The sequence below is a fragment of the Vicugna pacos genome, chromosome 7 (assembly GCF_048564905.1).
Source record: "Vicugna pacos chromosome 7, VicPac4, whole genome shotgun sequence".
Taxonomy (NCBI): Eukaryota; Metazoa; Chordata; class Mammalia; order Artiodactyla; family Camelidae; genus Vicugna; species Vicugna pacos.
In genome coordinates, this window is record NC_132993.1 from 24,184,259 (window position 1) to 24,256,347 (window position 72,089).

At 36.9% G+C, this 72,089-nt stretch overlaps 1 long non-coding RNA gene and 1 pseudogene across 1 annotated transcript; both read right to left on the minus strand.

The window, feature by feature from the left end:
• Window positions 1-17,660: 17,660 nt before the first annotated feature.
• Window positions 17,661-29,989, minus strand: LOC140697545 (uncharacterized). The gene is made up of 3 exons (XR_012074689.1): window positions 29,928-29,989; window positions 29,778-29,842; window positions 17,661-17,928 (listed from the first exon to the last, which is right to left on the minus strand). It is a non-coding gene; the product is annotated as an uncharacterized lncRNA (long non-coding RNA).
• Window positions 29,990-32,627: 2,638 nt separating this feature from the next.
• Window positions 32,628-49,200, minus strand: LOC116278741 (phosphatidylinositol N-acetylglucosaminyltransferase subunit P-like; annotated as a pseudogene).
• Window positions 49,201-72,089: the final 22,889 nt, after the last annotated feature.

Below are 72,089 nucleotides of genomic sequence, written 5' to 3' on the forward strand. Positions count from 1 at the left end.
CAGAATCCTACTTTAGTTCAAACTTCTTTCCTTTTCTTTACTCGGCAAAACTGAAGTTTCTTTTCCTTCTCTATCACCAACAACTGGTTGATTTTACTGGGTCATATGGATACACACAGCAGGAGCAAGCATTTAGATGTTATACCTAAAGACTTAACAGAGAGAAAAATAGAAGCCTCAAATAGATAAGAGTTATTTTTGAAAAAAAAATCCATGAACATGAATTCAGTTAGATACATCTATCCATTACATAAATTGTACTTTAAAAACTATTGGTGTTTTTCTCTTGATGTTTGCCATTGATTGGTATGAACATCTCAGTCTGAAATGAGAAGTATCTTTCCTACATGTAAAGAAATTACATGAAGATTATTAGCATGACATTAGGAAAGTGTATATAGAAATGGTCTGCGATCTAGAACATATAGTTCTATTCTCACTCCAATTTATGACTCTGTGAAAACCTGCATTCTGTGTGGTTTGTAACTATAACAACCAATTTAAGGCCAATCTAAACAGTAATTTTCCAAGAGACAAATGTCTTACATTGTCATCAAATGTCAGCTCAAACCTGGGGCAATAGTAGAGGCTGTGACTAGAGGTTAATTAAGCCATTTGTGGTCAGTGTTTCATTTTTCTTGTTTAAGAAACAATGACACAGTGAAAAATAGCAGATTTTTCTCCTCTCTTCCCCCTATTCTCTCTCTGTTCCTTTGATCTATAGTATTAGCACATTTTCTTTCCTTCCTCTAGACTTACATTATTACAAGCCGAGAATTAATTTGTGATTCTTTCAGTGTTTTTCTTCTATTTTTCAATCTACTTATCAGTGTACATTTAAAGCATAGTTTCTAGGATAAAATGGGAATCATGCCAAAAACATTTGGCATTTAACTAATTTATCAAATAGATATCAAATACTCTATTTAACTGCAGAATATGTATGAATTAGCCCAAAATGTCTGATACTGGGAAAAGGAAATAGAAAAATCCCCACATTAAAAAAAAAGAAGCAATAAGGAATCCATGTTTTAGAATATTCCAAGCAGTATTTTTCCATGAAAAAAAAAACACTTAGAAAAATTTTTTAAATTATGTTGAAGTTGTCAATAAATACTTTTAGAAGGGGTAATTTAAAGGACAATTAAAACTCCTCACAAAAAAAAAATACATTGCTTTGAAGGATCTTTTTCTTAAGATCATGATTTAATGAAAATATATAGTCACCCTTTCATATTCAGGAATGCAGATACAGGACCCACTGTGCTGCAAGATTTTATATAAGGGACTTGAGCATCCCTGAAGTTTGGTATCCATGGGGATCCTGGAATCAATCCCCCTGAGATACCAAGGGAGGACCATATAAGTCTTTCCCCTGACTCCTGTCGGCAAAGTGTGCTCCTAACAACTGCCTGTTTGGCACTGCCTTTTTGGAATAGATTTCTGCTTAAATAAATTCTTAAAATTTTTTAATACTCCTCAGTTTATCTTTTAACAGATCTATAAACTGGTATTAACACACCCATTTATAGGTTATTAAAACCTCCATGTTTAGGCTTTCCTACTTCAGCGAATCTGAAATATTCGCTCGGTGGTAAAGAGCTGGTTCTTATTCAGTAATGAAAAGATATGGAGGAAAAACAGCCAAACATTTCTTTCTTTTTTCAGTTTGTCATTGGGTTGAATTTAGATTAGATAACATTTTGAGAAACCTTGCACTCAATTTTTTTGAATCGCATGATATAAAGACTATCTTCTGTTTGAATGGAAACGTTTGTGAATGTGCTTCATCATTTGCCAAGTGCTAGTGAACGTAAACTGTTATTACTACAGTCAGTCCTCTGCGTCTGTGGATTCTGCATTTTGATCCTTGGTTGGTTGAATCTGTGGATACAGAACCTGAAGTCACAGAGGATGGACTGTATCACCCCGCCTTATATGAGGGACGTGAGCATCTGCAGATTTTGGTATCCTCGGGGCTCCTGGAACCACTCCCCAGTGGATACTGAGGGGTGGCTCTTAAAGGTTGAAAGTCACACAAACAGGCGATTTTGAAAGTATATATAAACTCTAGAAACAGGAAAAGAACTTTGCATTTTTAATTTTCCAAGTTTTATCTTGCCATGGGGTAGCCTTGGGTCTGGAGTTTTCATTTATGTTTTATGTTTGTTCATTTATATCTGAAAGAAGTTATGTGCTGAGCTTTTACTTAGAAGATAATTCTAGTGAAAGAGTTTATTTAATCTTTCTCATGAAGAGTAAGTGTGAGCAGGACTTTCACTTTAAGATGCTGGTGTTGTTTTCATCTCCTCTCTCCTTTCAGTATACATAGGCACATACAGAATAAAATGGACTAACCAAAATTCCCTATTAATGGACCATTTTTTATATTTTCTCATTAAATATAGCATACTCTTTTAAAATTCTGATTACTAAATATCTACCTTATAAATCCATTAACTTTTCCTTATAGGTAACTAATAGTAAACAAAAGTAAAATTTCTTAGAGAAGTTTCTCCCTTTTCAGGTGGAACTACTTATGCACAGAAACAACCATAGGCATAATATTCACTGATCACAAGATGTAGCATGATTTTTTAAAAAAACTAATAGCTCATAGTTTTGCAAATTTCCCCTTTCATGAAAAAATTTAGTTCAGAAAAAATACTGTATTTTATGTATATACCTATTTTATAAACTGACATCACAAACACACATGGTCATATATGGTTTAATGTCCTGGTTTGAGTCAGTTTTTAAAACAACAGGTTAATTGATTTTTAAATGAATTGGGAAGAAATTTTTGACAGTTACGGAATTCAATAATGCTAACATTTTTAAAAACTGGATTTAAAGCTCTTTTTAAATGGAATGACAAACTCCAATAGCTTACTGAAAATAAACTTGGATGCAAGTTTTAGCATTCTTGTGGAAATCTGCCAAAAAAGCTTTCACTAGATAACAATCACTATAATTATAACAGCAACTGACAATGGTTTAAACATGACCCCCACATACATCCTTTTAGAAATCACAATGCTCTTAAACAATAACATGGCCAATGACAGGGCTATGGGTATGAGTATGAGAAGCCAGGGTGACAAGAATGGGGAAGGTAGGTGGCCCATACAAAGAGAAGACCACCAAACCTGCTGAGATGATTTACATAATTAATTTTGTGCTTGTATTGACAAGGTTATTTTCAATTTGACATTTTGCCATCCTTTTTTATTTTACTGATAATTTTAGAAAGCTTTTCCATGAGTTGATATACATTGACTTGAAGTTGGGGCATTGAGAGCATTTTGATAAAGTAGCCCCTTTCTTTGTATTCCTTTGATTTACATTGTTCCACACTAGTAATCAATTAAATATTTTAAAAGAAAGTTTACAATTTCAGAAGCAGATGCTTTATTTACCCAATATATAAAGTTAGCTATTTTTCATACTAAATTTAACTCATACTCAGTATATATGCATACACATACATATATAGCATGTGTACATATGTATGTATTTGTATCATACACATATACACACATATAGATATGTACATATATACATATATATACACACACAGACACATATATACATATATGTTAGTATAGCAGAATATTTCTTTTACTTAGGAATTGAATAAACATAGAGTCCAAAATAATCGGACATAAAAAATGTAAATTAGCAGAAACACTAATTTTGCCTATGCGAAGCCCATAATCAGAATTTCGGTAGTTGGCTGTTTGAGTGTTTGTTATTTGTCCAAGACTCCAAAATTGAACCACTGATGTTTCTGGGAACAAACACAGCTTTGCTGTGGTCTAGAATAGTGTCCTGAATTGTGCTTCAGTAATCATATCATCTCTATTTCTCAAAGACTCCCTAGAGGAATAGATGTATCTCAAATGTTGCTGTGAAACAGGAAACTAGAGTGTAAAAGTCAAAAAATGGGATCTATGCTCTCAGCTACGATGTCTAGTTAATATGATCAAGACTCTCTTTTTTTAATGCTCTGCTAAAATAAATGAAAAACATCAGAGTAAAGGAAAAATCAACATTTTCAAAAGAAGATATAATTGATTTCCACCTACTGTTTAGTAATTAAAGCATTGTTTCATTCTATAACTTGTGTACCTCATTAACTGTTTTCTACTTTTACATCTTTTCATGTTCCATGAGCTCTCTTGAACTACAATCCTATCTTTTCTGACGTTCTGTTCTTATCAGTTTAGTTGTAGAATCTCCTGCACAAAAATGCCTCTCCAATTAATTTTACCCCATTCTGATTACTCACTTTATTTAGCATTTACATTACATATTTTGCATACACTAATATTTTTTTACTTGCTCTTAACAAAATTAGGGAATCTTTTGGATTATCAAAGAATTGTTCTATTATATTATATAATTTAAAACTCGTATTCTTATTTATAATGATTTAGTATTATAAACTAAAGACATTGCATTTACAAGAAAAATAATTTTTCTTGCCCTTAAAAATGTTAGAACAAATTCTATTACAAAATTTTGATGATAATCAGCTTTTAGAAAATTTAAGGATAATCATGTTTAATGTAGAAATCCTTTTCCAACTTCAAAACAAAGAATCTGAAAATTGAGTTTAAACATACTAAAAGTTGGAGCACAAATGGTTTAGATGGTTAATTTTTTTTTTTTTTCTGGGAAGGTCTCAAACTGCTTTCTATTAGTATTGTCATGTTTACATACACTGGCAGGTAAAGCCAAAGTCAGCGGTCTTTCCTGGGTGTAATAAACTTCTCAGGCTAATTTTAGTTTAACAAAGTTTCTCAACAAAGGCAGTACCGCCCCCTAGGGGGTATTTTGGAAATTTGTGGGGGTTTCTTAGGTGCCACAATGATTGGGGTGGCACCACTTAAAATTACTGGAAGGGTGCTAAAGTTGCTCGATATCCTGCAATGAGTGGTACAGTCCCCCCCAAAAAGTTCTTTATCACACACCAGCACACAAACTTGAAACATCCTACTGAACTTTAATGTAGAAAGTCTGCTCTTAATTGTGTCCACCTAGAACCTATTCCCATTTTACATATAAACAAAGATTTTCTACAAAAATTTTAATTAACACTGAATTTTCTAAGAATGGGAACTACCATTTAACTTGAAGGAAGATTGTATCCTATTTTGTTTGAAAGTTTACCAGCCACTATTCAACATTTTGCCAACCACACTACTTCTCTATTTATGAGTTGCAAGAAGTCACCCCTGTGTCAGTCTGCCCTTCCAGCAATCACATTCTGACGATTCCATACATCACTGTAAGTTTCTAACCCTTCATCGCATCTTCCAGTGTTGTTGTTCCTGAACATTAACATCACATATATGTTATTTTGTTACAAATAACTGCCCTTATATTTGATTGTTTTTAATTATGCATGCACATAGGTTATACTGCCTATAAATTTCATTTCAGGACAGTAAAGCAAACACTACAAAGTATTTGTTATAGAAGCAGGACACTGGAGCTGATAAGGTAGAGAGCCACTGGATATGATGGGAATGGCAGGGCAGGGACTCCCTGGGAGCTTATAAGGTCAACGTTTTGTCTGCTCAGGTACTCCTTCTAACAATGGACTACTCTGGGAAGTTTGGGTTTCATATGGCGGCTAAAGTGAATAGGAAAGTAAGGCAGGATATAGTTAATCCTGATGGTTTCTGTGAGGGACGTGGAGATAAGCATAAATTACAGACTTATAGGGTTGGTCCTTCAGTGAGTTTGTAATGGTAGGCCTGGTAGGATGCAGAGAAGACAGAGTGTATTGACAGGAACATAACGCATTCTCTGGGTTGCCTATGCAGACCGTTGGAGGGCAGTAAGGAATAGAGTGAAAGGGCTGTAAAAATGATAACTGATGTCTCTTCTGTCATTTCGTTGATCCTTTACATTTTCTATGATTTCTTATTACTGTCTGTTTATTGCTCTCTGTATATTATCCATCTAGCTGGCTAAATAGTTATGCTATTATCTTTTGCAGCGATAGTCTCCATGCAAAGTCTTTTTCTGTGTACATTATCCCCATTTTAAGATCTGCATTTTGGAGCTGTATGACTGGAACCAGGCTTCAAAATTCCTTTAAAAAGAGCATGTGAGTAGTGTACTTTCACAGCCTCTTCATAGCAAAGATTACCTGTTTCTTTTACTCATGCAAGACAACTCGGGTACAAATTAAGACAGAGACCTTGAAGATGCATATAGATGCATCTCCAATAACTTAAGGCACGTAGTTTGGGAAAGGAGTATGTGTGTTTTCATATTTAGTGGACGAGTCTAATTTTTTTTTTAAACCTTAGAATTAAACATTTCTCATCAGATGTGCCAGGATGCTTTTTGGTGAAATTGTCTTGAATATGCTTGACCTTTCTGATATTCATTTTTTTAACTTCAGAAAAATGTGTTTGGGTTATATTTTTTATTGTTCCATTACTGTTGCTCAAATAGTCTTCTTTATCCCTATCAATGATGCTTAAATTACCCTTTCATTTTGTTTTCTCTTCCATTATATTTTATCTCATTAATATTGTCTTTTACCTCTGCATTCTAGACGAGCTCTTAAAATCTTATTCTTTTACTTTACAGCATCAATTCTAACCTGTATGCCTCTGATACAGGCTTTAAAATTCTGCTGTTGTGGTTTTATTTACCTTGTAATTCCTCTTTATGTGTCTTATATACCTTTATAACTCATTCTCTTACCCATTTAATCTCAGCCTCCCCCTTGGGAATTTTGGCTTCTGTTTAATAAAAACTTCCCTTGAGTATTTATTGATGAGAATCAACACATTTGCTAAATTTTATTTTGAATTTTGGGCTAATAATTTCTCTAATATTTGACTTTGCTTTCAGTTTCTGACTTGGGAGCAATTTCCTTTGCCCTTTTTATTTTTCTGTTGTGTTTTTAATCTTCCTTGCCTCCCCTGGATTCAGTGTGGTGCTCTTTGGATCCCCGTCTTAACGTATACAAATGCATAGATGTAAGCAGCTCCCATTTCAGTTCCCAGCATCTACAAGACTTTCATTTACTACTTGAGACCATTTCTTATACATGCATCCTGGTGCCGTGATGCCAGGAAGCACAACACATGAAAATCTCACCCTCAGTATGGACCACAGAGCAACCTCCTGGGCGGCAGTGTGCCACTTCAACTAGCACATGCTTCCTGCCCAGCTGTCTTCTGGAAAGAGAAAGAGTGATGTACGAATGATGAGCAGCCCTCTGACTGCCCACAGAAACCTCCATCGTGCAATAGAAGGATGGCTGCCAAGCTTCCTGTTTAGAACGGTCCCTCTTCTTATTTAAGAGCCAGACAGTGGCAAAGTGAAGCCAAAGAGTGTATTTACATGGCCAAGTTATCTCTGTTCTGGATATAAAGTATGGATGGAAGAGGGAGTGGATATTTCACTCCTATTCAATCAAGTTGTAATTAGTTAAAAAAAAAAAAAAGAATCCTACCACATTCTCACAAGAACTTCAATGTCACTCTTAATTTTCAGTGTAGTGAATTTGCATTTTCTATGTTTTCATGGGAAAGATGCAATTTTGAAGGAGAAAAGAGGATACTGTAGCACAGCTTGCTAGAGAACCTGAGGGCCTGGGTGTGGGCCATCGCTGCACACATTTTATCATTGAAGATGGGACATGATTCATATTTTCACATGCAAAACTTGACGCCTATGAGACACCAGGAAGAAGTGTTTATCAAGCAGTTTGATCTGCAGGACTGCACCAGAGGAGGAAAACTGACTTGGGAGTTCTAGAGCTAGCAGCCTTGGCATATGTGATAGTTGAAGCTATCGGGCTAGGGACAAAAGCCTGTGATATGCACGTCTTTAACTCATTAAGAAGCAATTGGCAAGAGGAGCAAGAGTTAAGTGGTGTGATAAAATCTAAGTGAAAAGGGAACTTCAGAAAGAACATATTTTCAGCAAAGTCGGAAGCTGAAGAAAGGTTAAACAGGATGAGCCCAAGAGGTCTGACCTTTTAGAAATCTCAGTAATGTTTTAGAGATGAGTGTGAGAGGAGCCATGGACTCGGAATCCATAATGCAGCGAATCGATGTGAGAATGAAAAGTGAGGTCGTGACTGTTCAATGTACTTGCGAGAGGTTTGTCTTTGAAAGAGGGGGCTAATAGGATAGAAGTGTCCAGAGGAGGGGTGGTCAAGAAGCCTTTTTTAGAAACCGAGAAAAACCTCACATGACAGAAAGTCCTGGTCTACAGCTGAGCCTATAAAGTTGAGGGGGAAGGGAATAACTCCCCAGAACCTCCTTCAAAAATAGATAAATAAATAACCCTAGTTAACCTTCCCTCCCTGCAAAACAAGCAAACAAAAAAAGCTGAACAGCAGAAAGACTAAATGTATTGTTTTTAAAGTCTATTGTTCCTATTAGAGAAAAAACAAAAACAAAGCCTTAGGGAGAATTGATATGCTGCTGGCAACCTTTGTGTTCTTTAGCAATTTAAGTTAAGGAATGCATGACAATGGGAGGGATGATGGACTTGGCAACACAGAACTAGTTAAGAGTATGGATTCACGAGCTAGACTGCCTGCATTTCAATTCTAACTCCACCCCAGACCAGCTGGGTGACCTTGAGGAGGCTACTGACCCTATCTTAAACTCTCCATGCTGCAATTCCTCATCTGTGAAATTGTGAAGGAAAAACGGGGCTGGTCTAACAAGATAACTCACAAGTCTAAGTATCGGAATACTGATCTGAGTTCTGCTGGACTAACTTGTAAATCTAGGTTAATTAGTGTTGGTTTGCTGTTCATGTTTTTTGCTAGCCAGCTGGATTTTCAAAGATATATATCTGGCTTTGGAATGTTGGTTTGCTGCCTCCCCACCTCCACTTTTGTGATGCTGCTGCTGCTAAAGCTGTTCCATGCCTATTGGCCGAATACCCCAAGCTTGTACTTTACCCTATAAAACCTCATGCGCACGTCTTGGAGGTGCTCAGAGCTTCGGAGCAGAAGCCCCTCTGAGCCCGCCGGCATAATACATCTGAGTACTCCAACCCTCCGAGTGGTGCTTGTTTCTTGGCTGGCCTGTCGTTTCCGTAACAAAATGAGGAAAGTAATTATCTCTAACTCAGAGGTTTGTTTAGGTAGATTAGACAAGTTAATACTAGAACCACGGAATAAAGTCAAAGTTACACACATGGGCATTTTAAACAAATAAAAATCAAACATTGATCACAGCTATTACTTATCCTATTAGGTTGGCTAAGTTAATTGGCTTTACTTCGTCAAGTTCAAGTTTTTCTCAAAGATGATTATTTACTTGGATGATCTATAACCCATTGGGTTATAGCCACTGGGGGCGCCTGGCCCAGAAAGAGAACTCTCACCAGTGAGAACTTCTTTATCTGAAAGATTTACCTTCAAGACAGGACAGACATCTGCCTTTCTTCTCTTCCTGTAAATTGCCCTCCTCCCGTTGGAAGCCCCAGGCCCCTATCCATTCCTTCATTCAGGATGGCATTTAAGTCTCAATTGCCTGCTTGCTGTTGAATCTCGTATCTTTGGGGATCTTGTATGTAGAAAATTAATTTTCTTTTCTCTTGCTAATCTGTTATATGCCATTTAATTAGCAGACCAGCCAAAGAACCAAGAAGGGAAAAAGGGAACATTTTTTGGCCTCTACAGGGTGTCACTGATGGGAGGCCCTAACAGTGGATCAAATTAGGAAAACACACACACACACATCTATTTTTTTCTGTATTTATTTGTACATATTGAAAATTATATATTCCCCCAATAACTTCAATTCCAGTGCACCACAACAGAAATATTCTACTTTTCTTCCACCTTTCCATATTTCGACTTCCTTCTCTGGCAGTGAGAAAACTGGCTCCTGCTGTTCCGAATATATTTACCTAATTAATCAATATCCCCTGTGTAACCAATCTCTTAGCCCCACAAGGCCACCACCCCAGATGGCTACTCTTCTTACTTGGGCCTCCACTTCTGGCCACCTTCCTTGCTCAGGCTCTAAACTCTTGACCGGAGGACCGCCTGCTGCTCTGCCTGGAAATCTTGCCCTCATCCTCTGGCTTTTAAACTAAATTATTCAGAAAGGAAAATGGAAGAAAGGGGAAGAGTGAAAGAACAAGAACAGAGGAGCAGGCAGAAAGTATAGTCAATATACTTTAAATGTAGGCTCCAAGTTCAAAAGTTAAAATGTCAAGACTATCTACCTTTAAGAAATTATGTTACTAAGGCTAAAAGATCACTCTTACTAGATTGAACAGTCAAAATGCTAGAGCATACAAAATTTCAAAAGGGCACCACTGAATAATATGCATTTGATCCTAGGTAAAGAATCTATTACTATGTAATTCATAATGATAAATACCTCTAGTGACAGTTTACACTTGTTATGTTTGGCATTTTTACTGAAGTGACTGAATCAAATACCTGGATAATCAACTATTATGAAGTTAATTAAAAGATATATTTATATTAAGTGAACAAGAATATTTGCATGAGATAACAATTTCTAGCTTTCTCATAGTGTCCTATTTTGAAATCATCTTGGACCATGCGAGAAATTTCTTTGATTCACTTTACCTACCTCTGAACTCACTGTAAATAAATTATTGAGATTTTCCGTCTCTGTAAAGTACCACAGAGCTCTTGGGTGAGATACATTTTTAAAATTTCAAAAAAAAAAGATCAATTTCTTTTCATGACAGATTACTAATAGCTTCCACCCCCCACCCCACCCCCCCTTTTAGGGTGCATACATCTCTAGCATCACAGGAAGTGAGAGGAAAATTGACAGAATGGTGCCAGGTCAGTGGATATTTTTATGCTCAACTTGAATTAGCAATTTCAAACACTGCATTTCCTCTGTCCCATGCATGCTACAAATATATAGCAGCAACACACAGCTTCCCAAGAGACAACGCCAGAGATGTTTAGAAAGCCAGCCTAGAGAACGTGCTTCCTAAAGTTAATTAGACTGATCTTGACCGATCTTCTTTTTTTATTAATTTCCCTCAGCTTTTTATACCTTTAGTGTTTTAGAGCCAAGAATTCTTTGCTTATGACATTATTATCTGCCAACCTTAATAGCAATTTTCTGGGAGCTTGGGAATTTAATACTGTCAAAACAAATGCAGTATTCACGTATAGGTATCAATCAAGTGCTTCATCCATTTTAAACACAATGTTAGCCTATTTTCTCTTAAAGCATGCTTTGAAACAGTGTTTGAGAAAGATTGTCTATATGTTTTTCCTTAAGTGGGCACAGCACAAAGCTTACTTTATAATACGTGAAAGCTTAAATGCATATATTCTCAACTCTACCGGCTTCTGCTATTTTACCACTTCACACAGGAGGCTGATTTTTGACTAACAGACCTCAAATCTCTTGATCGTTCCCCCTCATATACCTCTGGCTTCACATCCTTTCCCACCCAATCTAGATTCCATGATTGACCATGTCAAGCAAGACTCCCTGACTCCCTCCCTCACTCAACCTACGTACCTCCAACATGAGAAAAAAACCCGCACATTTCCTTGCCCTCATTGGCTTAAGTGCCACAAGAAAAAGACTCATACAACCTTCAGACTGGTACAAATACCAGTGCGTGTTTTACAGCTCCATTTGGTCTTTTGATATCTGTCTTTCATTCTCGTATATAATCTCTATTGTACCATCTCCCATTTTCCATAAGTATTCCAGATTGTTGAGTCCGCCCTTATCCACATTAGAAAATTATGTCACGAAGTCAACAGGAAGCAGTAGAAAATGCCCTCAGCTTCAAATGGACCTTGATCACACATGTCCTATTGTTCTTTTTTTCCTTCATTCTCAAGAGATCAGTGGAAGTCCTTCCATCAACAACTCCTGCGCTTTCGGGCCCTGATTGCGTGGCTCGTCCCCTCCAGCACTGTGCTCTGGTTCCCGCCTGCAACACTACTCCTTGTTGGCTTTTTCCCTCAGACTATAGAGATATTTGAATCTTTTCTCACAAAAACAGACAAGCAAACAAACAAACCTAACATAAACCTTTTTGGTTAAATCATCCTGCCTAAACATTGCCTTCTTGTTTCTTTTTTCCCTCCACCTGCCCCTTTACAGAGGACCTTGTGCATGCCAAGTGTGTGCTCTACCACTGAGCTACACTTCCACTCCCCTTTTTTTCCCTTTGCTAAGCTTTTTAAACGAAAACTCTATGCCTTCTGTTCAGTGCATTTCCATCTGATGACCACCCTTCATTTACTTCACCAAAACTACCCAGCAAAAATGTCATCAGTGTTGGGTTAATTTCCAAATCCAGTGGAAAAGTCACATCCTTCATCCTTCTAGACTTCCTTGTCTACTTGAAGGCTTTGGGCTGCTGTCACCCATGTTTTTTAACTCTTTTTTGTCATCTAGCATAACACTATTCTCTCCTGCAACTTCTTTGCTTACCCTTCTGACTGTTAATTTTCAGGTTCTTTAATTAGAATCTCTTTCTCTAAACAGCCCTTCTATGCTGCTGTATCCAGTTATCTCAAATAAATGGCTTTAATCTGTGTTCAGCAGAGCACTGGAAGTTAAACAGAGACGCATCAGGGTGACATTTACACATGGTGTTTGCATGTAAGATTACTTTTAAAAAACACATTAAGCTTTTAATTATATATCATGCATTTTCTGTGTTACCATGCAAATGCTTTTTTGTTTTAAAGCAGCAAGAGTATGAAATACAAAATACAAAATCCAGCTTCGTAAATACCTCAGACAGCAAGACAGAGTAATATTATTGAAGAAAAACACTGGTAGATGCAAATTTGGCAAAAAAACATTTTAGAAAAATATGTAATTACTTAGGAAGAAGTGAAAATTATATTTTAGGTAAAAAAAGAAAATTAAAAATCAGTATGCACAGATGGATTCCACTTCCATAACTGTATATATAATTATTCATCAAAATGTTAAGTTATTTTCTATAATGTAAAGGAATATTGGCATCATATTTTCTAATTTTGCTCAGATATATAAAAAATTTTTACAAGAATTATTACTTGATAATAAGGACAAAATTAATTTTTTTCTTAAATCCCACAAAGTATATTATGATCAAAAAGATCACTAATGTTGATGTAAGAGTAGATATGTTGAAAAGCAAAGGAGTTTCATTTTTAGGATTACCTCCCCAAGTTCTCTTAAATATGAGCCATGAAGATGTTATACAAAACAGTACATCCTACTGAGAAATTCTCAATGTTAAAAGCAAAATCAACAAACTATCATTCATCAATGTGGCAAAGAAAAAGTGTTCTGATATTTACTTCAAAAATAAAATTGGAAAAAGAAAGCAGTTACAAAGTTATCAAAAGAGAATATTTCCAGCTTGCCATTCATGCTACTTCTAAAGCAAAAATAAGTCAGGTATTTCTTTCTCTGCTCTAAAATTTATTTCAAACAAAGGGAGAGCTATTGGGTAGTAAGACTGGGAAAGTGTAATCAAATCTCTGTATATTCTCTAAGAAAATTGCTCCATTACTTTATTTATTTTCTGCCTTTCTATGTCGAACATAATCAGACACATCAAGGGCAGTTTCTCATTTTTTATCTGTAACCATGTGGTATAAGAGAAGCGATATAGTTGAAGGTTTTCTGCAACAGTGAAGTCTTGGGCAGATAAGATATTTTACTGAGCCTGTTTCCTCATCTATAATATGACTATAATGAGTGCAGCCTCATAAGGTTGCTTCAAGGCTAAAATAAAATATTGTAGGAGGAAAAAAAGCCATTTTTAAATGATTAAAGATGCTGAAATTTGTTAGCTATAATTATTCAAGCACTGACAGTCTGGGATTTGATAAAATAATTACTTCTGACTCAAAAAATGAATTATATGTGTACTGAGAACTCCAAATATAATCATTTATTGCCCACACACCACCAACTTTTTCTCCAGCTTTTAGGAGAAATGGGAAAGTTGATGGCTGCCAGAGAAACTTAGCAAACAGAAAAGTGAACTTACATAGAACATTAGAGGCAGAGTTTGGACTCTTTCACATCTGCTCTGATATGGTGGAATCAGGAAGATATTTGTATAAAAACTGTAACTGGTTCGATCCTCACTGTTTACAACTAAAGAAACTATGACCTAAAGAGATAAAGTGACCAGGCCAAAGTTACATTCCTGGCAAGTGGTTGATTTTCTGTCCCCTAATCTCAGAATCTGAGACATCAAAGACTAACTTTTCTTAGCAGAATAGAAAAAGAGAAGTGGAAATGTCAGATGGCACAGCTACTTAAATATTGAGTCAGAATTTCTCATCTAAATGGCAGAAATAGTTATAGTATGTCAAGGAGTTATGGATAATTAAATACAATATTTAAATAAAAGGACTTGGGGCCAGGTTTACAGAAGTTGCTCAAGGAATACTCCCTACATTAATTACACAGCCAACTGGTGCCAATAACAGTAACAAATTCATCCTGGCAAAAATAAGCTTTATCTAAAGGACTCAATAAGGAATAATAATTTCCTGATTTTTGCTAACAGAGCACTAAAATCTACAAATAATAATCAGGAAAATCTATTCAAATGTGGCATCCTTAAAACCCTTCTGGGTTCTTTATTTCATAACTTGATGAAAAGTAATACATGGTTTGTTGAAAATAGGTGAAACTACCATCTGGAATTTTTAAAAAAGATCTCTTAACAAACCCGAACAAAACTAAGATATGCTGTTCTGAGCATTCTGGTATTAGCTTTCAGCTGTTTTTTCACCAAGGGGCAGGTGATATTTTTAGTCAGTGTATTTCCCTAATCCATTTCACAAATGTTTGTTGAAAACTATTTTGTGCCATATATTCTTCAAAGCATTTAGGATCCATCAGTAGATAAACAGGTAAGGGTCTCTGCTCTTGTGAGCTTGAGTACTCGGCATTAGAGCAGCGTATTAGAAGGTATCAGTGCTGTGGGGAAAAGAACATATAGAGCAAGTTAGGAGGATGGAGAGTGCTAGAAATGGGGTCCAGATGCCAGTTTCTGCTAGAGTGGCCACAAGGTGAACAAAGACTGGAAGGAGATGAGGGAGCTAGCTCTGCAGATCAGCTAAGAGGAAGCATTCCAGGCAGAGTAAAAGCCCTACGATAGGAGCATGGCTGCGACACATAAAACATGCGGCCAATGCACAAAAAAGAGAGAGAGGATGACAGAGATCAGGGCAGAGGAGCAAGGCAGTGTCCACATATTACTCTTAAATGTATCTAAGTTTAGATGATAAATTACAGTTTTCAGTTATGGCAAATGCTACTGATAAGTCAAATAACAACATGAACATTAGGTTTAGAAGCATGCAGGTTATTCTTGATAATGCTATTTGCAGGAGAGTATGGACCTATGATCTGAATGTTTGTGTTCCCCCAAAACTCATATGTTGGAATCCGAATCCCAAGGTGATGGTATTAGGAGGTGTGCCTTTGGGAGGTAATTAGATTGCCAAGAGCAGAACTCTCATGAAAGGGATTAGTGACTTCATAAAAAAGAACTCCCTAACCTTCTACCAAGTGAGAACACAGCAAGAAGTCGGCAATCTACAGACTGCAAGAGGGTCCCAAACCCAAACATGTGGGCAACCTGATCTCGAACTGAAGTTTTCAGAACTATGAAAAATAAATATCTGCTTTTTATAAGCCACCCAGTCTATGGTATTATGTTATAGCAGCATGAACAGATGAGGACATATGGGGGCCAAAATCCAAGTAGCTGAAAAGCTGAGCAGTGCTTATTAGAACCTTATGTGTTAGGGAAACAATAATTGGAACCAAGACCCCACCAAGGGATCTCCAACTTTGAGTTAAAAACTCAAAGAATTACCCTTTATGGGTGAAAAGCTAAAGTTACATGACACTAATAGGAAGGGTGAATTTCCAGCAATAAAGTAGTTGAGTGTTTTCATCCTAATCAAGAAAAAAGACAAATGAATTTATTTACAAAAGAGAAACAGACTCACAGACACAGAAAACAAACTGATGGTTACCGGAGGGGAAGGCGGTCAGAAAAGATATATTAGGAGTTCCTGATTTGCAGATTCTAACTACTGTATATGAAATAGATAAACAACAAGTTTCTACTGTATAGCACAGGGAACTATATTCAATATCTTATAGTAACCTATAATGAGAAAGAATATGAAAATGAATATATGTATGAATATGTATGACTAAAACATTATGCTGTACATCAGAAATTGACACAACATTGTAAACTGACTACACTTCAATAAAAAATAAAAATAAAAATAAATTGGGAAGCATTGCACTACAAAAAGCTTATGAAAGATGGAGTAAAAGAATATAAAAGAAAGAGAGTCATGTGTAATATGCTGCTAGAGGATGTGAGAAGAGACCTCCAGGAAACCAGGGAGGATTCAGGAGGTGACGACACACATGAGTTCTAAAGAACAAATCAGAACAGTAGAAAGGATGAAGAAATAATGTGTTTAAAAGCCCAAGGGTAAGAGCAGATCTAAGGTCTATAACACAAGTACTTATAGGTTAAGTTTACTTTAAACATGCATCTTACAATAGCTTTTTTTCTCTCTAATATGCTCATTAAATGCTGTATTTTGATTTATTGTTGATCTATAAATGGGAAGAACTCTGGTCCTAAAAGCTAGCTAATCTACTCCTTCCAGCCTGTGTTCTCTTTGACATCTGTGATTTTTTTTTTCCTTAGGGCATATGGTGAAGAAGGAGGCAGATTTACATTTTCCTCTTTTTTGAGTCTACACTGAAAATATTACATAATGGCATGCCCTATGTAAGTAAAAAATGCCCTTTCTTCATCCTGGATCCCCACGCTTTCAAGCTATTCAAGTTTAACTACTTAATGGTGTCAGTTGATGTGCACAAGAAGAATTCAGGTCTCTTATCTTCCTCTGGGGAAATGTCTTTATTAACTCACAGCTTTATATATTCACTAATTCAGAGAGCTATTGACTCTTTCACGTGGCGAACAGAAGACCACAACTATGAATAAGACAGTCCTTTACCTCGATGAACTGCATGGCCTTGTGATTCCTGTCTTCTGTACCTCCAGGAATAAGCTGTATTTAGAAAGAGTGCCCAGGCAATTTAGCCAATGCATACAATCAATGTGGTGTTAAGAGTATTCGTAATGTACAGAGAGACTGCCAAGTTTTATAAAAACTAATAAAGAAGCCAACCCCATCATTTCAATGATTTGTACAGCCCCTATTAAAAGGTCTATAGACTGAAAATGGAATTCTGTCATTGCTCTTATTAGAATACGAATGTCTTTTCCCATCTTGACAGGAGGGCAAAACACATTTATGTGATGCAAGCCTTTTCTGTAATTTAATTGGCCTTTCAAATTCAGCTGCATTAGCTTTGGGTTGCTAGTCGGAAAAATTACCCAGAAACGTAACATTGCCCTGCCAAACATAAGACCTTCCAGGTGACCTAATGATATAATGGAGATTGACAGTACTCTAGCCCACATGTGAAACAGTATGAATGAAAGGGAAGTCAGCCTGGTTTCCTCTCACCGTCTTACTGAGAATCCAGGGTCTGCCAGACTTTTCACTACAGGGAACCTATTTGTCATTGCTCGTCATCCTGTGACAGAGTAATTCAGTCTGTAATCAAAGAAGCCTGGAAGTCATTTTTATTTATGTATAACATGGTAAAATATGGCTGTCCTAGGGGACAGGAGAATGAAAATCACAAACTTAAGCTGTGGTCTTTAAGAAAGCCATTCTTGCACATGCTCAATCTCTTATCTTTTCTTATCTTCACGTAACTTTTAGTGTCTGGACTACCAGCAGTTAATTCTTCTGCCTTCTTTCTGAATCAACTGCCTCTCTCTTCAGATCAGCTCTGTTTGGTGAGTCCTGCTTATTTCCCTCCGTAAATGCCTCTAGGAGAAAAAAATGCACAGCCAAAAGTGAACCCAAGACACAGAAAAGAAAAAAACACACAACTTCTCAGAACTGTCTTTTGCTTTTCCATCAGTTTTATCACTGACCTTTACCTAAACTCTCAAAGAGAAATGAAATCTTCAACTTGATAGTTAAAAATGCTGATATGTTGATTATTAAACTTCCTTTTGGAGAGCACTGGTAGCCTAAGGCTCCTTGAAAGGAGAAAAAGGCGTTTTGGCCATGAATCACGCCATCAAAACAAACAAAGCAAGTTAGAAGTCACTAAAATAAGCCCAATAATATTTTCTTGTAGAAAAAATAGTCTGTTTCATTTCCTGGAGTCTGTAAATGCAAAAAAAAAAAGCAAACATTTAACAGTATTTACTAAGAAATAAAATAGGAAAATATTCCAGGAAATCCCAATAGATTCTATACCATTTTCAAAAGTTGACATTTTTCCCCAACGTAAGTCATAAGCTTTTGAACGCTAATTTAATAAGGTGTCTCTTTTTCTGTCACTAAGAATGCATATGATCAGAAAATAGTGCAATGGTTCATTTGGCTCTCCATAGCATTGCTTCTGCTCTTAGAAGAAAGAAATGCTTTCTCTTGGATTACAGGAACAAGTATGAAAAAAAATTAAAAGGTTAAAAAAGAAAAGGTCATTAACAAAGAGTCCTGCTTAGGCAACATGCTAGTAAACAACTCTGGCATCTCCTTTTGGAGTCCAATCACTTTCCATTACACAGAGCATATGTTCAAGCCAAACACCAGGCAGAAATTTTGGAAGCTTAGAGATGTTTACAAAAAAGAAATTATGCACAGAAAACCTGAGGTCTACAGAGGTGTGATCAGCCTGATTTCAGAAAGGCTGGCAAACCCTTCACAGGGTTCCTTTTATCATGGCTGCATGCTAAAAATGTGGATGATTAATATGCTAAATAGGAAAACCTGGGCTGTCAGTTGCCTGCCTTTGTCTGCCAGAAACTTGAAATTAGGTCATGGCTGCCAGGGAAAATTCCTTCCCGGATGGCAGGCTGTGTGAACATGTTAACAGACGCAGACAGGAGGAAACACCTCCTGAAATACTCTAAATGATGGGAATCATACACATCAAGAAAATTACATCAACTTGTGATTTCAAAATGGAACCAAGAAACATAGCTCTGAACTTCACACCTCACTTTCCACTCTGCTCTTGAAAGAAAACAAAATGGAACAAACCTCCTTCCTTGTCTTTCTAGCTGTTTCATCAACCCACTTAAATATGCAACATTCCACGTATAAAATTTCTTTTAATGAGCACCACTCTGAATAGTTTTAAAGTATACCAAATTTTAGAACTCTATCTTTATTCAAGGATGACATTCCTGAAAGATAAACATATGCATACCTACATATGTACTTTTTTTTAAGGAATTACTGGTATTGTCATGAACATAAGGGATCGTTTATAATGTCTGCACTTTACTATCTTCAAAGTAATAGGTTATATTTTTTAAGTAGTAAAACTGAAATACTGTTAAAATGCTTGGCTAAAATTTCATAGACTTTAATGCTTAAATTAAGTCTTTGTTCCTAAATTAATAATTATGGGGAACTTGAGGCTGATAAATATCTCCATTAAAAAAACACAACGGTAATCAGTGTGCTGTAGTGGAAAGATAATCAGTAAAAAGTTCCAGAATAAGAATTTACATTCTACTTTTATTATTAATTTGCTTTTTAACATTTCCTTATAACAAGAATAATAATTACTTAGTAATAGTAATTTTAATAATTTTTAAAATTTAGGCCTGTTTACTAGTCTATAAAATGATTAGTTAAAAATGGAAGATTTCTAAGCCTACTTCTATCTGTAAGACAGCATTCTTATCTTATTTGAGTTAAAACATTAATAGAAAAAACCTGAAATCTTGTTAATATTTGGATGCACTATTAATTTATTAACAGTTAAATAATAATCATTTATATGATGTACAAGGAGGGGTGACAACAACAGCAATGACAGTTAAATACGCCTTGCAAACTATGGAAGATGGTCAGGTCAGTCCCTTTTCTTTGACCACAATAGTTTACTGCACCTGTTTTCCTATGCACAGGAGCAGAGCCATCTATCATGGGGGAAAAGGTCCCTGTGGCTCAGTTAAGGGTCTTTGCACCCATCAGAGATGAGAAACTGTTAACTACATTGGTGTTTACAGTAATTAGGACTTCAGATTGTAAATTAAAAAATTGTCATAATGAATATGTCTAAGCACAGAATTCTGATTGAGGCTCTTGGGTGACCATAGTTTCACAATTTGATGTGTTTTAGTTTGAGAAGCCAAAGATTTGCAGGATGGTAACAACCTAAACCTAATTATTCCAAATGCCGCCCACTGTGCAACTTCATTGGAGTAACAGCACAAGCGCTCTCAATCGTCCAAAGAATCCTTATATAGTCTGAAAAAAAAAACCCCACATTTTAAAGCTCAGTTTTGCCTATTGGACACCAGTGACTTGGAAAAGAGTAAGTGACTTGATCGCATGGAAAATAATTATCTACAGACTGAGGTCTGAAATCTGAGACTACTTCTCAGCCTGAAGAGAATTCCCAAACTTCCTTACATGGATTTTTAATTTTATTCTTTGGATTTTTTCCTCCAAGAAAATTGCTACATGTCAACCATGGTTGACACGGTTCTTTCCTATTCTTCCAAGCCCTCTTCATAAAATTGGAAGAAAAATGGAAGCCCCTCATATTTCCACCAGAATATCTAAATTTAAAGCTTTTATCTAGATCTCTAATATTTCCATATTGTGCTTAGTAGAAAAAACTACCATGACTCTCTCAACCTTCTTCAGAGTACACAGTTTCTGATGAGGCGGTTTTCCAGCATCTCTTCATCCTGTTTTTCTCCCCTCAGCAAATCTGCCCAAATTCTCATTCTAGATAAGCAGAGACCCCCAGTACCTAGAGCAGGTGCTGTTTGCAGGGGTGGTGTTGGCGTGTGTGCTGACACCGACCCACCAGTGTGATGAAGAGGGGGAGCTGAAGGCAACATCCAAGAGAAAAACCCTAATTGGAAACCACATAGAAATAAACTATCATTCCTAAAGTGTTGGGCGGAGGTGAAACCGTGAAAATTCTCTTTGAGATCAACCAGCGTGCATGGGTTCTGACTGCTGAGTGAAAGGTAGACCCTTAAAAAAAAAAATTCAAAATGTGGAGGACAAAGAGAGTGGCTTTTTTTTTTTTTTAAATAGTAAAACGAAATGCCACCTTCTTCACTCATGGATAGAGAAGCACCATTAGGGAAAAAGCCACATGGGATAATTTTCCAATTTGTCATTCTTTTGATGCTCTGAGACCAATTTCAGTTCGGGGTGGGGGAGGGTTAAACATACAATTCTCCCTCCATTTGCCGCACCCTCAATGAAAGTGTTGTGTGGGGCCTGCCCTTGACCTCCTTTTGTTTCTCTGCAGTGTCTCTGTCGGTAAACTGAGTCACTATAATGGCTTTCACATGCTCTTTAAGAGTGCCCTTTTCCCACATGAGGAGCTACCACCTGGGTATCTTCACTAGCATTCTTGCTTTGTCCTCAAATGGATCAGATCTGCATATCTTCTTGCGTTTTCTAGTCACATTCTGGAAGGAGTGGTACTAAGCTATAACAGGAAGAGAAAGGGACAATTAAGCAACAATGCATCATTTCGCTGTTCAGCAGACAAACAACGGATTCCTGAAAAGGGGAACTCTTTCCCCTTGTTTCTTCCTGGGGAGCAGCACGTTTATTCTCTTGCTGAAAGTAACAGTCATTTTGGATATTGAGCGCCATCTCACGGATACAAATGACAAATCTAACCCATTCGATCCAGTCTATTCTTAGCCATTAGGTCGAACTGGAGTCATATGTGACATCTATAAGCATCAGAGTAAATGGAAATTGATGTCAAAAGGACATCAAATCAGTAACAAGTCATACGACCATGAAATCTAGTATTAAGTTATTATTAGCCAGATGGCTAAGATATGTTCAAGGCTCTATGAAGTCAGAATGAAGGAAATCTCCAGCCATATAATACCTCCTCCTTACAGACAGGTATATTTGGTGGGATGAAGGGAATGTTGAATCATTAGCAAAACATCCAATCCAGTTTTGATTGCTTACAGTTACTTCTTTGGAAATAAAATGAGAACACAGCTTATTAAGCTTTTACTTTCTCACGTTACCAAATAAACTATTATACAGAACTTTGAGATGCAAAATTCAACACTACAGCGTTTATTTTTGAGACTTTGAAAATTAAGTTCTTCAAGTCGGAATTACCAACAAGGTGCTAGAGTCAACCTCCTTCTGGAAGTGTGAGAGAGAGTACATTTGTATAAACTAAAAGAGTGAGTAAAGACCTCTTTGGTCTCGGGTTCTCTTCACAGTTTTAAAAAGTACTGAGAGCTGCAAAGAACTTGGTATGTGTACTATATACCTATATTTACTCATTAGAAATGAAAACTGAGAAAATTTAAAAGCATTTGCTTATTCATTTATTTAAAATCATGACAAACTTATTATATGTTAATGAAATAATATATTTGTCAAAATAACTACATTTTCTAAGATAAAAATTAGTGAAATAGTGGCACTGTTTTATATTTTTATGTCTCTTTAATTTCTGGTTTTACAGAAGATAGCTGGATCCTTGTCTGCTTTTGCATTCCATTTGCTGTGAAATCATATGCCACGTAATTTCTGGAAACTCATGAGAGAAAAGAATGAAAAGCAAGTAAAGTTTTGTATTACTATGAAATACAAAGGCTTGTACCACTATGAAAAGAGTTTTGATCACGTAGCCCCTGTTACCCTGGACTGCACTTTGAGAACTTTTGGGGTAGAAAGATAAGGGTGCTCATGTTTTCAAGCATAAGAACGTTTAAAAAAATTATTAAACCATTTTAAAACATGTTTAATCATTCTGCACTCCATACAACAAACGTTGTAACAGATATCAACGGTTTGTCATATTTCCTTAATATTAAAATATATTTCCCCACTCCAAACCCACTTCATTTCGTCCCTCCTTCAAGGCAAAATGGAAAGGACTTCTTTTAAAATTTCAAAAAATTTTAGACTCTTCTAGGATCATACTTGGAAATTCAATATTTATTAAGAAATACATGATAAATTGGTGCCATGAATTATATAACACTTTCAAAAATGAATTTTTGCAACCATAAGAGCATCTCTATACTACTAAAAGACTATATGTGAAAAAGATGTTAATTTGGTGCTTAGGCAGTGTGCCAGAGATGTATTTTTGGAAATCCTGCATTAATTCCACAGTTCACTAGGGTTCACTGGTCTCTGGGTCAGAAACCACTGAAGTAAATGACCCGTAAGATACATTGCAGAACACCACACACACACACACACACACACACACATATATAATATTTAATATAAATTTTAATCCTCAAAAATTAAAGCTGCCTCAGACATTATAAGGTGATTTATGAATCCATAAACTCAGTGATCTTTCCAACACTGGCGGTGATCCCACTTCATGTTTCAACAGAGAGTTTATTAAAGAGCTAAAGAAAGCAGCATATTACTGAGATACACTGTTAACACAGGAAACTACCCAAACGGGATAGACAGATAATTACAGCACCACTGACGTTTGCACCCCAACACAGAAAAACAAATTAATGGAGACTTTCTTGCTTGGAAACAGTTGCAGTTCTTTTTGTCAATCTGTGAAGTCAAGTGAGTCAGAAGACTCTCCTTGTCATTCCCATCATAGGGTTACAGATACATATCTCTCCTCTGTGATCAGCAAATACTGCTCCTCGACACATTTTTTTCCTGGCTTTACATTTAACTAGCACCAAAGAAAGAATATAGAAAAAGTCATATAATAGTTATAAAATTACAACCAAATATGGACCACGGTTGAGAAACAAATGAACAAGCCAGTAAATAAACCTCAAAGTGTAGCAGGTGCCTCAGGAAAGAACAGGCCACTAGGAGAGACAATAATAAGATGACAGGCACCTACCCAATTTTTTATTAAACTGTAAAAAAAAAAAAATTCAGCTTCAGCCATTCAGGAGAGTTGCAAAACCATTACAATGAGCACCCATATTCCCTTCCCCCTACACTCTCTCATTGTTAATATTTTGCCACGTTATTCTCCCTTTTTCTCTCCTCTCCCTCCCCTCCTCTCCTTTGTTCTTCCTCTTTTCCTGTCCCCCTTCCCCTCCTCCCCTTCCTCCTCCTTCTGCTCCCTTTCTATCTCCCACTCCCTACACACACACACACATATATTCTACAGGTATTTCCAGATATATTTAAACATATATAAACTTAAACATTCTTATAGTTATTTCCTATAGACTGAATTGTGTCTCCCAAAAATTTATATGTTAAATGCCTAACTCCCAACATGATGGTATTTGGAGATGGGGGCCTTTGGGAGATACTTAGGTTTAGATGAGGTCTTGAGGGTGAGGCCGTCATGATGGGATTATAAGAAGAGGAAGGAAGAGACACCAGATCACTCTCTGTCCCATGTAAGGGCACAGTGAGAAGGCAGCTCTGTAAGCTGGGTCCTCACCTGACTCCAATCACAGTGTCACCTGATCTCAGACTTCCACTCTCCAGAACTGTGAGAAAATAAATTTCTATTGTTTAAACCCTTCAGTCTAAAGTTTTTTGTAATGGTAGCTTGAGCAGATTAATACATTATTCTTACTAGTGTGATTCCAATTTCTTATGAACCATTGAGAGTAAGTTCCAGAGGTCATAACCCTTCATCACTAAGTACTTTAGCATTTATCTCCTAGGAAAAAAGGATATTCTCTTAGTCACACTGTAATTTTAAAATTCAGGAGATTTACCATTGATACATTATATCTAACATACAGTCCATATGAAAATTTTATCGGCTGTCTCAATAATACCTTTCATAGAAATTTCTTTTTTTTTAACCCAGGATCATGCATTGCATTTAATTGCATTATGGATTTAGTCTCCTTTACTGTGGAATTCCTTAGCTTTTCTTTCTCTTTCATGACATTGACATTTTTAAAGAGCTCTCCCTAAGTTTGTGTTTCTCAACTGTTCCATCATGATTAGATTTGGACTATGCTTTTTTAAAAGAGATATTACATAAGTGATACTGTGTCTTCCTCAATGTGTTACATCAGAGGGCACCTAGTACTAGTTTTTTCAATTTGGATATTAACTTTGACCACATAGTTAAAGAAATTTTGCCCAGATTATTTCAACTTTTGATTTGTTTCCCTTTGTATTACTAAATATCTTGTGGGGAGAATCTTTGAGACTATGTAAATATCTTGTACCCTAACCAATTCTCATCAAATTGCTTTGGCATCCGCTAATGATTATTGCCTGAATCAATCATTATATGGCTTCTAAGTAGCATTTTCTCTATGTGTCATTCCCTCTGCATGTATGTGTTTACATTCTACTGAAGAGCGTTCCTTTGTATTTACTTTTGGAGCTCAAATTGTGGAGCTCCTTTAGACTGAGTGAGCAGAAGAGATTTATGTAAGAAAATGATCATTTCACTGTGAACCAAAGGATGAAAATAATGCAGAAAGAGCATTCTGGGAATAAGGAGCTGAAAGTGTGAATACTCTTTTCTGACCAAAGTTTTGCAACAGAGCTCTAATTAAATTATCTGTAAGTTAAACACCTCAGAGAGAAGCTATAGACATCAAAAAGCTTTATTTAAATAGCTAATTAATTGAAAGAACCATTTTTTTCGGGATCACAGTGTGAGTCCAATGTGCCCAGGACAATCCCAATTTACATTTATTTTGCTAGCATCACAATTAATAAATGCCCCTTTTCATTCCCCAAAGCCTCAGTTTGGGTGATTAGTATCATGATTACCCTTTCCCATTAACTCTAAAATATAAAAAAATATATTAGCTTCCCAGGTAGAAGACTTGTGCCATTGACACACAAGTCCACACCAAAACACATTTAAATGAATGCTTTTCTTTTTCAAGTTTTAAAAATTGCATATTTCTCCTCCCCATTTAGTTGCTCATTGCACTATTTGCTAACTCCTACCACAAAGTGTGTCTCAACCCAATTGGAGTATCTTTTGTTACATTGTATAGTGATCCTATTATATTAGTGGATAAATACAGCCATGACACTAAATGCAAAATTTATTAATGTGTATGAATGCTCTAACAGTCATAAATTTGGTGATGGTTACTTTGTAGCTAGAAAAAAAAATTTATGTTGAAAAACAGAATGAGGGAAAATAGTCTGAAATAATCTATTATAAAAGAAAAAACTAAGAATAGATTAAGAAAGTGTTAAAATCTTTTCTTCTAGAATGGAGTTCTCCGAGTCTTATCCCAACATAAGGTCAAAATACTAGACCAGCTATGTGCCCGGGATGGTTGCATTACTGAACATGCATCTGCCTTGGTTCAACTGTAATTTAACTTTTCTTTCCTTTACTTTTGTTAAGGGTCAGTATTAGGAATGGCTATGTGAAAATTGCCATACGAATGGCCTTTATATCTTCAGTCAAATTATGATTAAAGGTAATTTATATGAAGATGGTGGCACCAGGATAGCCTTCTCAGTAATTGTCACACTTTCATTTATCATTTAATGAGATTACTATACCTCAATATTGCTTATCTTTTAATTCAACTAATACAAAATTCAGAGGAAAGTTTTGATTTTAATTTTAAAGGCTTTTCCAGGTTAGCATTTGAATATTCTCTGCCTATTTCACACCCTCTTCATTATTTGTCTGGATAATGCTGCATCTGTCATTTAAATACTACTATAAATAATCAGGTACGTGAATTTCAAATAAAAAAGTAAGTCATAACTCCTTCTTGATGAGCTAATCATGACAAGTGGGAATATGTTTAGGATAGTGTTATTAAACATACCATGTGAACTGTTTTATTAGATTAAAAATTATTAAGACAATTATTCATATATAGATAACTGCAGATGTATTTTTGTATAATATTGAATTATCACATTGTGAGTTACATATTGTCCTTACATTGGATAGAACTGAGACAAGAAACCAACACCACAGAAACTGCTTTTTAATAAAATACTTCATAGATTTAGATGTGAAGAAACACGTAATGCTTTACAATCTGGTGAAAAGTCTAATGCAGTGACTAACCACTCGTGAGTAAGAACTGTTTCAACAAGAAACATCCTTGACGCCGTCCCTGTTTCTTTGCGCAGCCCCGCCGTGAGGAAATAAACACGTAACAGTTGTGTCGTCTGCGGAGGACACTTAACTTGTGCACCGAGACTTAGCTGTGCCAGAGGTTAGCACACAAAATATTTCCATGTAAATGAAGGACGAATAAGGTAGCAACTGTGAGTAAATTGCAGGGGCTAGAAGGGGCTACTGGTAACCTTTTCCTAATTGATGAGACCAAGTTGGGGAAGTCATTCAGCAAGAACCATCCTGGACTTCAGACACTTTGGCAGGGATTACAAGAAACAGAGCCAAACCAGACAACTGGAGCATAAACAAACAAGCCAGCAAACAAAACACTCATGGAAAAAAAGCCTTCTCCTTCGGGGAAACTAGTTCCAGGGAGTCATGAAAGGCTGAATGGGGAAAGAAGCAAAGCTGCTCCCAGAGCCTGGGTGTCTCTACTCTAAGACCTTGCAGCAACCTCATGACAGTGAGCCTGGTCCTGGATCTCGGCCCCGTTCTCCAAAGTATTTGCTAGCTTCCTTTTCTCCACGTCTCCTCTCTTCTTTAATATTTCATTAATTCTCTAAAGATCTGACGATCACACCTTGACAAGCAATTTCCAAACCTGAATCGCTAACACCCTCCTACCATTCTACTTGTCTTTCCAAGTACTTTGTGTACTTCCTCACTTTAGTGTCCTGTTGGCATTGGAAATGTGACATCTTTCCTTCTCCCTTCAAACTAGCCCCTCTTTCCGAATTCAGTGTTTCGGATCAGGGCAAAATGTCCTACCTGAATCAGGTTTGAAAAATTAAATTCTCTCTTCTTATATGTCACTATTCTATAGCCTGTTGGTTACAGAGTCTTAACAATTCCACCTCCGTTATGTATTTTCATATATATCTTCATTTCTTTTCTCATTACCACCACTTAAGTTTAGGCCCTTGTTAACGCTCACCACAAACAGTGTAATTATCTAATGAGTTTCTCTTACCTCCATTCTACCCTATACATTTCTATCAGATTAATTTTTTCCATAGGTCATTTAGTCCTGTTACTGTCCTGTTCAAAAACCTCCCTAGCTCCCAATTTCCTAGTGAACAATGGGTAAAGAACCTCTACAAGGTGGCTCTCACGTACTACTCTGCCAACCTAATCACATAAAATTTGCACTTAAGCTGAATTAATTGCTTCCAGAATATGTTGTATAGTTTCCTCTAATGTGGCTCAAAGTACTACTCATGCTGCCCAAAGTGCCTCCTCTTTCTTTCTCTGAAAGTCATGACACAGCTTAAGTTGAACCACCGTATCAAAGAAGTACCTTCTTATTCACACATTCAGCTATTCCTGGACTCCTGTAATATGCACTAGTTATGCAATATAACATACACGCGATTCCTTCCTTCAGGAGCTAACAGCCTGTCCAGTGAAATGATTACTCTAGCCTCTGAATTTCTGTAATATATTATGTCTTTCCCATGGTACTAATTCCATAAGGAATTTTATTATAGTTATTTTTATATGAATCATAGAGTTATCAAATTGCTTTCACAACTTCGAAAGAAGTTGTGTAAAAACACAGTATTCAAATTCTTTGTAAATAATTTAGTAGATAAATTCTAAATAAATGACGTTCAAATTCCATTTTTTTTTTACCAATATGACAAAGCAATTTTTTTTTTTAGTTTAACTTTCAAATGTGTAGCTATGTTTTTCTTAAACAACTAAAGACTAAAATTATTTTTGGCTTTCTAATTTTTTAATTTTTTAATCTTGCTGAAATGTGTTAGTAATGCAGATATGCTAACTAAAAAATTTTCTGAAAACAAGCAAATATTACTTGACCTACATATTTCATTTGCCAGTCTGCCATGTCCTTCAGGGTCTCACTGGAAATGTTATTTCCCCAGTTTTTGCTTGTCATGAAACCATTTACTGACTGAGTTTTTAATAGGTCTAAGGACTGAAAAGAGAGAAGCAGGCACTTACTAATCAGTCTAACTTTTTAAAGGTTAGAATTTAGAGTACATATTATCCCCTTAAATTATCCTATAGGGATGTATTATTTTCTTATACACACAAAAAACAAACCTTAAATGATCTCTTAAGGTAGTTTGAAAAATAGAATAAAGTAAGTATAAAGGAAAGCTATTCACTTTGGCCTCATCAGGGACTAATCACATCTAGTGAGCAGAAAAAAATGTAAGTTGATTTCCCAACAAATATGTACTGGCCCTCACTTCCAAAACCTATCCTTCTACATTGAGATGAAGCTGCAATGGTTAATCAATACTTTCAGCTCTTCTAGCTTCTCTAATCTCATTCACAGATTTGAGTAGGATCTAGATAAAACGAGTACACATTGATGAAGCGGGATCTACTAACTTTTCACCATGACAATAACGGCCAGATAATAACCCCTCCCCCCTCCATAGGGCTCCAGTGCCCGGGAGCACGCACTATTCCTGACTAGAGGAGGGTCATCCTTCCCCTCATAGAGATACTGTCTCATCAATGATACACGGACCAATGCTCTTTATGAGAAATCCGGAAGCAAGTTTAGAGGATTCTGTACCCCAGGTGAGCATACCAGCCTCATCAAAGCTAACAGGAAGGTTCATTGCGTTCACTCACCTGAGTCCATTTCCCCACCTCAGCTTCATACCACCAGGAGAAAATGTCCAGCTCCCAACTTCTTCCTAGGGAGAGAAAGAGAGGATTTGACCATACAGCCAATGTTCAGACTTTTCAGGGGGCAGTCTAAGGGACTGGCTTCTGTCTCACCCAACTCAGACCACTGAAGGAACCCGGCATACTCTAGAAGCCTGGGGGCGCTGAAGCTGTAAGAGAGCTGGATGGCTTGCAGCAGCTCCAGAGAACCTGCAGTACTGCAGATAGACACCAGAGGGAACAAGAGAGCAAAGACAGTAAAAGCTCTGGAAAAAAGAAACCAGCAAATACTTCTAATTTTGAGTTTGGATGCAATTAGTTCAGAGAAAATATACCCACAGAAAAGGTTTGAGAAGACCCTAGAATCTCAGGGAAATAAAAATTAAAACAGCAATGTGATAGCACAACACACCTATCATAATGGCCAAAATTTGGAATTGACAGCACCAAACGCTGATGAGGATGTGAAGCAATAGGAACTCTCATTAATTGCTGGTGAGAGTGCATAATGGTACAGCCACTCTGAAGAGAGTCTGGTGGTTTCTTATAAAACTAAACATACTCTTACCATATGACCCAGCAATCATGCTCCTTGGCATTTATCCAAAGGAACTGAAAACTTGTGTCTACACAAAAACCTGGACAAGGATGTTTATAGCAGCTTTAATCATAATGGCCAATTCTTGGAAGCACTCAAGATGCCCTTCAGTAGGTGAATGGATAAATATACTGTGCCACATTTAGACAATGGAATATTATTCAGCACTAAAAAGAAATAAGCTAGTAAGCCTTGAAAAGACATGGAGGAAGCTTAAAGGCATGATACTAAGTGAATAAAGCCAATCTGAAAAGACTGAATACTGTATAATTCCAACTCTATGACATTCTTGAAAAGGCAAAACTATGGAGATGAAGAAAAGATCAGGGGCTTCCAAGGACTGGAGGGTGCAGGGAGTAGATGAAGGCATAGAATAGGTGGAGCACAGAAAATTTTTAAGGCACTGAAAATATCCATATGACACCATGATGATGGATACACGTCATTATACATTTGTCCATACCCACAAAGTGTACGACATCTGGAGTGGCCCCTAATGGAAACAATGGACTTTGTGTAATTATGATGTGTCAATGTGGGTTCATCAGTTGGGGTAACAAATGTACCACTCCTGTAGGGGATGTTGATAGTGAGGGAGGCAATGAGTGTGTGGGACAAGGGAATACACGGGAACGCTCTGTACCTTCTCATGCTGTGAACCTAAAACTGCTCTAAGAAAATTAAGTCTTTTTAAAAAAGCCAATAACAAATATATTAATGAATGCACAATACAAAAAGATATAATATGTGACATCAGTAACTTAAAGAGTGGGAGGGAGGAGTAAAAGAATTGATTTTTTGTGTGCAATTGAATTTGTTATCAACTTAAAATAGATTATTATAACTATGTTTTATATAGCCTCATTGTAAATGCAAAGAAAACACCTACAAAAAATACAAATAAGAAAATGAGAACAGAATCAAAGCATGTCAATACAAAAAAAAAAAAAAAGATTCACAAAGAGAGGAACAAAAAAGCCAAAAGCTAGACAGAAAACAATGGTCAAAATAGCAATTATAAGTCCTTCTCTATCAGTAATTACTTTAAATGACCTAAAAAACCTAGATCTATTACCAGATTATGAAGATATTTTCCTGGATTTTCTTTTGGAAGCCTTATTTTTTCAGCTTTTAAGTTGAGGTCTACGACCATCACAAATTAATGTTCGCATATGGTGCCAAGGTAGTGGTTAAGGTTCATTTTTTTTCCATCTAGATATCCACTTGTTGAAAAGAACCTTTATTCCTCCACTTTCGTTAAGTTTTTTTGTTAAAAATCAATGATCTGCATGAGTGTAAGTCTATTTTTGGACCCTGTAGTATCCCACTGATATTTGTCTACCCTTGAGGAATATCAGACCGAGTGTTAAGAGCCATTCTACTATAGACTGAATTTACTCTTGGATCAATCTAGATATGGAAAATGGTGTTTGGGTGCCAATTTTCTTTGGCCTCTCATGGAATTGCCTTAACTGAACTACGGTTTGGCATTGTGACATTGGCTGTCATTGAGAAACAGTTATCTGAAAGTCACTATTCATCATGGAAATGTTAAATGAATTATACTGTCTCTCCTTTATAAGAGGCCACAGAGGAAATGCCTTATAACTTTTAGTACGAGAAAGAGTAACATGTCTGTCTCCACAGTAACCCACATGTGTTCATTTTATAGAGCTATAGGTCCTGACCACCAGGAAGACGAAAAACTAATTTATTGATCCATTTTAACAGTTCCATAGAAAACCTTATTGTGGGGCCCTCTTCTTTGCTTGTCGACTATCCTTACTCGAGGTTACACCTTATTTTTCAAACTTTATTGCCAATCTTCTCCTGGTTCACCATTCATTATATTTTTGTATAACCAGTTCTATTTTATGTACATACGCAATCAAAATCAAATCCCTTTTTGGAATGACTCAGAATCTAAATAAAGCACTACATTCAATGCATCTTTGGAAATAGGTTTAAAATTAAGAATAATAACATTTGCATTCATTTTATTTCTTAAACTTTTTTCTTTTATGGTAATACAGTATTTTATTTATTCTATCTAGTAATGACTACTATTTGAGAACATTTATAATATTAATGGAACAATGTAAGAGAAGTTCAACTTACTTTTTTTTTTTACATTTCAGTGCTGGGTATTAATCAGAAAGATACTCAAAATAAGTCAAAAGCTTATCACAAAAGTTTGGTGTTAGTCCACATACAATTCAGTTTTTGGTGTAAAACTCTTTGGCTGCAAGAAAGAACATTTGGTTTACTTCACTAATAGGAATATCTCTTAACGCTGGGATAGCCTCTTCTTGGTGTTTCTTCTGCTGTTGATTTTTAGCAGAGCTATCTTTTTTTTGTATGAATGGAGTTGAGTGGAGAGGTCCTCATCATGTTTATTCCAGATAAGAGTAAGTAAGTGAGTAATGAGGAGGTACACAGGCAATGCAACTGCCCAATATTTTTGAGACCAGTAGGTTAAGCCTAAGAAGTTTAGCCAAGATTCAGGAATAAAAGCCTATATGAGATACAGTATGAAGCCAAATTGGGAACTTAAGAAAAGAACAAAGCCATATATCGCTCTTTCTGGCAATGGCGATGGTGAATATTCCACCGTTTACCCTGTGGCTTTAGACAACGCAGCTCCAGCTCTGCAGGCTCTGGCTTCATGCACGAAGGGAAGGGCAACCAGGGACAGGAGGCCCGCGTGGCCTCCCCAGGCCTGGGCCTCGGCGCCCGGGCTGCATTTGTTTTAATTTATCACATATCTAAATGGGACCCCATCATTTTCCCCTGCTATCCTGTGAACAAACAGGGAAGCAGAGCAAAGGACCTCGTAGTTCTATTACATGTGTGGATTCATGTCCAGTCCCCCTTTTCTTTTTGTCACCACAAATGGGCCATGGTATCTCCTTGCCTCCAGTTTATAGTATAAATGCAGACAAGCAGTATTTTCAAGGAAAAGGAGTATGGGGCTCTGTTCTTAACACCAGTAACTCTAGGAACCTCTGAAATTAAAGGAGGCTTGAAGGGACTTCAAGGGAATGGAGCTAACGCTTGCTGTAGGGTTGGAGGAAGGGCAGGAGGACTAGGGCACTATTTACACACGTCGGGAAGGACCGAGGAGTTCATAGCCTGCTGTTTCCAACTCTTGCCTGGCAGGTGGGTAATGCAGCATGCTGTGAATGACATCTTGCTCCATCTCCTGTCTCCCAGCTCATAGAAAGTGCCAGCATTCAAGAATAAGATATCGGACCCATATTCCCAGAAATATTAGCAGTCGGCTTCTTTCTAATGTAATAATGCCTTCTCTTCTACCAGGCACTGTTGCCCTTTCTTTCATTTGAAAAGTTATCGATTATCTTCTATGTTCTTGGCATTGCTCTATGTGTTGGGGATAAAAAAGGAAATAAGATATGGATCTGGAGATGAAAGTATTTGACTCTGAAATAGCAACAATCATCAGCTGTCATGACTCCTTCATCCCAGCCCTTTTACACACTGCAGACCAGTCTTTAGCTTTGGAGAACTGAATACTGCTCCTCTGAGGTACGGGACAGGAGCAAGGTGTCCTGCACAGTGAAATGAAATAAATCTAAAAGTGGAGTTCCCCTCAGTCTAAGAGCAAAGAACTGTCTAGTGAATTATAATCTCTCTTTTCTCAAAGAAAGACACTTCTAAAGAAATGTAATCACAAATACATCGGAGAATACAAAAGTGACAAAGATAATTATTTCAAAGTCTAGAATCCAATAGCAATATTTCTCATATGTTACTTTTCACTTAATTTTAATCAACAAAATCATACAGTATGAATGAATACTATTAAGAATCTCAGTGTATTATTCAATCCTTTAGTAAGCTGAGCTGTTTGTTCAAGGTTCATGGCCAAGGCATTCAGTGAGAATTGTCCCTTAAGAAATAAGGACCCAGAATTGGAAGAAGTGTGAGTTATAATGATGTAGGTACCTTCAAGCACAACCTACACTTCCCGCTGCGGTTCCCCTTACCCTCGCCAAGGTGCAACGGTCTCCTCGCTGCCATCTCGGGGCAGCTGGGGTGACAGAGATAAGTGGTCTTGGAATCTAACTGTCAGAGATGGAGAACATAGTAAGGTTGAACTGTAGGAGCAAATCTAAACGAAGGGAAACGCTTGGAATTGTAGCTGTTTATCTTAAATCTTAGAGCCCACCAACTATAAAATTATTCAATGAGAAAGGGAAGTGATTCATCTATTTTTATGCATTTGTTTTTAATTGATGTATCAAAATTTCACCAGTGATGATTTGAGTACTCTAACTTGCTTTAGATCCACCTTTGTTTGCTCAAAAATACAAGAAAAAAATTCAGATTAAAGCCTAATGACAACATTTTAAAATTTTTTCCAGCTTGGTTGAGGTATACTTGACAAATATTGTATATGTTTGAGGTATACAGTGTGATGCTTTGATATATGTATGCACTGAAATGATTACCACAATCAAGCTAATTACCATATCCGTCATCTCACACAGTTATGATTGTGTGTCTGTTTGTGGTAACAACACTCAAGACCAACTTACTTAGCAAATTCCAAGTATAAAATAAGACTATTAACAAGGGCTACTGTGCCCTACTCTAGGTCTCCAGCAGTTCCACCTCGAGGCATTCGCCCAAAGGAAATAAAACCAGTTTCTCAAAGAGCCGTCTGCACTCCCACGTTCACCGCAGCGGTACTCCAGTCCTGCCTTATTGGTCCCAGCTCGCCCTGGCGGGCTCTAGCTTCCTCTGCTCCTCCTTTACTTCATGGCTCTCCTTCCTTCTAGACGGCCTGTCCAGCTGTCTTCAGTTCTTGCACCAGACACAGAACAACTTCACAGAGTCTGTTTCACTCTTCCCCATTGCATAAGATCATATCCTTATAATAAAATGTCTCCCTATTTTATCCTCTGATCAAGCCCTGACTGCTACAATAAGTTTTTACATCTTGTATGATAACATTGAAAAAGAGGACTAGCGCATAATATCAAGTGAAAAGAATCCGTATGCAAAATTTATGTAAATTGAAATTTCAATAATTTTGATGTAAATGGATCTAAAAGTCACCAAAATATTAACTGATTTTTAAGTGAGACAATGTATGAATTGTTGTCTTCTTTATATCTTTTAGTGTTACCACTTAAAAAAATGAACATGCATTAATTTTATAATTTAAATCAGCAACAAAATATAAACTTGTTTTTGTGACAGTAAATCTTCAGAGCAAAGGAAAGGCAGCCACCTAACCATGTGATTGCAGGTCCTCTTAATTCAGATAAATGCATCCTTAGGGGCTTTCTTAATGCTGATATTACAAAACATAGGAGTAGAAAGGGTTGTAAACAATTAGAGCTTTGTAAACAATTAGAGCTACATTTTCAATATGTTCTGCTAAGACTTAGCCACCAAACATCATGAACGCTAATTTGAAAAACTGGGTCATATTCTCTAGCACAACTTTATATATTTTTCTTATGAAAGGATTTAGGTATAAAAGACTAGGCAAGATCATTGAAACTATATATATTCAAAGTGCAAATTCTGTCTTATGTCATACACCCACAAACACACACACACATTCAAAGAAATTCTTACTTCCAGTACCTAATTCTAAATTTTGAATAAATTTAATAACCACTTATTTATGTTTTGCTTAAAAAGTGTGTGGGTGTATATGTATATATACATACACATGCACCCACAATTTTTGAACTCTGAAATTGGTGCCCTATTTAAGTAATCCTTTATGTTTATAGCAAGTTGCCACTTATAAAGAACTTGCATAAAGCCATGAAAAAGCCTTTTTAAAAAAATTATTGAAGATACTGAGGCCCAAAGAGATTAAGAAATGAAGTTAGGGTTCTCATCATACTTTATTGCCACTATTATTGACTTTATAAAACATCATTACTTAGTTATTTTCAAAAGTGAACTTCCTTGACATCTTAAAAATTAAAGGAGACATTTACCTCCTTTAATGAACATTCAAATATCTTGCAACATATTAGTTTTCTGCTGTTAAACAAATCTATTCTTAATAGTTATTTGATACATGGGCATAACAGTATGATTCAGACTAATAAATTAATTACTTGATATTATTAATGACAATGTGAATTTCTTTGTAAATCAAAATAAATTATACATTAGCAACCTTAGAGACTATAGACCATAGATATAGATACCTTCCTATCAGATTACATCTATGTAACTTAAAATAAGATGATTTAACTATATTTTGTCAAGGAATTACTTTTTCAGGTAGGGATTAGCATATAGCACTTCTAGTTTTAGTGGACGAGTTTGGGAATCCTCTTTCCAAGGAATGACCAGGATATCTTTGCACAAGTAAGATACATATTCATGGATGTGCACTTTGTTTCTGTAAAGCAAGAGCACAGTATGTCCATTCTTTCAGCTTGATCATCTGGTGCAGACATCGGCACATTACGGCCAACCCATGGACCAAACTCAGGCCTCCACTGTTTTTGTATGGTAGATGAGTTAAGAATTTTTCTCATTTTTAAATGCTTGGAAAAAATGAAAAAAAGGATATTTCATGACATGTGAAAACTATACGATATTCAAATTTCAGTGCCCATATATAAAGGCTCATTGGACCACAGATCCATTCATTTGCAATGTACTGTCCCTTGTGGGAACAGTGTAGGACATGGTATTAGCTTCCCTAAGTCACAGGGTTCTTCTGTGGGTAAATGACAAATGTGAACTAGGCGTAAAATCACTAAGACATTTCTGATAAAATCCAAAATACATTTTTACACTATAAAAAATATTTCCACAAGACTTGCATTCACATAGTGGTGGGGTAGGGGGATAAGCATTCACATATAATATATTTTACTGAAACAGTTAATCTTGAAGGTAAAATGATAGATTTTTATTGTGGAACCACAATGGATCTACCAGGTTGCCCACTCCTTCCAAAGACTTGGAAATCTTTCTTTTCTACAGACTGAACATAGTTTGATGTGTCTATCCCTGTTCTAGCTTATGACCTAGGTACGGTTGAGAAGGTGTCACATTTGGTAGGTCCCTGTGCAAAGTAGGCCAAAGAGAAAGAAAGAGAAAAAGACAGAAAGAAATTAAAATTAATGATAAGAAAATGACCCCTGCTGTGTTAGCACAAGTAGGCTGAAAACAACTGTCAGTCCTTGGAACTGTGGTCATGACAATCTATAAACTCAATCTTAGTCAATGATACCTGCTTGAAATTGTATCACTGCTGAGTTGAAATAAAATGGTAAACTTGGTAAGTCCCTTTGTTCCTGAAATCTACAGTTATTTATCAATATTTCAGTGCTGTAGCTGTTATGTGGAAGGGTTCCTCCTACATCACTGGTTTGCAAAAGACTCCAGATCAAACAATTACAAGTATTTCAAAGTCATATATAAGCACCTGGATTTCTTTAAGGATGAGTTCACAGTTGATGTTCGTGGCTTATAACCTTTATTAGATGCAGAGGAATATTAAAGCAGAGATTTAAGGACATGGATATTTTAAGTCTTTAGTTTCTTTGTCAGTCTATAAAGTCCATTAATGATAAGCAAATGCAATTATGCTTGTACTGACACTTTTATTCTCAGATTACGCATTACTTATTTTTAAGTGGTGATAAATTCCTTTATTGGTGATTGTCAACACATCAGTTACACTTTTTAGATCCAGCACAGTGGTAAATCATGACTTATTTTTTTTTCCCTATTAATAAGCAGATTGTTTTAAACAGTTTTTAGATGTGTTAAAGCTCACAACAGATACTAATAATTATAGCTAATGTTTTTGCACTCTTACTACAGGCTATGTTAAACACTTAATTTTCATTTTCTCATTTATAACTTAACCTTAAGATGTAGGTGTTCCAAAAATAAACTCAAAATGGTTTAAATACTTAAATATAAGATAAGACACAATAAATCTCCTAGAAGAAAACATAGGCAAAACATTCTGTGACATAAATCTTAGCAATGTTCTCCTAGGGCAGTCTACCCAGGCAATAGAAATAAAAGCAAAAATAAGCAAATGAGTCCTAATTAAACTTATAAGCTTTTGCACAGAAAACAACAACAACAACAAAAAAAAAAAACCATAAGCAAAACAAAACAACAACCTATGGAATGGGAGAAAATATTTGCAAATGATGTGACTGGCAAAGGCTTCATTTCCAGAATATGTAAACAGCTCATACAATTTAATAACAAAAGAACAAACAACCCAATCCAAAAATAGACAGAAGAACCAAACAAGCAATTTTCTAATGAACACATACAAATGGGCAATAGGCACATGAAAAAATGCTCAATATCGCTAATTATCAAAGAAATGCAAATCAAAACAAAATGAGGTATCACCTCTCATCAGTCAGAATGACCATCATTCAAAAGTCCATGAATGATAAATGCTGGAGAGGGTGTGGAAAAAAGGGAACCCTCCTACACTGCTGGTGGGAATATAGTTTGGTGCAGTCATTATGGAAAATGGTATGGAGATTCCTCAAAAAAACTAAACATAGACTTACCAAATGATCCAGCAATCCTACTTCTGGGTATGTATCTGGAGGGAACTCTAATTCGAAAAGATACATGCACCCCAATGTTCATAGCAGCACTATATTTAATAGCCAAGACATGGAAACAACCTAAATGTCCATCAACAGATGACTTAATAAATAAGTTGTGGTATATTTATACAATGGAATACTACTCTGCCATAAAAAGAATAAATTAATGCCATTTGCAGCAACATGGATGGACCTAGAGATCATCATTCTAAGTGAAGTAAGCCAGAAAGAGAAAGAAAAATACCATATGAGATCGCTCATATGTGGAATTTAAAAAACAAACAAACAAACAAACAAAACAGAAACAGACTCACAGACATAGAATACAAACTTGTGGTTGCCAGGGGGACGGGGGGTGGGAAGGGACTGGGATTTCAAAATGCAGAATAGATAAACAAGATTATACCGTGTAGCACAGGGAAATATATACAGGATCTTGTGGTGACTCACAGTGAAAGAGAATGTGACAATGAATGTATGTATGTTCCTGTATAACTGAAAAATTGTGCTCTACACTGGAATTTGACACAACATTGTAAAATGACTATAACTCAATAAAAAAGTTTATATATATAAAAAAGAAGTTGTGGTATATTTATACAATGGAATATTACTCAGCCACAAAAAGAACAAAATAATGCCATTTGCAGCAACATGGATGGACCTAGAGATTGTCATTCTAAGTGAAGTAAGCCAGAAAGAGAAAGAAAAATACCATATGATATCACTCTATGTGGAATCTAAAAAAAAAAAAGGACACTATGAACTTATCTACAAAACAGAAACAGACCTGCAGACATAGTAAACAATCTTATGGTTACCAGGGAAAGGGCGTGGGAATGGATAAATTTGGGAGTTTGAGATTTACAAATATTAGCCACTATATATAAAAATTGATTAAAAGAAATTTCTGCTATATAGCACAGGGAACTATGTTCAATATCTTGTAATAACCTTTAATGAAAAAGAATATGAAAACAAATATATGTATGTATATGCATGATTGGGACACTGTGCTGTACATGAGAAATTGACACATTATATCTGACGGTACTTCAGGTAAAATCAAAAAAGATATAAGTGTTGTTATTCCCTTTTTACACATGAGAAAACAGAGCCTCACAGAGACCAGTTTAGTTCAACTCTCTAATCTGTATTCGAAGTAATTTAACTAATAGGTATTAGAGTCAAGATTGGATTCTATGCTTGCCTGACAACAAAAATTGTGCTCTTATCCACCATTATGCCATCCTGTTCCCGTGCATGAAGACAAACAGGTTAGTAAAAAATTGCTTGCATAGATGTATTCTGTTATTTATCTGTATATTAATAGCCATCAGCGTTCATTGCAAGGCTGGCGAGGTGAATGTTCTTGTGAAAAGGACAGGGGCTTTGGAAGCAGGTTAACCTGGGTTTGATGCTGAACTCCTCATCCCTAGCCATTTGCTATAAATCATGATACTTGCTCTCTTTAATATCCACTTACTCGTCTGTAAAACAGAGGCAGTAAGAACTACTGTGAGAGTTTTCCTAAGTGTTAAATAAGGTATGTATGTATGGTAGCTAGCACGTAACTGGCACAAAAGAATTATTTTTCTTTCTGTCTGTATGTTTTCAATTGTACATAACTTCCTTTCTGCAAGAAGGCTGAACTAATGTCTCAATCATCTCTTAATATGAAGACTCCAGAACATGGACTTTTTAAAATATCACAGGTTTATTAAACACCAGAGTAAAATTAAAAATTGTGTTTTTTTAAATCACAGGAAAAGCATTAACCTGAAAACCCTTTAACGTGGTGAAGCACAGCCCAACTCTTCTGGATGTTTATTACAAACAACAGTAACCATCCTGGCAAAGGGAATCCAAGAGAAAGAACCTGAGTGCCAGAATCCCACCCCACGTTGATGGGCCAGGCAGTGCACAAGAGAGGAGGAAGGAAGAAGTCTCAGTGCAGTCCTCCAAGAATTCTGGCTCAGACCCACACCACGGAAGAATACACTCTTCCCCGTGCCTTTCTGATGTTGGTGTTCATGCATCACCCTGTCTAGATTTACTTTTCTGGACTTCAGAGAGATATGATTCTCTGAGAGTGTCCTGGTGACTTCTAATACTCTGCCGCTGCCTGCACTCAAGAACAGATAGAATCTGAAATATTTCACATCAAGTTCACAGTGGAAGTCAACTATGTCACTATGTGTAATATTGAATTTGGGCAATACTAACTAAGGTTTTCAACACAGGAAACAGTCATATTGGAATTGATTGTTTTATGATTAAAGACTAAGAAAATGGAGGATATGTAAAAGTATAATGCTAGCTTAAAAAATGGAAGTAGCAATATTAACTGGTTATTTTAAAGTTTAAAATGATTCAGATTACTCGGGCCAATGTTGAGAATTTTCAGATATTGGACTTAAGCAACATCTTATATCCAAAATCATGTAAATCATTTAATTTTTGTTAGCATTTGCCATGGTGAAAGAACTTAAATGTTTTAAGAAATAAAAGCAAATATTACTTATTATGAATGTTTTGGATTTCCTGAAATCATCTGAGTTTTATATTAAAAATCCTTAGTTTTATATTAGAAATCTTTTATCTAAAAGGAATTTAAAATAGATATTTATGACTTGACTTATTTGATGATAAATTTTTAAAAAAGGGAGAAGGAGAAGAAAATGTATTCTCAATTTTATATGTGTATTATGTATACATATATAATGAAAAGGGGAAGAACACGTTCCAAATTATATGTATATATGTATGTATTGTAGGTATACACACGTGTGTTTGTGTGTACAGACACACAGGTTTCCTGATTGAAAGAATTTGTAAAATTATGTCAAATATTCTTAGAAAAAGAAGTAGCTATTTGTTAAGTAGAATTATAAAATCTATTAGCTTTATAATTATCTTTTATATTTAAAAAGTGGATGTCAGCAGTCTGCTACCCAAAAAAGGCACTGTGATGCTCTGAAGATGCTACAGACCTTGGGACTAAACAGAAGTGAACCTGAGCCCTCTCTAGCTCCTAAATCTGTCGGTCAGACCTTGGCCGCATTACTTAACCTCTTTCTCTCCCCTCCTTTCCCCTCCCCACCAGGAGGCTTCTCTCCTCCCCTCCCATTCTCTTCTCCCCACCCCCTCACGTAGAATTTTTGGAAGAGAAAATGAGATAAGGTGTACAAAATGCCCAACACATAGAGGGCACTAAACATGTCATATGTATCGTCAAATACTTGTAAAAATTATCATTGGGCTGCTTTTCTTTCCCCAGGGGCCTTGATGAAGCTCGAAGAGGAGACTGAAAGACAAGGAAGCAGAGCTCAGCATCTGACAGATTCAAGAACTAAAGAAAGAGCTGGGTGGAACACATAGTAAGCAAACAGAGAGATTATAGATTTGTATAATGAAATATCTGTTAGCTATATGAAATGTAAAGGTATGAAGTGCTCCAAAGAAAAGAAAACGTTCGTCAGACTCGCACAACAATAAAACTCGACTCCACGTGGCTTATGAGAAGGTTGGCAAGACTGCAGGTAATGGGAACTCTCATATTCCGCTAGCAGGAGCGTAAAATAAAACAACGGATTCGGCAAAATGATTTCATTCTATGTTTTGAAATTAAACGTAAGCCTACCCTTGGATGCAGCAATTTCCCTCCTTTTGTTTCCACCAACAAAACTGTGAGTATACACTTACTCATAACAGCCAAGCACTGGAGGAAAAAGCAGACTACAGACTTAGAAATTAGGATCATGTGCACCTGGGGAGTGATTAAACGGGAATGCTCCCCTCATAATACGTTATTGAGATATATAATAAGTATATGTTCTTTTTTATGCATGTTATTCTTCATTAAAACTACTTTTAAAATTGAACATAAATGGTTAAATTGATAGTTTAATCAAAAAGTGCAGAAATAAAGTAAAAATATTACCGATAAGTCAGGGCATGCATTTTGAGCTGCCTGGTGTGAGTCGGGTGGCAGTCCTTTTTGCATTTAGTTTTGTTTTGTTTACACAATAGAAACTCTGGCGCAACACAACAGGAGACATTCGAACAAGAGTAGATAGGGTAAGAGATGCAGACAATGGCTCTGTGAAACTATGTATTGTTTGTATAGAACTAAGTGGCCTTTGGAGAAGTGAAGCTAGAGGCTAGATCTTACACAAAAACCAAAGAATAAAACAGACTTGATAATAATTACCAATGAGCGTGCATCTGATCAGCAGTATTATACACACCCCTTACATCTAGCATGTTGAAAAGCCACATATAAAGCTGGACTTACAGAAACGCGCCATAGAGCCATGTTTTCCAAGAAGAGGTATTTTCAAACGAGCACTCAAACTGGGAACTCATGCATACTTAATTTCTTCGGCATTCCTAACTAAATAATACATTTTAAGTGATTAAATAATTTTTGTTTTATTAGCAAAGAGTTGCTTTTAACTATCTCTTTTAAAAGTCGGATATTTCCCTTAAAAAATATTTTAGCTTCTCTTTCCCAGGAATAGGCTGTCACTTTTAGTTTAAATAGGTATCTGTTCACATTACACCCCACAAGAAGCCTCAGGCTTCTTGACAGAGCTTGCTCCCTGACAGAGCTTCAATTATTTCACTATTGAAAACAACTAAAATGTTCATTCCTTCTTTCTTTTTCAAAAAAAAAAGTCTATAGTCATCTGTGACCACTAAAATCTCACCAACAGTCGCTGTACAGTGAGCACAAAACTGAGTTGGGAGGTCCCATGTCCTGGGTGGCCTGATCTCAAGCCAAGTGCCTCTGGTCTGCTGTTCATCACAGCACCAGGCAGGAAACACCATTGTCTTAAAACCCTGCAGAATTTGATTTTGATTCTCTGGGTTTAAAAAATTAATGCTTTTGTGTGTGTGTGTGTGTGTGTGGCCTTGGAAAAATTATTTAGCCTTAGTCTTTGGATTATTCTATCTATAAAATAAAACTAAACACCTCCAAATTTGTTGCGAAGATTATATAAGAGAATCCATGAAAAATGCTTACTATAGAGACTGGTATTTAGTAAACACTAAATAGGTGTTAACAATTACTATTTTTATTATATTATCCTTCTCTATGCATTCTGATATTTTGTGGCAGCTGTACTTCACCAGATTCATTGATATTTTATTCTTCACTTGTAGATTAACAAAATCTTTAAAAAATGTTTTCCTGTTTTCTTCTATGTCAGAACATCTTTGATTGTATGCTGGTTATTGTGGAATGTGTTTTTTTTTGTAGGAAGTTTTAATTGTATCATCTTCCTCCAAGAATTCTGAGTTTTGTCCTAGCAGAGTTGGCAGATCATTTTTTTGCTTGGTTAGGCTCAGTTTTATTCTTGGTTAGGGCAGGTCTACTTTGGACTTAGTTCTATGGCATGCCCCTTATTCCAGAGTAGCCTTTCTGGGATTTTAATTGAAAGTACCTGGTGTGGTCTCTTCACTCCAGCTGGCTTGGAACTCTGATGTCTCACTGATGCGCACGACCTCTGATATAAGATGTACTTCTCAACCCTGCTGCAGACAGGCGATCTCTGCCGGGCCTCACTGAGTCTCGCCCTAAGTGTAGACAGCATAACCACAAAATCTTCTGAATATGTTCTCCTGAATTGAGTGGGTGATTCAACTCATCAGTTATGCTATATTCTTATTGTTTGGTCGATAAACAAATCAGTATTTCCTTGCATTATAAATTCTGACAGGACAGGCATTGTGTTCCTTAGCTCACCTTCATTCATTCATTAATTACTTAGAAAGTATCTATTATGGACCACAAGGAAGACAGGAATACTATAGCATCAGTTGTACGCTAAAGGATCTTACAATCCAGAGGGAGAAGCAAAAATATGTGAAACCCATTCATGAAAGGATGATAGAAATTGATTCACAAAAGCTAAAAGCTGAGAGTCAGCCATTTTATGGTTGGAAAAAGATTCCAAAACTAAAACCCACTATTTACAAATGACCTCCTGATCCTCCTCTAAACCTGGCGCCTCTGCCTACGGTTGACTCAGTCCTTACTTCCTGACTCGTCTTTTTAGCTTTTCCAGCTGCTTCAGCCCTGCATCTTGCTTTGGAGTCATGGCATGGACAGCATTTGCTACATTTCCTTACTCAGAATCTATTTCCCTCATTTTCTGGTAATAGCTTCCCTTATAATGAAAAAATGGAAACATAAATTCCCCAAAGTCTGGTGAGAAGAAGCAGCCAACTAAAAGAACTCAGTTTCCAAAGAAGAATCAGAGTTTCTATATTAGTTACTTTTATGTTAATAGAATATTTTTTATTTGTGATAAGATACATAACATTAAAAATATTTTAACCATTTGTAAGTGTACAGATTTCTGGCGTTAAGTATATTGATATTATTTGGAAACCATCATGACCAGTCATCTCCAGACTTTTTCATCTTCCCCAACTGAAACTCTGTACCCATTAAACACTAACTCCCCGTCCCAACACCACCAACCCTGCAACCACCATTCTGCCTTCTGTCCCTACAAATTTGAGTAGAATCATATGCTGTTTGCCCTTTTGTGACTGGCTTATTTCACTTAGTAAAAAGCCTTAAAGTTTCATCCATGTTGTAGCATGTGTCAAATTCTCTTCCCTTTTAAGACTGAGTAGCATTCCATCGTACGCATGCACCATATTTTGTTTATCTGTTCATCTGTCAGTGGATCCTTGGATTTCTGTCTACCTTTTGGTTATTGTGAATAATGCTCCTATGAACATGGGTGTACAAATACCTATTTAAGTCACAGCTTGCATTTTGGGGGTATATACTCAAAAGTGGAATTGCTAGATCATGTGGTAATTGTTTCATTTTTTGAGGAATAGCCAGAGCATTTTCCACAGTGGCTGCACCACATTTCATTCCCACCAACAGTGTACAAGGGTTCTAATTTCTCCAACATCCTCTCCAACACTTGCTTTGGTTTTTGATACTAGGCATCCTATTGGGTGAATAATCAAACATTTTTCATACAGGTAGAGACACAGTATAATTTTTTACCTCAGAACATATTTGTATAAAGATGCATAAATATAACAAAAATCAGTAAATCTACCTTGCTATTTTGTAAAACTTACATGCTAATGTTCTGATAGTTTTATGATTTGGTATTAGGCAGTTGTTGTTATTTTATATATTTGTTTTTATTTTTCATGGATGTTTCTGGGGTCAGTCTAGTTTTAGCATGAAATAGAGTCACAATCCCGCTCTTATTTCACAGAATACTGGAACAGGAAGGACCCTGAAGTTCATCTGTTGCTAATCCAACCAGCTTATTTTACAAACCTGTGGTTTTGAATCACTCAGAATAAGGAAAGGAGGCAGCACAATCAGGAGGCTCCCTATTCTGAGTCTTGCCCTTGGGGCTTTTTTCATTCACATTCATAGCACATCATTAAGTAGAGATAGGGGTACATGGGCTCAGGCAGAAAAAGACAACACGTCTAATTTTGTTAACCTGCTATTTAGCATCTATGTCTATTAGGCAGAAAGAAAAGCTTAATGTATAATTAGATCTTCACCTTCCTGGAACACACAGACCTAAACCTGAGATTCTGAGTGCCTGAAGATGCATTCTATAAGAAGGTTCATGGTGATAATGCACATTCCATTGGTCTGAAAAGCTTCATTAAAATACTGTCCAAGGCTTGTCCATAACGCTGAGGCCCTGACTGAAGTAAGAGATAGGTTCCTGAAATCCATTCTATTATAACACATATTTCAGTTCATAAATCCAAGCTCTTTCTGGATACACGCCCTCCCCTCCCCAAAGGCTGTCCTTCACTTCCTCACTAAATTCGCTGGAGTGACACTGAACCACCCTCTCCATCTTTCACCTGCCTCCCCACCGAGGTGGTAAATCTCCATTTCCCTCCTGAGTACTTGACACTTGGTGGCCCTCCCTCTTCTGTGATTACAGTGCTCTCTCAGCCTTTTATAACTGGAATTTCTGATTATGCCAAAATCTGTGCAGCAAAACCCACATAAAAACTTGCTAATTTCTTTTAATCTCATAAGTGGGCCTTGCTTTAAAAAAAAATGATTTTAATGGACTTCATCTTGGAAGGGCAATGCTGTGTCCTTTTAATGTTAACAACACACTGATCACTTGTCCCAGTCCTGCCCATTTATGTTGAAAAGTCGTTTTAACCCTGGGAAGGCACCTGTGCCTTTGGAGTGAGCACTTAATGTCTAAGAAGCTTCATTAAGCTTCCCTAGGGATATTCTGTGTTTACCTTGATTCTAAATATGGTGAGGACAGCAATCCAGGCTCCAAACATATGGACTGAATGGAAAAATGTTTTCTTGCAGGGAAATAATGTCAACTTGAACTACAGATTATTTGTCTCTTATACTTTATGAGGAAAACAAAGGCTATGTAAGTCTTGAGGATCTAAATACACATGCTGGCAACAGGGCAGGTGAGAAGGTAGGGTACCAGATACCCCAGACTATGTAGTTTCCCTCAAGTACTTTACATTTTATGATTAATTTTCCATTGGTATTTTTATATAACTTGTTTGCATGATTGCTTGATGCTCTATTATACTTTTAAGGAAATAGTTTCTCTTAACTGATCTGAATCTTGGGGAGAAGAAAATCATAATGCTTATTTGCAAAATGCCAGAATTCTAAAAAGCACATTTGTGACTCCATGTTTAAACCAGTGTTGAAACTGAATATAGGTATTCAAGTTGACTTGAGCATAGCCTGTATTTGTACTGGGAAGCATTTTTCAAGTATTATATTGCTAAATCAAAGAAAATAAAAACGAAATACTTTCAATTTCTTGAACATATCAAGTTGCTTTATTTAAATAAGGCAACCTTCTCTGCCACAGGAAAAAAAAAACTCTGTTCTTTGAAATTTATATATTTTGTAGGAAAAATGATCTGCCTAGCCTTGAACTCGGCACCACATCCACTCTTGGCACAACATCCAACTTCCTGGAAAATAAGGATTTGTAATACTTGAGAATAGACCTCTGACTCATTTTATTCATTATGTCTAGAGCAATCAGTGCTAGATAAGGGAAGAAGACAAAACTTCCATCCTCCCTCCAAATCCTCCAATTGTAAATACACACTAAGAGTGTTCTCAGACACACAGGACATAGTTAATTACAGGACAGTATCTGTGACGTGCTCTTGCTCATCACAGAAGGGCTCTCACAGGCCAGGTAAGAGAGAACGGGAAATGGAACTCTAAGAACAGGGTGCCTAAGCTTGCTGCGAGCCGTAAGGGTACCAAAGTCAATGACACAGTCCCTGATGTCATGGAGCTTACAGTCTTGCAGTGCTTCGTTAAGTCTGCAAAGTCTATTGTATTTGGGGATATCTGTACCTGCCATAATGATGCTAGAACAGAAACATCATTAAATAAATACCATGTCTCCCATGCTGACCTCACTGTAGCCAACAGTGAATTTGTATCACAGTCTGAAGACTCATGTACATTTGCATCTCCATGCCTTTATACATGTCTTCCCATCAATTATATTGCCTTTAGCTCTTTTGATCCGCCTGGTTATTCCTTAAGGATAGTTAATCGTATGCATAGCATTTGTACATAACTTCATAACTGCAGTCATCAAATTATATTTTAATTACAAGTAACATTTGTCTATGGTCTTCCATTTTTAAAATTGTCTGCCTGTCCTCCGATATACACACACTTGACTCTAAGCAACATGATGGAAAGGATCTTAACTGTCTTGTTCTCCACAGCCCAATCCTATTGCAATGTCTGGGACAGAGGAAGCCATTACTAGTTCCTTGCATCAGTTTCTGTGGAAGCAAAGTCTGCTATTCATTCTATGAAGCATATAAAGCTAGTTATCCTCAGGAAACACCAGTCTGGTGGAGAAGACATAAATACAACACACTAATTATAATACTAGATGACAATTATTCATGACTTCCTATGGTAGAAAGATGCTAAAGCAGATTAAAAGAGGTAAAAATATAGATAAGGTCTCAACCTAAAGAGGAGTTATCTGCCTGACCTCTTGAGCAGTGGAATCAAGTCAGTATCGTTAGTGAGAGCTGGCAGGCTCCTGTAGGGCTTCCCCGATGTTCTGTCAGCTTTCTTCATTGAATCCTCTTCATAAAGATTTCCTTCCACACCCTTCCACTTCTCATACTCATTGATCATCTCTTGTTACCTCTTTCACCCTCACCAGAGCATCCACAAATAGCAAAGTGTATTGGTAGAATGAACACAAACTGGGTTATCAGAACCAAGATACTACAGAGCAAATTATTTGTTATTAAAAAAAGCCACTTTGGGAAGAAATGAAAATTAAATCAATGGGAATTGCCTTTGCTACATATTCTGCTGCCTGGAACAAAACAGAAAAAGGAAGAAAGTGCATTCAAGACCTAGGAAATAGCGTGTGTGACGGCGTGGAAGAATAACTGCAGTGAAATCTCTAGGCGGTGATTCATGAAGCCTGGAACAGAACCGAAAGGGGAGTGCTGGGGCACAAGCCTGGGAATGCAACCAGATGATGGAATAGGTATTCGGGTTTCATTTGGTTGCCAACAGGAGCCATAAGATAAAAGTTGAGTTATGCGGTGATGCAATCTGACTTGTGCTTTGAAAGAAAAACTGGCAGGAGTGTGGAGGGTGGACTGGAAGGAGGAAAAGAGTCCAGAAGCTTTTTGCACGAATTCACATAAAATGTCATGAATTCCCTATCTATTTTGTATACCCTGGTATAAAGTAGGTAATCAATTAAATATTTTTAATCAAATAAGTATACTAGAACATGAAGTTCCCCCATAACAGAGATCAATGCACTGCACTTACATTATTTAAACCATTTAAAACTAAAAGGTGATAAGAGTTATTCTTTGATAAAGAGGGAGTCAGAAGCTATGTTCTGTTAATTTTTGTTCCTTTTATACAATTCCTATATGCAGATTAATATTAAATTGCTGACCACAACCCTCTTCATCTACATCGGCAGCCCTGTCTGTAACATCTCATCTGACATTTAGAATTCATTGCATATCATTTCAGCATAATGTAAAAATTCTTAGACAATCTGGACATTCAAGGCTTCTAATCATGATTTTCATGAGGTCTCAACAAAAATCTATTTGCAAAATGTCATAGAGTTAAGTCTCAACATTGGTATGCCATTGTTCTGCGTTCCTCTGTAAAATGGGAACGTGGGGATTAACTAAGTTAAAATTGATATAAACACTGAGTATTATCACCAGAATATTAAAAAGCAGATGGACTAACATATGTGCTTAATTTTAATTGTGCTAAAGATAGTACCTAGTAAGATGCTCAGAGCAAAGTGTTACCTTAAAATATCATTGAACATGTTTATGTATTTTTCTTTTATATATTTAATTCTACTTTGAATTTTCTACCCATCTGTTGACAAATTTGATAAATGGTAGCAATGGATAGGTTTTCAATGCTTTAATTCAAATAATCACAGAGCATCACATTCAAATCCAACTGCATTTCCAGTGCAGAGATCTCTTCTACCACTTTCCTGACAAAACCACATGGACTCTGCTCGGAAGGAAGAAGTAGGGATTCACTCTTTCGTGAAGCTGCCTGACTTTGAACCCTGTGCTCTACTGAGTAGCTTGCCCGTTCAGTCCTCTCATTGCCGTCTGAAGCAACACAGCCTGCAGGTTTTTCATCACAGCTCTTCAGATATTTTAACTATAGTTGCTATGTTTGCCCTCAGCCTGGATGCTGCCGCAATAGTTCAGGGTTGAGTTAACAAGGCTGTGAGCTGGAGTGAGACTCCTGGAAGAATAAAAATGAGCCATCATAAAGAGTGAAAATATTTGTTCCTTTTCTAGATGTGGAGGTGAAGGAAGTTAAAGATAACCCCAAAGCATACAGAGTTTCAACTGTGACCAAGTATATATATACACATACATATATTTATTTATATATATGTATGTGTATATATATACACACATATATATGTGTGTGTGTGTATATATATATATACACACCATTGATAGAGATAGAAACTTGGGAGCAAGTTAACAAGATGTGAAATTCTCTTAGAAGAGGGGACAGAACATCCCATGAAACTTAATTCTTTCTGTGATTGAGTTGACTGAGAAGTGGAATTATTCTTGAAGTGGAAAACGAGGATCTCCCTAGGTTCCAGGGCTCACTTGGGTGTGAGTTGTGCTGTATCTGAGCTGCTGTTTCTAGTATGACCCGAGTCAGGTATTCTGTACTGTTCTGAAGCCAGACTCCATGGTGTCCTGTGAAACTGCCTCCAGGGACAAGAAACCCCGAGTTCCTCCATAGAACAGAAAAGCGAAACTCCCAAGTTTGTGTCCTCATTTAAAAATTAGTTAACAAGACTTTTGCTCAAAGTCTACATTATCTAAATCCTAAAACATGCTTGATGTGCAGTTTCAGAGGCCTTAGAGAACCATCAGGTTTTCCTGCCCAGGTGGTTTCACATATTACTGTAATCAGCCTCCCTGGGCCAATGTAATTAGGCAAAATTAGTTGATACCTTTCTTTCCTGGCCAACTCCCCTGGAGTCATTTTACTTTGAAGTTTATTGTCTTGCTCTGGCATTAATATTTAATTATAAATACAGAATTCCTAGGAGAATTCATTAAGAAATGTCTACAAAGTACTTTTTAAAAACCTGTGATGAATGCGCTATACAGCACAGAGTGAGGAGGGAGGTATCTGGAGTCAGCAAGATTAGCTGAACCAGGCCTGATGATCAATTTAGTGACAGATAAAGAAATAAGGGGAACAATTAAGCCAGTAAAACTTTTTAAATGCCTCTAATAACGACCTTGCCAAATTCCTGCTGAAAACTCCATGACTGCCTCCCATGAGCCTCCTGGATACTTTGTAAGACTCTCCAATATCCTTCTGCCTCTCCTATCTCACCTCTTGCCACTCCAAAAACATTGTGCTGGAGTCAAGTTAGCTTTGTGGTCAAATGCACCTTGTTCTCCAGGCTGGCTCCACCTTAAGCTACGCTTTACCCACCCTCCTCACCCCACTTCCAAGGCCCATCCTGGACTTGCTATCGCAAGTTCATCCTTCGGGTCTCAGATTACATGTCTTTTCTCAGTGAAGCTTCTCCTTAAATTTCTTTATACTGCACTAGCTGAGCTGTCATTCCAGCCTTTTCTCTTCTAACACTTCTAGTATGATAGTAAGAGCTCTGTGCTGCTATTCCTGTTTGGACTGCTTCCCTCCCACCTGTCCTAGACTGGAAGCCATGTAGGTCTCCTTTCATCTTTATTCCCCAAGAATTTAGCCCTCTGTCTGGCAAAAAGTAGGGTTCCAGTAAATATGTGGTACGTGAATAAATGAATGAGTGAGAAAGTGAATGAATGAATGAATTGCTAGAAGAATGGCACTTAAAAAAATCAACCTGTGCCTTAGAAACACACACACACATGCACACACACACTTAATGTTTTCTTGAGTTTCAAGTATCTTTCTGCTATTGGAAATTAAACTTTATGCTTTATACAGGAAACAATTTTTATAGTGTTCTGTTCTGACACTTAACATTAAAATAATTGAATTCTGAAAAAAAATCAGCCAACTAATCAACATTTATAGGGACTCTATTAAATGCTTTACTCTGTAAATTAAAGGTTTTCTAGCTCTAAGCTAGTTAGGATGAAGAACAGAAGTTGAGCACTTTCCGTGATGTCTTAATGTTTACGAAACAGTGTAACAAGTTTGGCATCGAAATACCAACTGCTTATCACAAAATCATTTCCCCACAGTTCCTGCAATATATGTGTCACTTGTTGTAAGAATGGTCTTCTCACCATTTGAGACTTCCCTTCTCCCCTATACTTCCTTTGGTTCACCTCAGTGCTTAAACAGGCAGAAGTCTAACTTTTGCATGATTTTCTTGCAAAAAGTTGTTTTTTGTGGCTCAAATAGAATATGCAGAAAATTTTTCTTAAATTTTGATATATGAATAAGGTCCTAGTGATTTTATAGTCCATCTAACATCACTATAATCCAGGAACACGAACTAGAATCTCAACTTCATCAGTCATCAGGATTGCAAAAGGGACTGGATGAGAGATGTCTAGTGATGCAAGAGAGGATGCTTTGTAAGTCATAAATCACTATGTAAAGTTTAATCATATATATTCCTTAGTGCTTAGAAATATTTCAAAAGAGAATGTGGAGATCTTTCCAACATGGAAGGATTTGATAGTTTGAAATTATTGAGATTTGGTTATTGGTAAAGATAAAGAATGAATAGCAGTGTTAGGATGAAGGACATGATCACTAGGGAAAAGTAGGTCAAGCAACCAAGAGGGCAGAACATCAGAAGGATTCTCTAAGTCAACATTGAATTTCATTAAGAATTATGACAGATAAAATTGGAAAGCATGTCAGTGAACCTGGAATGAAGTACAAGAGCAGGATGGCTTAGAGGTTGGTGATAAAACTCGGAGAAGAAGCGGATAGGGAGAAGTAATGCTTCTGAAACTACTTGTATATTATTAAGCAAGACATCCATCTAAATACATGGGAAAAATAATTCAGAGAGGTGCATCTGTGAAGACAGCATGGATACATGTTTGGCGTTCACAGGGTCTGTACAATAACTCCACCACAGTCTATTTTTGACAAGTAGGGAGTTACTGTATCAAGCTCAATTTGATATCCCAAGTGAATTATTTAAGGAGATTAGAGAAGGTGCTCCAAATTGGAGGACATTTGAATTGATCCTTGAATAAGACTTTTTCACTCTGTGCCCCTTCTTTCGTAATTTTTAGGTATTCTTCTAAAATCTGAATGTGAAAAAACTTCTTTTTCTTTGGTTTCTTTAAATACCTCTATTCTGTATTTTGTTTTGTTTTTTTCTTAACTGGAATTGTTTCAAGAGTATGTTCAGAATTTCAATGTCACTTTTTAATGATGCTCTAATCTCTGTTCCCAACCAAAAATCACATTTGTACGTGCCTTCCTACAGTAAGGTCTTTGCATATGTCAGCTTTTTAGTTGTTGGCTTAGTTAATTTTTTCTCATCTTTCAAAGCCCATCTCAAAATATGCCTTCCCCAACTTCCCAGTCCTCAACTAGGTCAGACACCCCATTGAATGCAGCATGTATCTCTCCTCCTAGCATTTATCAGTATTAGAACTAAAAGTGTCATGCAGCAATTTTTGGTTATTTTCTGTCTTGACTGCCACTGTCTTCCCAGCACCAAACACAATAATTTGCAAAGAGTTGGTACTCAGAAGGTAATTACTAAATCAGTGAATAGATGTAAGAATGAATGAGTAGCTCTATGGAGGGCAACACTATTCAACCACTAAGAATTCTATCACAAAGTGAAAAGATTACAAAGCAGGTTTAGAAAGTTACACCATTTGTGTTAATAAAAAGAAAAATTAAATGTCAAGATAGCTACAAAATGTTAAAAATGATTATTTCCAAGGATAAAATTAAGGGCAATTTTATCTTCTTTTTTACCTTAATTGTATACATTTTCCATAATTAACATTTATTATTTCAGAACTAAAACAAAGTGCCTCAACCTGGTTGATTCATATTTTTAGCAGCCTTTTGCCTTATTTGGTTTGCATCTATTATTTCTTTGAATATGTGATCCTCCTAAACCAGCATACTACTACTACTGTCTTGTATTACTTCTATAAACCTACAGTTTCCAAAGTTTTCTGATATACTTTAGTTTATTTGACCTTCACAGAGACCCCAGAATATAAGCAGAACAGGTTTTGTTCCCATTCCACAGATGAGTCTGTGATTATACTTTCATAACAATGTTTGGTAATCTCTTCTTTTTCTTTTACTATATTCTCAAAGGTTCTTATTACTAAAAAATTACTTACTCATAATATCTAAATTAAGGAAGGCAGAAAGAAAATTTTCAGACTCAGAAGCAACAATATTAGGCTAAATAGGGGATAATTTTAATAGCTCAAACACAACTCTTGTTTTGAGTATATTTGATATTGTTGCTCTTATTAAAGAATGTGTTTTTAGCACACATTATATATAAATTATATTATATATACATATACATATGTATATATAATTTTAAAAAGTTAAACAGAAATGAGTACATTTCAAAGACCACAGTTGCACTGTGAAGATTTATTCTCTAAAGGAATAAATCACATGTGATGTTCTTAACATCCATTTTTTTCCTTTGGAATCAATTTTAGTTAAGCCTCCTTAGTCTTAATAAGTTCATTTCAGGTGCCCTTTTGGAATGTTCTAATGTTCTAAATGGCTCAGCACAAGAAAAACTGTTTCCACAATCTTTCAAAAATATCATAAGAGACCATATGTTTAAAGATAGTTCAATTAATTCTACAATTACTGAAGCCTGGAGTTCTTTATCTATGAAATTAAAAGGTATCTATTTAAAAATTACTTCCTACTGCACACTGCCCACGTCATAATAACTTTCTTAAGGAAATATTGTGGGTGTGGCTGCATCTGTCTTCTCTGTAGTATCTGATTGATCTGCCTCTCTTCATAATCTATTTTTAGAAATGATATCATTCCATTTACTTCACATCCATCTCCTCTGGGGCAATTAAGCTACTTCTGAAGATAGTCAGTGCAAGGATGTTCACACAGGGCTGAGTCTTAGGGGAATCTCCAGAGCCAGGTGCTTGTGCAGTACTTTCCTCTCGCACTGTTTTCTGTCTAAGTCACTCATACGGTGTTTAACCCTGTAGGTTTATTCTTTTAGATGAAAGAGAGGCACTAAGGTGTGGAGAGTACGGCTGAGTGACTCAGTCCTCTAGGAATTAGTCATACAATTATAGGGCTGTGAGAACAGTAGGAAAACTGACCACAGAAACGCAAACCTAGACTTTTCTCCTAGAAAATTTAGATAATTACAGTGTAAGATATGAGGAATCTAGAGATTGATGGGGGCACTGGTCAGTCCCCTACCACAACTGGGGCTCCGTCTTAGAACGTGATGGCACACAGAGTTAAGATCATTTCCCACGTCCACCCCTCCACAGGGTCTTAAACCTTGTACACAGAAGGAGGGCCTTGCCTTCTGAAACAAGGAGATTTTAGACAGCTGGGAGGAAACGTCACTGTCAAATCAGGAGTGGGTGTGACAGTTTGGTGTCCGTTGCCCAAAGGTGGGTAAAAGTGGAGAAGAGTTTTAAGGGACTTCATTAAGTCCTTCGCAGAGCAGGCTGACAGGGCAATACTTTTTATAGCTGGGCAAACAATCTTCATTACGGAATAGCTACAAGGAGAGACAAGGATCTCTTGAGAATCCAACGGAAAGCTGGTGAGAGCCCTTGACAAGATGTGGATGGTGCAGAGCAGGAGGTGGTAGGGTGAGGTGGGAGAGAGGAGCGGCAGTGTGGTCTCCAGCCGGAGAGAGCACCGGGCTCCATCCCTTAGGGTAGCAGGTAGCTGCTGAATCAGCAGCAGCCAGTAGGGATTTGGGATGAATGACAGATTTGCAAGAATCCAAATTAAGGAAAACACGGTGTAAATTTGGACAAAAGTGGGAATGGGAGAGTTTTAGTAAATGTGAGGACTGGTCCCATATACAAGCGAAGAGCTCTTAAGGAGGTGAGGCGGTCCAAGGAGTCTGGGGCTACGGATTTCCCTCATCTCTAGTCTTTCTGGTCTTAAAAGGCCTCCTTCTTTGAGAGACAAAACTCTTTTAAAGCCTAGCACTACTTTCCAGCTTTGTGATTCCAGATGTTTCTAGGGCTATATTAGGTAAGAAGCAGCAAAACCTTCATTTCCCCAGGGCATTCTTTGCTTAATTTTAGGTGGAAAAAAACCCTGCTTTCTGTCTTTGCTGCTCTCTGTCTCTCCTTGAGAAAATGAGGCATGATTACTGAAGTGCTTCAGCAAGAATTCATCGTCTTGTATTTAGAATTCCTCTGGGTGGAATTCAGTAAGAGGTATGCAGGAGAAAGCTCACTTTTCAAAACGTGCCTTGTTTGTAATGATTTTCATGTAGATCACTTAGTATCAGTTATCCCATTACTCACAGCTGTTCATTCCACATTATCCAAATGCCATTATCAACATGCAATTCATAGCAACTTGCTTTCTGGCTTTGCTCTTTTAGGATAATTTGTTCTGCAGTGACAAGTACCTCTGACGGAAGTTCTGGCTCCTCATCAGCCCATGATTGCGGGATTCACTACTGTGGCAGGAGTAAAGGCATCTTGCAACTACACCTCAAACGGAGAAATGTGATTATTCTTAAACACATCAAGATATTTTGTCTGGAGACATCATCACATCTCCAGTTAACTCCCTGTTTCTCTGCCCCAAAACACACATTTGAGGTTATGAGATATTCCATAAAACTTAGACATAGTCAATGCAGCATTTAAAAAATGAATGCTAACGCTCATTAAGTTTCTGGAGGAAAAAGAAAGATTAAGAAAAGTTCCCCCAAATTTTGTAAAGAACAGAAAACATCTGATTTAGTATAACTAGCAAAAGATTTCTCAAAGAACTTAAGAGCTTAAATAATATTGAGAACAAATGTATAGACCTTTATATACTCATTGAGATTGTGACTTCCACCTTGTTCGTACTCCTTTGCGCTGTCACTTGCTCTGGTGAAGCCAGCTGAGCTGCTCTCTGGGCCCACGTGGCAGACAACAAAGGGTGGACTCCAGCCCACAGCCCAGGAAGAATTGAACTCCTCAGCCAAAGAGCTTGCAATGAACTGAATTCTATCGAAAACCACTGAGAGAATTTGTAAGCAGATCCTGCACTCACAGAACCTTGAGATGACTGTGGTCTTGACCTTGAACTTGAGCTGCAGGACCCAGGTAAGCAATGCTTAGATTCCTCAGCCTCAGAAACTGTAAGATGATAAATGTTGTTTTAAGCCTCCAAGTCTTGGGGTAATTTGCTACAAAGCAATAGATAATTTATACATACTCCATACAGTGTTTCTAGTGGCTATTAATCTCCATAGCTGAATATCTCTAATTTTGGAACTTAATCACAAATTATCTTGCATTGTATATACTTAGTGTTAACTGGTCACTTTCAAATGATGTTCTGCAGAGGCTTAAGGGGTGTGTGTATAAATACGTGTGTGTTTGTGTATGTAGTGTGGGTGTGTGTTTAGGAGGAAAGTTTAAACGATGAAGTTAAGTGGGCAGGACCCTGGACCCATTCCCCTTGCCTTAACTAGAACAGCTCCTCTTTTACCTTCTAGATATATTAGGATATAATATTTAATTAGGGAGGGAGGGTGCTTTTTAAAAAATTTTTAAATTACTAACTTAGATGTTTTGTGCATTACATCTTATCCACCACTGAACTTAATACAATGCAAGCTTTTTAAAGACCAGAAAATATTAAATACTTTTAGACAGTCCAGAATTTTCTTTCAGGTAACCAAATCTAGAGTTTCCAACCTAGAACTCTTAAGTTCTACTTTGTAAAATATACCCAACCAAGTAGAATAAAATTCAATAGTCTATAAATCAGGCAAAATTATTACCACTTTACAGCTTGGGAATGTGATTAGCATGATAATAAATTTAGGGAACAAAACTGATTCTATGCCTGAATGACCATTTAAACCATAAAATAATAGAATCTCAGAATTGAAAAAGATCATAAAGGTTATCATTACTAAAAATACACACCGAATGCTTTAACCTCCCTTTAAGCTCTTTATCAAGTTGCTAATCTGTTCTTGAAAAAGTGTGACACCAAACTGGAGGCTTAAAAAAATTAGTTCACAACTTGGACTGAGGATATCACCCCTGGAAATCCAGAATTTTAGTAGGTACATCCTCAATAAGAATTAGATGAGCTTAATGTCATTGGTCCAGCCACTGTCTGTGGAAGGGAAACATTCCGTAACTGTAAGAAGGTGCGACACAGTTAGTACATTCATTCATTTATTTTTGCTTTTATGTATTCCTCTCACTGCTCACAGAACTTTTGAGAACTGTGTCTACATTCCCCTGCTCTTCCCTACTTGCTCACCCTTGCATGCAGTACTCAATACTCTGCACTATGTCTTCCACTGACAGCACTCCACTGAAACTGCTCTTGCTAAGGTTAACTAGGATTTTATACAGTAGTATTTCCTCCTGAGCCCCTCTAACATATGTTTCAACATTTAGAATGCCAAATCATCAAGATGTTGTACCTTATCGGTTATTGAAGGTAAGAGGAAATGAGGGCCGAAGATGATTCCTAAATCAGTTTTAATAATCAGGTTCCTGCCTCGTCTACCCTTATCCCAAGGAAATTTCTAGAAGGCTTGCTCAGATTTCTCCCTCCCTTCCATGTATCTCTTAGACCTTGTTATGATTATTTCAGTACTCTCTAGAGAGAGAACCAGAAAAGGGAGAAGGTTGCTGAGGAGAGAGGAAAACAGAAGCATAAAGAAAGAGTGAGAGTGGGAAAAAAAGGAGGAGTTTTCAATGGGGCGATGAACGTGAGGAGTGACAAGAGAGCCGTCTGGGCACCGCTGTGGTTTTTAAGTGACTTGATTAGCAGTTGAAAAAATGAAAGGGGTGGCAAGAGATGTGCATTATCAATTGGACCTTCTTCAATGCTCTGAAAGAATCACCAAAGAAGATCAAAAGATGAGAATCACAAATTGCTTCCATCAGGTGCACTATATATTCTTTCATATCACCTGGGCTGAAACTTGTAGGATCCCAAGACTGATTCATGTAACATATTATCAGCATCTGTATACCTGGGTAAGAGTACCTTTCTCCTCAGTCGTGTGCTTTGAGATGTCCCTACTTTTGCCTCTTCTGGTCACATCCAACCTCATAGGGCAAGACAGCCGTAGGGCTAAGATTCTAGGCTGTGCAAAGCCATAATTTCCAAGCTCCAAATACACTGAACCTTGTAACACTCTGTCCAAATGTCATCATACTCAATTCCAGAACCTAGGTGGTTATTATTTTCTATGGTCCCACCTTCCAGAGAGTGACTGTGACTAATATATGGCTGAAGGAGTGGCAAGAGACAACTGTGTGCAGGAGGGAAGTAAATGGGGCTTGATCGCAGGGCTTTGGTTTTGTGCATGCAAGGCTTCTTGCAATGTGGATGGAGCCAAGCATAGAGAGAGAAGGAAGGCTGGGCCATGGACTGAGAATACAGGAAGCGAGGACCAGGAACTGCCATTCTGGAGTGGAACTCTAAAGAATCCAAGAATTTAAGATTTAAACCAATAATACATTTTTCTAACTATAGTTGACCCTTGAACTAACCATCCATGCAGTCAAAAATCTGCATATAAGTTCATAGTTGGCTCTCCATATCCATGGTTCTGCATCTGTGAATTCAACCAACCTTGGGTAGTGTAGTACTGTAGTGTGTATTTAGTGAAAAAAAATCCACATATAAATGGAACTGCAGACTTCAAACCCATGTGTTCCAAGGGTCCACTGTCTTACTTTACCATCTGTAGTCATTTTTCTAGCCAGTTGCACCTTTGCTCCTACCCATCTCCTTGAACTATTATTGGCAAATATATTACATTCTTTATGGTATATACTCAAAAATATATTATATACATGTTATTTTATACAATTGCTTTTAAAATCAGTTGAGAAAAGAAAGGAAAAACATATCTACTTATACTACCTTCTATAATTATAGTTACCTTTACTCTGTTCTTTGGGTTTTTGTGAGTCGATTCAGATTACCATCTGAAGTCACCTGCTTTTATCCTAAAGAACTTCATTTAGCATTCCTCATAAAGCAGGTCTGCCAGTAACAAATTCTGTTTTGTTTATGTGAGAACGTCTTTGTGTAGCCTTCATTTTTAAAAGATAGCCCTGCGGGATACAGGATTCTTGGTTACCAGTTTGAGTAGGAATTTTTTGAGCACTTTGAATACATTATTCCATTGTTTTCAGGCATCCATTATTTCTTCCAGAAAATTTGCTATAAACATTATTGGCTTCCCTTGTAACTGATGAGTCATTTTTCTTTTGCTACTTTCAAGATTTATCTCTTTGTCTTTGACGTTCAGCATTTTTACTGTGATGTTTCTGTTTATAGATCCTACTTGGAGTTTATTTGTCCTACCTGGGGTTTGTTGAGCTTCCTGAATGTGTAGGTTAGTGTTTTTCAAAAGCCTGGGGGGAGCTTTCAGCCATTATTTCTTAGAAAATTTTCTCTGGCCCTTTCTTTCTCTCTGAGTGACACCCCCACTTGAGGAGCTGAGCCCCTGGTGGAGGAGGGCAGTAGCCTGAGGACGTCTCAGCCTGCCTTTCCGCATGAGCCAGGGCAAGGGCGGCAAAGACTCCAATACTGTCAGCAGTTCTTTGCCCAAAGTAGAGCCTTCACTCCATGAGTGGTGGCTTGGCAGAGGGAAACCTTCACCTCACAGTCAGAGTCATCTGAAGCTTAGTCTCAGCCATACGCAGCTGGGAGCAGGGTAAGAAATGGTGATGTCCTGCTCTTCTGGAGAAGAAACCCCTTCTCTGGGGGCTGGAATAGACAGAGCCCCTTGTTCTTGGATGCACAAGTCTGGAATGGAGCGTCTGGCTCACTGAGCTGACAGGAGGGAGAAGGGAGCAGCCTTGGAGTCTCACAGATTCATACTTTCCTTATTGGAATTTCATGAATAAATGTTTCTTCATTTGCTGTTTGCCCTTAGGGCAATTTTTAGAAGCTTAAAAAAGTTTTCTTTTCTTGTTTTCTTTTGTGCCAGCCTCACAGAGGAGCAGGTCTATACAAAGCTCCTTACACTGTCTTGCCGCGACTGCCTGGCTTGTTTGGCCTGCTGGGGGATCCACAAGCTGCCCGGTGCTGCTGGAGCATTCAGGACATGTGGGTTATTGGGGGCAGATGAGACCATAAATGTAAGAGGCAGACACAGAATCTGTTCTCTTAGCAATGAATTGCTACTAAGGGGTTTTAAGTGGAAGAGAGATAAGAGTAAATTTGCATTATAGAGCAATGTTTTAAAAAAAAATCAAGCCAATGTAAATTTTCAGTGTGCTTTAGTATCTACTTGTGTCTCTAAGTCTCCACTGAGTTCCACTGATGCACCAGATCATGATTTAATATAAGAGAAAGGAAAGAATAAAGAAGAGAGACAAAAGATATCTTTGCTATACTATATATTAATGCTGTTACTTGAATACTACACACTTTGAGAAGGATGGAATATAAATGATACAAAAAGGGAAGGAGACTCTAGACAGCTAGCCGGATTGAGGAAATGCCGTAATTGTATTTGTCTTGGATATTCACAGTGCACATTAGCATATAAAAGACTCAAAGAAGCCCTGAAACAAAGAGATTTGTTTAACTTTGTTTATCCATAGTCCTCAAAGTTATTTACCATTAGGACCCCTTTTCATATATCAGCTAAAACTGCCCTCAATACTTCAATACAGTTCTGGAAAACTGAAAACATTAGAAGATTTTTAAAGGTGAGTGACAAATTTCTAACTCATAAAATATTCATAAAATGAAATAACTCATAAAAATGGAATGGATAATTATGTCTAATGTTAATTCTAAGGGAAACAGTTGTACCCTTGGGGACAGTTAAAAAACAATATACCTTTTGAGCTGTCTATGAGAAAAGCAAAGAAGGAATTTATTTGTGATATTTATTTGGAAATCTTTAATAGTGTTAAGTTTTCAGTGTTTGGTAATTAATTTCATTTTCAAATACGATCCAGAATTATTCAGTGACAGGAAAGTGAGGTGGTGTTTAAGTAGGATTACCTTACATTAAAAATGCAGTGTGACTGTGAAGCACTCAGGTAGATTTTATATCCCAAAAGTTAATCTTGAGCTTGTTTTCAAAGGAGAGATTTTTTTTCTAAAAGCTTTTGCAAAATATCAACATCATTAATATTAGCACATTGTCTCTTAAAGTAATGATTCTGGAGGGCAATATGTACATTTTGCTCATTTGAAAATTAACCCAGGTGATTTCTGAATCAAAAGAAGAGGATAAATGTAGTCTTAATTTATTTTCCTCAACCTATACCCAGGGAAAAACATACAGAGTATAAGAAAATGAAGAAAAAAAATACTGCAGTTAAGGTTCATATGTCATTTGCTACTAGCCCAAACCTCAGAGCATACCTAGCTAAGAAGGTGAAGCCAAAATCTGAAAACCAACATGTGCAACTTAAACTTTTAGAAAGCTCAAAGTAAGAACCCCGAGCTATCCATTAAGTAGAATGCTAGGATACAGAGTCATGAACCAGTGTAAGTGTATTAAGAAATGTCACTAAAGATTCCAATGCGATCACACAGAGCATCAGGAAAGGTGAGGTTGAAGCAAAACTCACGTCCACGTGTTACTCCTATTGTCTACAACCTGGTCTCCCGGTAAAGGGCCTGTTGTAAGAAGCACAGTGAAGGAGAAGTGACAGGAGATATGGTGACTTCTTTGAGCTTTACTGTAAGCTACAACTCTTGAATGCCAAAAACTGAAGAGAAAGTCATCTACCCCACAAAAGAAAGAACTGTTTTCATGTGTGTGTTCTGAGAAGAATCTGTGCAATGTTCAGACCCTCTCCCATCTCCCACCCCAAACCGTGCACTTTAGCAGCCAGTAGGTACTAAAAATGAGAAATAGTTTTATTATAAGAAAAATAAGTCTAACTCTGCTTCAAAGCTGGCATTATGTTTAACGGTCAAGCACTTGAAACAAACCTATTAAAAACAGAAAACCAAAACCAGGACCATTATCTCTGTTGTCATTTAGTGTTTTCTTGGAAATAATAGTACAATTAGAAAAGATAAAGGATTTAGAGATCCAGATATTGAAAAGAAGAAATAAAACTGTTCTCCTGGAAAACTCCAAAAAATCAACTGAAAAGATATTAGAAATGGTAAGAGAATTCAGTGATGTGGCTAGGTTAAAAATTAACATGCAAAAATCAATACCCTTCATATGGGCAAACAACAAAAAAATAGAAAATATATTGGAAGAAAAGATGCCATTACAATAGCATCAAAAAAGAGGAATTACCTAGGAATAAACATAATAAAAAATATATAAGATCAATACGAATAAAACTTTAAAATGCTATATAAGAACATGAAAAGTAGACTTGAACAAATGGAAAAGCATTATGTTATTGGAAAACAGCTCTCAAGATCACAAAGATGTCAGTTTCTCTAAAGTAAAGCAAAAGTGTAGTATAATTCCATTAACAATATGAGTAAGAATTTTAAACTATAAATAAGTTAATTCTAATGTTAATGTGAGCAATAAAACTAGAAAGACAACCCAAGAAAACTCTGAGACTACAGAATGTTATGGGGGACCAGCCTCATCAGAAATCAAAACATGATAAAATTACCCAAAACAATGTGGGACTGGCACATAAACATAAAGACAGAAATCAAGTTAAGAAGATAGCCATCAAAATGAAAAGAGAAAACACAGCCTGGGAGAAAGTATTTGCAAACCATATATCTGATAAAGGACAAGTATACAGAATATATAAAGAAATCGCAAAAAGCAACACTCAGAAACAAGCAACCCAACCAAAAAAAAAAAAAAAATGAGAGAGGGGGGAAATGGGGGCCAAAAATTTGAATAGACATTTCACCAAAGAAGATAGCGGGCAAATGAGTCCATAAAAAGATGCACAACATTATTTACCATCAGGAAAATGCAAATTAAACCACAATGAGATGCCGCTATACTTCCGTAGGAGTGGCTGAAATTAAAGTCTGACCATACCAAGTTGTAGCAAGGATGTGAGGAAACTAGAGGTTCATACACCACTGGGAGAAATATTAACTAGTATAACCACCTCAGAATACAGTTTGGCAATTTTTAAAAAAGTTAAACGCACACCTCCCATATGCCCCATGCATTCCACACCTGGATACTTACCCAAGAGAAATGAAAGCATATATCCATCCAAGCACTGTATCTGTATTTGTAATAGACAAAAACTGGAGCCAGCACCAAATTCCATCAACAGGTGAATGAATGAACGAAGTGTGATGTGTACATACAATACAACACAACTGAGAAACACAAAGAAATAAGCTTTCAACAAAATACTTGATCAGTATTCTTAAAAACTATAAAGGTCATAAAAATGTTTTTAAAAGCTAAGAATTGTCAGATATCAGAGGAGACTAAGGAGACATGGAGACTCAATGCAATGTGGTTACCTAGATTGGATTCTAGCACCAAAGGAAAAAAAAATTAATGGAAAATGGTGAATTCCAAATAAAGTTTTTAGTTGTATAAGAATGTGGTGTTAAGAATGTTACTGACTCAGTTTTGACAACGTGCCACAGTTATATAAGATGTTAGCACTCAGGGAAGCTGAGTAAAGGGTATACAGGAGCTTGTTGCACTTTGCAACTTTCTATAGATCTAAAATGATTACAAAACAAAAATGTTTTCCTAAACAAATGAAATATAGACACACATGACATCATGGGTAAATCTCAGAATTATTATGCAGAGTAAAAGAAGCCAAGCAGAAACTAATACAAATTGTATGACTGCATTTATTTAACACTCAGGGATATGCAAACTAATGTATAGTGGCTAAAAGGAGATCAATGGCTGCCTGGGGGTGAGGGAGGGGAGCAGGACGTGGCAGATGGGAGGAAATGCGGAAGAATAAGAAGAAACTTTGGGGAATGATGGATATATTCATTATCTTAATTGTGATGATGGTTTCATGAGTGTGTATATATGCCAAATCTTATCAAATCTCACAGTTTAAATATGTGTATTTTATTATGTCAATTATACTTTAATAAACTGTTGTAAAAGTCATTTATTTAACTATTTCTTTGCGTTTAAAGGGAATTGTAGACAACATAATGAGAATTAAACAATCAGAGCCAAGGCAGCAAATTTAAAAGACTAAGTATTATAGGAAAGAAACCCATGTTAGAAACAAGAGAAAAGTAAATGAATAAAACTAAAAATTGCTGTGCTGAAAATAAAAGCCATCTTAATACATCATTAAGTGGATCGTTTACATAGAAAAAAACAGAAACTACTACGTGAGCTCCCTTTTTTCAACTTCATTGAGGCATAACTGACGAATGGGAATTGTACGTATTTAAGATGTACAACTTGGTGTTTTGATATACGTATTCACTGTGAAATGATCACCACAATAAAGCTAATTAACACATCCATCAACTCAAACAGCTACTTGTGAAAGAATGCCTGTCAGAAGATTAAGTTCAGGTAAGGAATTGAGGTGACAATTCAGTTAAATATTTCACAGGGAGGTATGGAGCACGTGATCAAATATCAAATAGCAAGATATGTTTTTTGGCTCTTGTGCATTTAGGAAACTGGTGATATCAACTTATTTCATCACCATTTTGTCTGAAATTGATTTTCAAGATCTTAAATTCCATCTTCAAATCTTAACTGGGCACAACATTCAGGAGAACAGTTGTGCAGAACATCAAAGAGCCTTAGCAAAACTTAAGGTTCCAATCTTTCCAAAATGGTCCTCCCTACCAACAGAAAATAAAACTGAAGGCAGAACAATGCACTGAACAAACACACTCTTAGACTAACTGACATATATAGAATAGATAAACAAGTTCATGCTGTATAGTGCAGGGAACTATATTCAATATCTTGTAGTAACTTATGGTGAAAAAGAATATGAAAATGAGTATGTGTATGTTCATGTATGACTGAAGCATTGTGCTGTACACCCAAAATTGACACAAAATTGTAAACTGACTATACTTCAATAAAAATATATATATATATATATACTCTTAGAAAGGTAGAGATCTTTCCAGATCAGTGGAACCTCCATCAGAAAAAGGTAGAATACTTTTAACCATACTTCAAGAATACTTGAAGAAAATCAGTGTTCTTGCACCACGCAGGGCCAGCATGGACATCCCCCCGCCAAACTTTGGTTTGATGATGTCACATATGCACCAAGAGGGCATGAAAAGGTTTCTGACTCACATAATGAAGCCAAAGCTAATCTAAAAACGTTTGAGAGGGAGCAGGGAGGGGCAACTGTGTTGGAGTTTTATCATGGTTGGAGGGGAGACTGGGCTGCGGGTTTGTGAGGTTTGTATTTCCTGCTGGTGCTAAAGGAGGGAACACCAGACTTTCTTATCAGCTTGCCCAGTCTTGAGGGCAGAAGAGGATTAGGGAGTAGTGGGGCTTAAAAACTGACAGCAGTCAAACATCAAAAATGGAGCCAGATTCTTTACTGCACATATGAACAAAAATAGACAAAAACAGCAACATGGTATCCTTTTTCCAACTGCCTAAGGGGCATCATTCACTGGATATCTCACAAACATCTAAACCAAGTGATTGGTTCTTTTCCCTCAAATGGGCTTCTCCTTCTATACTCACAGTGTGATTTAATGACCCACCCATTACCTACGCCAGTAACGTGAGGGAAGCCTCACTCCTGACGTTTGTGGGGCCCAGGATGAAATTACAAATGGAAGCTCCCAGCCTGAGGCTCACTCCTCACTTTTTCCACTCCCTTTCTCCCAATTATAATGGGTCTTGTGCACGCATACTTTAATAACCCACCTCTCACATTCAATCTCATTTCACCCCCCCCCCACCGCAGACCCAGGTCCGTCTCTCAGCCCTGAGGATACACACACAGTGGACTGACATGCCCTTGTGAGGATAGAGCCTGGCAAGAGGCCAGCTCAGGCATTAGCAATGGTGTAGTCTGGGCAGAGAATCTGGAATCCCAGGTCCTCAGCATGGTGTGGAAGGGGAAGTGTGAGCTCGGTATGGCTATGCCTTCAGTTCCGCAGATTCTACCTCTTGTTGGGGTTGGGCAGGGGAACAGAGGAGGGTCAGAGCTGGGCTCTCTAAAGCTCAAGGGTAGAGCCGGAATCCCTGTTGTCTGGGTCTAAGGGTGGTACCATCTTAGGTCATCTTCAGCCTTACCTTTTCCAGCTCTCACCATATCAAACTGAATACCCTGCCTTCCAAATCCTACCGATGTGCACATATCCCTTCCATGTGCCCTTGTGCAGCTTCAGTTGAGGGTCCCATTGTCTCATTATTAAGAGATCCATATCCTAATTGGTCTCCTCATGTGTGAGTCCAAACTCGTTCTGCTCGCTGCACGACAGGCCAATAAACTGGGAGATGATTTGCTTTTTTTCTATTACACTCATAACCACCCTTCAGACTGCCAACACAGTGGCCTTCTGAAATGTAAATCTGATTATGTTTCCCTGCTTAGCACCTACAGTGAGGCACTGTTATCTACAGGATAGAGTCCAAACTCTGGGCAATGTTGTTTCATGGTGTGCCTTTCACCAACCTACACTCTTGCTTCTCTCATCTACCCCCAACCTCAACAATACCAAATGACCCACAGTTACACTAATATACTCTATTGATTCCTGCCTTTTTGCTTTCTCTCTCAAGCCAATGCCCCGCCTAGAACTGTTCTAATGCTTCCTCTACACCTGCCTCCATTGGCCAAAATGCCATTGTTCCTTCTAAACACGGGGTCAAGGCTCCCTTCCCTGATAAGCCTTCCTTGTTTTCTGGAATTAACAACTCCCTCTTCACTGCTCCTTCAGGAGGCAACATATGGTGGTGTTTGAAATCGGTCAGGACTTGGCTTCAATCAGGTTTTCACCAATTATTGTAACAGGGAAAAACAAATCTGGCTCCATATTAGCTCTGTTCCTTTAGCTTTAACCTTGTGCTGAGTCATGCTGGTTCTGCACCTTTTGTAGAAGAATGCTGCCTATAGCCTGAAATATACAGGATAACCCATTCTCAAGACTCTGACCTTTAAGGGTATAACACTCTTCCATTTAGAGATAAAACGTTGCAGAACAGAGCATAGTATTTGCCTTGTTGGAGGTTTACAGGAATATCGTGACCTGGCTGATGTGGACAGCTGCAAGAACAAAGGATTCTGACACCAAGAAGTTTGCAACAACTAACCACACCTCCTCCTCTTTTTAGTATAAAAGGAGCCAGACTTCTAACTTGAGTAAGATGGTTCTCTAGGACATCAGTCCCCATCTTCTCAGTCTGCTGGCTTTTTGAATAAAGTTGAACATTTCATCTCCCGATTTATTGACCTGTCATGCAGCGAGCTGAATGAATTTGAACTCAGTAACATTATTGTGTAATTTTGAGTAAGAAAACTAAATTTTCTAAGTCTTTTAATTAGGAAAAAAGTATCTACTTCTTAGGATTTCTGTGACCATTAAATGAGATGACATACGTAAAGCTCCTAGCACAATGCATAGCGTGTCCCTAAGAAATATTAGCTATCATATTAATTGAATGAATAATTTCAATTGAATTTTACACACACACACACAAACACACACACTTTTTCCTATTGTTTCATTCTATCTTAATCTTTTATTTTTTGCAAGCCATAGTACCTAGATAGTGAGTTCTTTTCATATGTGTTCCATAAGTATTTGTGGCATGAAATGCTCTCCTGTAACTGAAAAGATGATTCAAGTGATTGACATGTGGTCCACAGTCCCTTTCTTAACATTGTTTTTCTATTGCTCTTTGTTCAGTATCTGCAGCTGCTGCCTTCAGGGCCTTTTTCTATTTATGATCTTGTCTCTTCAGCACTGATGTGTTTGGATAAAGATGAAAGCATAAATGTAGATTTTATTGTGTATCCTTTAAAGCACTCTCTTCAGAATTTCTCATGAATAACTTTTTAAAGAATATGATGATTTTTTAGACCCAAGCTGAAAGCCACCTCTGCTTCTCAAAGGATTGATACAGTCTTAATTTTTTTTAAAGAACCATTTTTATACAAATTATTTTAGAGTGAGTGAGACTATGGTTTCTATGAACCTGAAAATGGTATTTAAGTCCTGAAAGAGAGCCACAATCAATCAACTGCACCCCTAAATCAGTACTTACAGTGTACAAAACACAAGCACTTATTATTCCCGTAGGGAATGGGTCCCAGAACTCAACAATTTACATGAAACAATCAGAGAACTACTAAGTAATAATCTGTGAGTTTCTGCCTTTACTTGCAAACCACTTTGAAAGGAGGTAGAATTTGAGATGAACTTCAGTAGTTAGGGAAGTTGCATCAAAGACACCAAATTGACTCGATATTTGAACTAGCCCCAAACTGAGTCGTGATGTTTCTATAGCAGGAGGGAAAAGAGGCTGCTTCCAGACTGTCAGCAGTGCGAATCAATACACAGACAGAAAGCTAAGTGTGGCATGTACAGAGGAGGAGAGCAGCAAGCTTTGACTTGGATAGGTGAGCATTCATGTGTGTGAGCATGGTGGCCTGGGGCTGGGAGTAAATTGACTTGATAGGGTGCAAATGAGAATAGACAACCTTGAAAATCAGACAAAGGAATATGAGTCCATGGATTAAATAACAGAGTTACTAAATGCTTAAATTAAGCACAGCAGTCTGAAGAGTCTGCCTTCAAAAGATTCACCTCACTGTCACCTAATGCACTGAAGGTCGGGGAGGCTTAGAGTGGTTGGAAGGATGGGCAAAATCTGAAAGACACTTCCAGGGACTATACTAGAGAAGGAAGTAGCAAAGAGGAATTTGAGTTTTCCAACCTGTGAAAAAGATGTTTCTACTGACAAAGTGAATAATTTAGATGAAGAGTCGGGGTTGTTTTTTTGTTGCTGCTGTTCTGTTGTTTGTTTTGGAAAAGGAATATAAAAATTCAGTTTTAGACAAATAAACATTGGAAAGATTATGGAATAATGAGTAGAGAAGCCCAGAAGACTAGTAAGGAATACAATTAAGGATTGATACAGTACGACATATCCAGAGACTCACATTTGAGAACTTGGAGCGAATGGGTGAGAAGCTAAGCTAACGCCACAAAAGTGAATGAGAGAGAAGAGAGCTGCTGTTCATTCTGAAACAGAACAACTAAGCTTCAAGCTCGGTAAACTAACCCCGTGGTCAGTTCCTGTCCTCAAACTGCCATCAGTCGTTGGTCCTCTGCACAGGAATATACTCTAAAAGTGACAAGTATGTAAAAGACATGAGTGTCTGGTGTTGGGTGGGAACACATGTCCTAATTTTTAAAAAATTAAGAAAGATATAAACCCGCACAACCCATAGAAATTCAGTTAGTAAGAAAACATTTAATAAGATCCCATTATCGCACAATGGAGTTAAAAATCAAGTTTCATACTATCATGAGTCTAGAAAAGGGCTCGAATTAACAACATCCAAGCACAGGTCTAAACAATCTACAGATCTTCACCTTAAATATATCCTACCACATTAGCCTAAAACACTCTCAGAATAAAGGCTCATTTCCAAATGTTTTTTTTTAATATCTCAAAAGCTGAAGGCAAAAATCAGAAAATCCTGAAAAAGTGCCTTTGATGCCATTAATGAAATGCAAAACCGATGCATTTGTGTATTACTAACTGCCGTGAGTCTTCAAAGAATACGGCTTTTGTTCTTTTTAATAAAACAGGCTTAAAGTATGCCTTTTGGATTCATTCTAATGTCTACAGACTTTAATGTTTGGGACAGAAAAAAACCCTGCATGGCATAAAAGCAGTTTATCTTTAAAACTTTTCACTAATATAATTGAGAAGAGCTTAGTTTTGAAAAAATGGCTTGTTATTCAGATTGTGCCAACTTTTTAGAATAAGAATAAGTGCCAACTGTTTATTTTATTATGTGTAAGCCCTCCAACTTCAGATCCCATGGTCATTCTACAGTATCTCATCTGTCTCTGAGTATGTGCTTCATTCCTCTCTCCTGATTTACACCCTTCAAGGCTTAGCAAGAATCCTAACTGGTTCACACAGCTTTTCCTAAATATCTACATATTTGTGTGGCATTCTCTCTCCTTTCCTTAAACCTGTAAAACTTACCACTTAATTTTATAATTATAATCATTCAATATGTCATATATGTGTATATATATTCCATACACACATATATGCGCTTAAGTGTTTCTATATACATTCACACATAAACATAGAGGTGTTATGTGTATGTATATAGCATATACATATACACACATAACATAGTATATATGCAGTGTATAGTATGCAGCATATATAGTATATATATATATATAGTGTGAGTGTGTGT